The 72089-nt window shown below is 42.0% G+C and overlaps 1 non-coding gene across 1 annotated transcript; it reads right to left on the reverse strand.

The window, feature by feature from the left end:
* Positions 1-16146: 16146 nt before the first annotated feature.
* Positions 16147-16253, reverse strand: LOC112058707 (U6 spliceosomal RNA). The gene has a single exon (XR_002887853.1). It is a non-coding gene; the product is annotated as a U6 spliceosomal RNA (small nuclear RNA).
* Positions 16254-72089: the final 55836 nt, after the last annotated feature.

Here is a 72089-nt window from a genome sequence, read left to right on the forward strand (position 1 = left end):
CTTTTGTTAGACAATAAGAGACTAGATGTGGGCATATGACTGTGGCTTTACCAGCCGTGCAAAAATGCTCAGCCATTGTTTCCAAACCTTCACAAGAGAATCTGCAAACATATCAAACCTCAAAACCCAAGACTCCGTTCACTGTGAATATTTCTCACAGCTCCGGTGGTAAAGAGGCTCAGAAATGTAGAAAGAAAACAAAGGCAATGGCTTTTAGTATTTCTGGAAGAATTCAAGTTAGAAACCCACCCACAACTTCCTCAAAGTGAAGAGAATCTCAAAGGGTAACACTTTAATAAAGCAGTGGACCCACAGAGATTACCAAAAACTATTAGAAGAAACTGGGGAAAAATATCCCCACTGCAGGAAAATTACTCTGGAATTTGACATCTTACTGCTGCTTCTATTAAGCTGTTCCAATACTCAATTCCAGTGTTTGGTGCAACAGTCCTTTTACCAAATATAGGAGATAGCTCATTTTATTAATAGCAATAGTAGTAATAGTAGTGTTGTGGTAGCACCTAGGAGCCCTAGTCATGGACCAAAATCCCATTGTGCTAGGTACTGTACAAACAGGACAAAAAGATAGTGCCTGCCCCAAAGTATCATTGGCAGGACTATTAAGATGCTCCAGCCAAGTGACAACTAGCTAATTGATGGGCTAATACATTCAGTAGTATTAGGGGACAAAATAAATAATGAATTATGCCTCGTACTCCAGCGAAAATAAACATTAGGGATATGCATATGCCATTTCAGGAACCTTCAAAAACCTCACAGTCCAAAAAGAAAGCCTTCCATATGAACAGACATGATATACATCCTAGACTCCTCATAACTTTCATTACAGGTGAATGAATTTTCCTTCTCCTTATTTGTATTCCCCTCATACAACCCCTTTAATCTAGAGAGCATTAGTGGTAGTGCTGGTGATGATAAATAAATAAATTATTTGCCCGTATGTAGCACCAGAGCCTGTTTTAAGGTGGATAGGTATTATCCATATTTTACAGATAAGGAAAGTGAAGTGCAGAGAGATTAAATTATTTCCCAAGATCAGACAGCAAGTCAGAGTTTAAGGCAAGAATTTGAACCCAAGTTACTTAACCAAGGTTCCTCAGTCCACTTCCCCATCTAATTGTGTATATGGCCATCTAGCTATCTGAACTATCCATCTAACTATTTACACAGCTTCCATCATTGTATCATCTGATCTTCTGTTGATCTATGTCTCTTCATCCACATTACAAAAGCTGGATAGTTTAGGCCTGGTCTACACTAGGAGGTTATGTCGAATTTAGCAGCGTTAACTCGAATTAACCCTGCACCCCTCCACACAATGAAACTATTTATTTCGACATAGAGGTCTCTTTAAATCGATTTCTGTACTCCTCCCCGATGAGGGGAGTAGTGCTAAATTCGACATGGCCATGTCGAATTAGGGTAGGTGTGGATGTAATTCAACGCTAATAGCTCCGGGAGCTATCCCACAGTGCACCACTCTGTTGACGCTCTGGACAGCAGTCCGAGCTCGGATGCTGTGACCAGCCACACAGAAAAAGCCCCGGGAAAATTTGAATTCCTTTTCCTGTCTGGCCAGTTTGAATCTCATTTCCTGTTTGGACATCGTGGCGAGCTCAGCAGCACTGGCAACGATGCAGAGCTCTCCAGCAGAGGTGACCATGCAGTCGCAGAATAGAAAGAGGGTGTCATAACTATAAAGGGAAGGGTAACAGCTGTCCTGTGTACAGTACTATAAAATCCCTCCTGACCAGAGACTCCAAAATCCTTTTCCCTGTAAAGGGTTAAGAAGCTCAGGTAACCTGGCTGGCATCTGACCCAAAGGACCAATAAGGGGACAAGATACTTTCAAATCTTGCGGGGGGAGGGGGGAGGGGGAAGGCTTTTGTTTGAGCTCTTTGTTTGGGAGTTCGTTCGCTCTTGGGACTGAGAGGGACCAGACATCAATCCAGGTTCTCCCCATCTTTCTAAACAAGTCTCTCCTATTTCAAACTTGTAAGTAAAAAGCCAGGCAAGGCGTCTTAGTTTTACTTTGTTTTTCTCAACTTGTAAATGTACCTTTGACTAGAGTGTTTATCTTTGTTTGCTGTACTTTGAACCTAAGACTAGAGGGGAGTCCTCTGAGCTCTTTAAGTTTGATTACCCTGTAAAGTTATTTTCCATACTGATTTTACAGAGATGATTTTTACCTTTTTCTTTAATTAAAAACCTTCTTTTTAAGAACCTGATTGATTTTTTCCTTGTTTTAGATCCAAGGGGGTTGGATCTGTATTCACCAGGAGTTGGTGGGAGAAAGAAGGGGGGATGGTTAATTTCTCCTTGTTTTAAGATCCCAGGGGGGTTGGAACTGTATTCACCTTGAGTTGGTGGGAGGAAGGAGGAGAATGGTTAATTTCTCCTTGTTTTAAGATCCAAGGGGTTTGGATCTGTATTCACCAGGGAATTGGTGAAGGTCTCTCAAGGCTACCCAGGGAAGGAAATTAGCCTTGGGATGGTGGCAGCGGACCAGAGCTAAGCTGGTAGTTAAGCTTAGAAGTTTTCATGCAGGCCCCTACATTTGTACCCTAAAGTTCAAAGTGGGGATACAGCCTTGACAGAGGGCCCCAGCATGGACTGATCAGGAAGTCTTGGATCTGATCGCTGTGTGGGGCGATGAGTCCGTGCTTTCGGAGCTGCGATCGAAAAAATGGAATGCGAAGATCTACGAGAAGATCTCCAAAGCCATGATGGAGAGAGGATACAGACGGGATGCAACACAGTGCCGCGTGAAAATTAAGGAGCTGAGACAAGGGTACCAGAAGACCAAAGAGTCAAAGGGACGCTCCAGATCCCAGCCCCACATATGCCGTTTCTACGAGGCACTGCATTCCATTCTAGGTGCGGCCGCCACCACTACCTCACCACTGTCCGTGGACTCTGACGATGGGGTATTGTCGACGGCCGCTTCCTCAGAGATGTTCGCGGACGGGGAAGATGAGGAAGGAGATGAGGAGGACCAGGCAGTCGACAGCGCTTTCAACGCTGATTTCCCCGACAGTCAGGATCTCTTCATCACCCTCACGGAGATCCCCTACCAAACCTCCCAAGGCGGTAACCCAGACCGTGAATCAGGGGAAACATCAGTAGGTAAGTGTTTTAAACATTTATTTTGAACAGACTAGGAATGGTATCTTAACAATGGGTTTTTCATGATTAGTTTGCCCTAGGTGCTTTAGTTTCTAGTCCTTGCCAGTGCAGCTACTGGAAAATTCTGTCAATATGTCTGGGGATAGAGCAGAAATCCTCCTGGGACATCTCCACGAAGATCTCCCGGAGGTATTGTGAAAGCCTTTGCATCAGGTTCCTGGGGAGAGCGGCCTTATTGCGTCCTCCATGGTAGGAAACTTTTCCGCGCCAGGCTAGCAGCAAGTACCCCGGGATCATTGCCTCGCAAAGCATGGCAGCATACAGCCCTGGTGCTTGCTGGCATTCACGCAGCATGCGGTCTTTCTCTGTCTCCGAAATCCTCATCAGAGTGATATCACTCATGGTGACCTGCTTTGAATTAGGGGAATGTTAGTATTGGGACTGATTGCCTGTTCCTTTACATAACTGTAACTGGCCATTTACAGCCACGCGGTGGAGGCGTGACAGGGGCAGCATGGAGGGATCTTTCCCGGGGACAGCCGCGAGGGGGGTGGGACAGGGGCAGAGTTCATGCTGGCCGGATTGCCGGCAGCAGGAACTGGCCAACGCTAGGAACATTGCTTGGAACGTGAAAGGAGGGCACTGCTATAAATTAAGCTTTAAGCAGCCAAAAGTCTACGGCTTACCATGTCCGCCTGCTAGCCGAATTCCGTTGTCCGGCCCCGCTTGTGTGATCTTTACAACAAGACCCCAGGCACTCAATGGGAAGGCCGAAAATTCGACCTTGTACTGAGTGTGCATGTGATAGGTGCTGTGCATGGTCTTGTTCACAGAGAAAGACTATATTCATTGTTCGCAAAACTGTATCTTTCTGAGGAATTCACTCCCTTTTTTCCATCCCACAGCTGCGAGCGTCTCCCGAGCTATCCGGCATCCCCCTCCCAGAGGCTGGCACAGATCAGGCGACGAAAGAGAAGGACACGGGACGAGATGTTCTCAGAACTTATGGGCTGCTCCTGAGCCAAGGCGGCAAGGCAGACCCAGTGGAGGGAGAACATGTCGCAATACCAGCGATCACACAGCAAACAGGAGGACAGGTGGTGGCAGGAAGACCAGCAGGCGACTCAAACGCTGCTTGGACTAATGAGGGAGCAAACGGACACGCTCCGGCGCCTTGTAGATGTTCTGCAGGACTGGAGGCAGGAGGACAGAGCCCCGCTGCGTTCTCTCTCTAACTGCCCTCCCCGGCCACAAAGTCCCATCCCCCCCTCACCCAAAGTCCCAAGAAGGAGGGGTGGCAGGGGCTGTGAAAACAGTCACTCCACCCCTGCAGACTGCGCAAGTAACAGAAGGCTCTCATTCCCAAAGATTTGATAAGTCCTTTCCTTCACTCCAAAAGCACCTCACCCAAGCCCCTGTCCCAGTTTCATCCCCTAACTGTGTAGTTGTTAATAAAAAATATGTATCTGTTAATTACTGGTTCCATCATGTTCTTTTAGAGGAGAGTGTGTTTGAAGGGGGAGAAGGGGGTTGGTAATTGGAGAGGACAGTCACCTTTACCAGGGTACAGACACGGGGGCAGGTTCAGCAGAAGGTCACACACACACATTGCAGTCACTATGCACCCTGGTCAGTCTGGGAGGTGGTTTTCATGTTCTGTATGGGGGGGCTATGTGAGTTTGTGGCGGGGAAGGGCGGTTACAGATCTTATGCAGCGGTCCTTAGCCTGGATGACAGAGCCACGCAGCAGGGGATCTGTAACCTCCCTCCCCCGCCACAAAGTCACATAGCCCCCACACACAGAGTTCCGAAAAGGAGGGGTGGCAGGCTCCGTTGAAACAACCAGTCCACCACTGCAGACCGCTCTAGGAGCAGGAGCCTGTCATTCCTCGAGTTTAGAAGCGTCCTTTCCATCACTACACCCGCTCCCCACCACAGTCTGCGTCCCAGTTTCAACACTTTACCACGAAATCCTTAATAAAGAAAATGGTGTTAATGAAAGCAACAGAGGGTCCTGTGGCACCTTTAAGACTAACAGAAGTATTGGGAGCATAAGCTTTCGTGGGTAAGAATCTCACTTCTTCAGATGCAAGTCTTCAGTTTCTTTGATAGTGTATGGCATAATCTCTCACTGTGGTCTGTGCAGTATGTAGAAAGCAATGGATTTTTCACCTTCAGTCCATTTGGTATGATGTCCATCCGTTTGCATTTGGAAAGGAAGATGATATCTGTCTGTATTTGTGCAAGTTTCTTCATGAGGTTGATAGATTTCCAATCCATATGGCTAAATGCAGTGCCTTGCATGGTGTCAAGTATCAGAGGGGTAGCCGTGTTAGTCTGAATCTGTAAAAAGCAACCCAGAGGGTCCTGTGGCACCTTTAAGACCAACAGAAGTATTGGGAGTATAAGCTTTCGTGGGTAAGAACCTCACTTCAAAATTTCATTTATTTTATTTTTAAAGGTGTGTTGGAAGTGGGGCAAAGGGGTTGGTAACTGGAGAGGATAGTCAACATTAACTGGGTAAAGAAATGGGGGCAGGTTCAGCTTCTTTTTAAACAAACTTAATAGTCACAGGTTACCCTGCTCACTCGGGAACCTAGCTTTCAAAGCTTCCCGGATGCACAGCGCGTCCCGCTGGGCTCTTCGAATCGCCCGGCTGTCTGGCTGGGCGTAATCAGCAGCCAGGCAATTTGCCTCAACCTCCCACCCCGCCATAAAGGTCTCCCCCTTGCTCTCACAGAGATTGTGGAGCACACAGCAAGCTGCAATAACAATGGGGATATTGGTTTCACTGAGATCAGAGTGAGTCAGTAAGCTTCTCCATCTCCCCTTCAGATGTCCAAAAGCACACTCCACCACCATTCTGCACTTGCTCAGCCGGTAGCTGAAGAGTTCTTTTTCACTGTCCAGGGCGCCTGTATAGGGCTTCATGAGCCAGGGCATTAGCGGGTAGGCTGGGTCCCCGAGGATGACTATAGGCATCCCCACATCCCCAACAGTTATTTTGTGGTCTGGGAAGTAAATACCTTCCTGCAGCCATCTAAACAGACCAGAGTTCCTGAAAACATGAGCATCATGAACCTTGCCCAGCCATCCGACGTTGATGTTGGTAAAACGTCCCCTATTGTTCACCAGTGCTTGCAGCACCATTGAAAAGTAGCCCTTTTGATTAATGTATTGGCTGGCCTGGTGGTCCGGTCCCAGGATAGGGATGTGAGTTCCACCTATAGCCCCACCGCGGTTTGGGAATCCCATCGCAGCGAAGCCATCTATGATCACCTGCACATTTCCCAGGATCACTACCTTTGAGAGCAGTAGCTCAACTATTGCGTTGGCTACTTGCATCACAGCAACCCCCACGGTAGATTTGCCCACTCCAAAGTGATTTGCGACTGACCGGTAGCTGTCTGGCGTTGCAAGCTTCCAGAGGGCTATGGCCACTTGCTTCTGGACAGTTAGGGCTGCTCGCATCCGGGTATCCTTGCGCTTCAGGGCAGGGGACAGCAACTCACAAAATTCCAGGAAAGTTCCCTTAGGCATCCGAAAGTTTCGCAGCCACTGTGATTCATCCCAGACCTGCAGCACTATGCGGTCCCACCAGTCCGTGCTTGTTTCCCGGGCCCAGAATCGCCATTCCACAGCATCAACATGACCCATTGCCACCATGATGTCCACGGCGCGGGGTCCCGTGCTTTGCGAGAGGTCTGTGCCCCTCTCAGATTTAATGTCCTCACCGCGCTGCCGTAGCCTCCTTGCCTGATTTCTCAGCATCTGCCTCTGAAAAAGGTGGATGATAAGGTGCGAGGTGTTGACAACGGCCATAACTGCAGCAATGATCGCAGCGGGCTCCATGCTCGCAGCAATGTGGCGTCTGCGCTGTCAATCACCAGAAAAGTGCGCGAACTGATTGCCCGCCAGCGCTTTCACCGATGGAGGGCGGGAGTGATGGTTGAATGACGACTGTTACCCAAAACCACCCTCGACACATTTTTTGCCCCAGCAGGCATTGGGGGCTCAACCCAGAATTCCAATGGGCAGCGGGGACTGTGGGAACTGTGGGATAACTGCCCACAGTGCACCGCTTCCAATGTCTACGCTTGCCCCGTTAGTGTGGACTCACAAAGTCGAATTACTGTCCTTAGTGTGGATACACACGTTCGACTTTGTAATATCGGTTCCACAAATTCGCTTTAAGTAAAATCGAACTACTCTCGTAGTGTAGACATACCCTTAGAGAGAGAGAGAGAGAGAGAGAGAGAGAGTGTAAGTGTAAAACTGGCCAGGGGGAAAGTTTGGCATGTTTAACAGAGAAAAATTAGCTGTGGATAAGTACCAGAATGGTGACACGTGGATTTGTGCTACACCTATGTAAACAATACTTGGAATTTGAAATGTGGGCCAAATTTTAAAACCTTTTTTCTTTCAGTGCCTAAACTTTTGATGGTTACAAGAATGGCAGGATCTATTCCATTTGAAGAGGGGGCTCTTCCATTCCCCTCCCTTCCTTTCTGAAACACAAATGTGTATGTGACTGCAGAGGGGAACTCTAACCTAACAGCTGAGTCTTTTTATGTAGGGTATTGCTGACTATGGCTGGCACAGTTGGGGACAACACAGAAGCAGGCTTATAATACAGTGCCTGATCAGTTAATTTTCATCAGGTTGGTTTTAGCCCTGTCTTGTGCATCCCAGGACCTTCAGCAACACTGGGGATTTTTACCAGACACAGATTAATTGATTGATTGATAGATGGGTTAACTGACTTTGGACAGTTCAGTAATAGCATCTTCACTCATTGGCATGGGGAAAGCCGAGGGCTGGGGATGGATCAGACTGACAGGCTCATGCAAGCAAGGAGTGCATATTAATGAGGGTGTAAGTGCTTGCAGCAAGCTGGCCTTTGGAGTGGTTGGAAGACTTCAGCCCCAGTGGAGTTGGATGTTATACACAGGCATAGATTTGAAGAGCGAGTTATATATCAATGTGTCTTACATGGTAATGTTTTGATGTCTAGGGAGGTCCTGATGCTGTTAAATATTTAATCTGATTATCTTGTGGTGTTGTAAATAAAGCTTCACTCTTCAATAGGTAGTCTGATTGATCTACTAGTAATGGGAGAAGGAAAGGTGTGACAGGCTGTCAATGTTAATGAAGTGTTTGTGGGTGTTTCACTGTATTACATTGACACAAATGAAACTTCCCCCCTTCCCAGCCATTACATTTTCTAATAGCTAATCCCATCTATGTGTTTTATTATATTCTGCAGTCTGGCTGTAATGATGAATGCATAATTCCTAAAGAAAAGGAGAGAAAAAAAATAATACACATACTACTGACCTTTAATGTGACAGTTAATTCTTATGTCTGTGACAGCCCTATTTTTTAACATGTACTATCTTAGCCCACTGGCTATAAAGCATTCCACGTACTGTACAGTGTTAAATCAAATGATGTGCTAAAGTGGTTCTTGCTGCCATATGTTTTGTTATAATGGAAAGCACAGTAAAGGGCATGTACTGTAGTACAGCACTGAAACTAATCTGGAGAGAAAAGAGAAGAGAGGCTGTAAGACAGGATCCTGAACAGTAGGAGCACTAATACTCACCCATTGTAATGTTCTGTATTTATCTTTTAAAAAAGCAACAGCGCTGTAAGCAGATTTCCCTCCCACTCCCAGCCTTAGAATTTTTTTTTAGTGTAGCTCATTTGTTCGTTTCCCAGTTTGGTTAAATATTCAGAGCAGGTAGTCCTAAGCAAAGAACAAAGATTGCGTAATTTGAACTTTAACTCATACTTCACAGGCCGGTGCCTCAGTCAGTTGTGAGGAAAAGCAATTATTGCACTTGAGCTAGCACCAGGAACAGTATTATAGAGAAGGGTCAATGACACACCATTTCACTGGTACAAAAATCAATTTTGTTAAAAGCACTATAATTTCACCTTCCTGACTGAAAAACCTTTCAAAAGCAAAAAGGAACACTGGCAACACATTAGCTGCTTGAAACCCTACCCCTAAGTAGCTTTGGGCTACAGTTATAACAAATGATTAAGCATCATTTTTTGTCCTAAATAGCCCCCTTCTCCCTCAAACCCCTTAACTAAATACTTTCTTAACCAAGATGTAAATAGCGCTCACTGCAAAACAAATCAGAGAAGAAAAGTGATCTGTGCCTGACCAACATTAATTTAAACTGATCCTTGATACCGTTTGTTGCTTCTGTTTTAACAGTGGCTGCTCCCAATCTTTAAAACAATTGCTGCTCCCTTTGGAACAGGCAAATTGCTTCAGTGAGTGACAAGTTAGTCCTCTTGCTGTGAGATTGGAAGCTGTTTCTTCAATCAAAAGTGAGCTAGTTGGAAATAACTGATTTTATGCTTCACTGAGTTTGGTCTTGCCTGAATACAAGAGCGCATTATATTACTTCTTGCCATGGATAAGAAGCTCCCTATGTGACTGATGCATAAAGTGCTCGGCCAGAGCTTGTGCCTGCTGTGTAGTGGGAGGAAAGGGTTAGCTAGGAGAAACATCCTTTCAGCAGCTACAGTGTGATGTGGGGGCAATGGCTGGCCCAAAAGAATTCCTCTGACACACCCAAAAATGTCTTAAACAGCACCCCTTCATTCCCCTCGCATGTTTCTACAAAATCCTTCCATTTCAGCATGTGTTGGAAGGTTTCTCTCGGCTGACTGAATGGTTTAACACAGCGTAAAAGGAAACAATGTCAAATATCACCCTGTCTAGTCTTTATTTCTCATTCTCCATGAGGTGGTCAGTCTGTGAGGATGGAAACATTGAATTAAAGACCTCTTTAAGTGCTGAACTGCTGACTTGGTGCTTATCTGCCTCTGCCCCACTCACCCATGCAGTATGGAGATGTATCATGTGCCAGGCTAATTATAATTCCCCAACATGCACTATGCTAGGCTTCTGAACTGAAGCAAGGAGGGCTCGACAGTCATTTGAAAAACATTCCCAGCTAATGGGAAAGCAGCTGGGGTAATTCTTATACAAATCCATCCTCTGTGGGAAAAGAGAAGCTTAAGCCAGTAAATGCAGTATCAGACAGTGCTTGACCTCTGAAATGGTATGTCAGCTTTGGTGGGAAAACAAACATTCTATTCGCCATTAATGTGCTATTGGGGAACAAGTGAGACAACAGAGTATTGTAATAGGGAAGAATCCATGTCTTCGAAATCTTATATTAATCCCATTTCTCACTCAGAAAAGAAATCAATGTTGTTCCCTTGGACAGCTTCTCACGTTTCAACTTCTAGGTTCCATAATGGTCCCAGAGTATTTATTTTTCAGATAGAAAGAATGATAAAAATACAAAAGCAAAATTGGAAGCGACCTGTATGCTTTCCTAACCCATTCCCATATTCTAGAGCCTATTAATAACTTTGAGGGTGAAAAATGTGACCAAATACTTTAGTTTTCTTTTTAATGGAACATGAACAGAACCTTGCAAAAAAAATCTAAGCTCTTAACAAGAATTGCACTAGTATAAGAGACATGACTCATATCAAGGGGAGCTCTTCTCTATGGAGAAAAATATTATTTACAAGAGAATACTGGGAAAGCATGTCTATTCAGCTAGTATTACATTCCATTACATCTTAATAGGAATTTTTAATACTCATTTTGAAAATTAAATTTAAAAATGTGCATAGTGAAATATTTCAAGCTGCAATAGCACAACTGTAAAATTGTGTCATTCCATCCTTAATATACAAAGCCTATTGAAGCACATTGAGGTCCTTAATGGATTTTGCTCTTTTTAAAATACATCATAACATTGTATTATGTAATTTAGGAAAGCTGATCAAATGGCATAGTTAAGCTATAATTCTTAAGTAAAAATGTTTTAGCATTCATTATGATAACTTAAAAATCTAAATAAACTATTCTTAAAATCCAGTATATGTGACATTATTTTAATATTGTATATAAAGTATTCCATATTTCTGAAATGGAACACAATATAAATTTCCCAATCAAGTTGCAGTTTATATGTACAGTGGGGTATTTAATTGTACTGGCTTAAAAGCCAGTTTTTATGTTTCCACTAGAGGAACTGTATTAAAAAAGATCAGTTAAGTAAAAGTGGCATCTCAGCCTGTAATATTACCTCACATTTCATGCTTGCAACCAGTTCAATTTGTACTGCTTTGTACAATAAGTGGAATAATCAAGAAAACATAGTAACATAAGCTGGTATCAAATCTTCAAGCTTTGTTTAGCCAGGTAATGATGTATTCACATATCCACTATCTCTGCAACTAACTGGCTGCGTTGGTCCAGTCCATGGGATGTCAATAGAGCTGGCTGAAACTCAGAATTTCCAGCTCATGGGAAATTCAAAAATTTTGAAATTTGCTTTCAGTCCAGCTCCAACTCTTTGTCCCTATCTACTCCTTCCATAGCTCTGGCTCTTATCCCCTTTTCATTCAAATCAAGAAGCTTCCTCCTCCAGGCTGCCTGGTCCCAACAGCATGGGTCACAGTGCACAGGAGAGACAAGCTCCCTGCTCACAGCTCAGATGCCCAGATCCTGACCTGGCATTGCCCACAGCGGCCAGAGTGGTAATTGCAGTAAAAGTCCTGCTCATCCCCAGTCTGGAGCATGCTCAGTGTGGGCAAAAGCTTTGGCAAATTTAGTGACTAAAATCTAAGAAGTCTGTAATGTGCATGTGCAAACTGCAATTTTTCTAAGGCTTGTAACTTGGCCAGATTTGGGCAGATTTTTCACTGGGATGACAAAGGGCCAATCCCTGATACCAAGGCCCCTCTCTGTTTTGTGAACAGTGGCTTTGCAGAACTGGGCCCTTGGATAGCCTGACAGTAGTGCTGGCTGAGATGAGATTTTATGATCTATCTTAGTTTTACACGACTTCCCTGCAAGTCAGTAATATGACAGAATGGCTGTCCTCTCTGAAACTGTCTAAGACAAGTTCCCATTAATATTTTTACATGAATATCCCACAAAACAGCCCATTTACCAAGCTTCCATGCCTGCAAAATGTCAACCTTTTCTCCATTCACTTAATCTATTTATATTATCACACAATACCATAAAATCAATACCTGACCACCTAGCATGCAAGTATAGCAATAAACAAAATTTAGATCTATTTTAAATTACCTGCATCCCCAAGACTGCTTATTTGCCTATATTTCTTGCTAAGTTACTGACTCAAGCAAAACTAGATACTTAAAATGAAACAGTGCAGAACAATGCTACACAGACTCGGTTGCTTTAGTTTATATCCACTAGTAAGAAGAAACTTATAGCACAATTAGAAGTGCTCAGATCCTGGAAAGTACCAAGACTGCAACCTTCAATAGGTGTGATCACACAATTCCTTAGTGTCCAATTTTTAAAAGATGCAGTCAAACCAAGGGCTTAATTTTCAGCTATTGTAAATCCAATTTTGCATGTAGCCATTTGCTGGTCCTCCGTCACTTTGTTACTGGATCCGAGTGTAAATGCTTACTTGCATGCTCAAATGAGGTAACGGTGTGAGCAAACAGATGCATCTGTAATTTAGCACATAAATAATTAGAGACTACTATCTGAAAATTTCTTCCACAGTAACTGGTCTTTTCAATTTATAGAGGAAACTTTATTCTTGGGCCATAAGTCTTCAGCTTCAAAAGAAAGTGGCTTAAGTGTTTTCATCCACCCTTCTTCCATCCCCCACACATTATTAGATTTAACTCCAGTCAATTTATATGTTGTTTTTGAATAAATTCAGCTTCAGATTTTCTATTATGCCTTCAACAAAATAATTTGCAATCTAAACTTTCTGGTGTGAACTAACCCTTTGAAATAAAAATGGATAGGTTAGACATATGTGGAAGGAAATAGTGTGAATCCTCCTTTCAAAATGATTGCTTTAACACGTTGGTAATTTAAGAAGCAAATCCTATTTTTTTTAAAGAAAAGATTTGCCGCTTGCCTCCAATATTTCAGGTTCATATCAGATTTACTTTGAATCCTTTTGATACATAAAAATAACTAGAAAATTCATTATTTTATTCAGTCTGAAAATAATGAGTCATTTAAATGGAAAGAAAAAGGCAAACATAGTTAAGTGTCTGTTTTGCATAGTCAAACAGAGCAAGTGTCAGGTATGCTATTTCCTCCCTTATGCTGCAGAGATGATGCAAACATTCATTTCTCAGATCAATATTCGACATGGATGAAAGAAGAGCAATATTGTAGCCAGTACTTCTGAGATTTCATTCATGTCTTGTTTTACTAATGAATTACTTACTTTTCTCACTTCAAGCATCTTCTAGTTAAACATCTCCAACCAGGGTGGTCCTTCAGGGGAAACCTCAATCAACCTACTATATCAATGCCACTGGAGTTCCACTTTATACTTCCACAACAAACTACGAAGCATGATAATAAACTGATATAAAAATCTTATTCCCATCTCAGCTCATCCTGTCGTTTCAGAACTGATACCCCAGCAAAGTTTTTAAGCACATGCTTTAATCCATGCCCCTTCAGCAAAGCACTTCTGCATATGCTTAAATCCCATCCAAGTCAATGGGAGTTTAGCACATCCCTAAAGTTAAGCATAAGTTTACCTTTAGGGATGCAGAATAGAGACTGGCTGCTGAACGTCTAAAAAAATAACAGTTTTTATCACATAATTTACTTGATGCTACAGTTAAATCAATGATGTGTGAAATGCTACATTTCTTTTACTGTTTTTAATTTTTGCTTTGGTTCCCACCTTATATTTATATGGTGAATAAATATTGAAAAACAAAATTTAAGTGGAGGCATGCGTGGCTATCAGCTGTACAACCCTTCACTAGCTGTCACTGAGCTGTAGAAATCCAGTGTTTCCTCACAAAAACAAAAATTAAAACAGCCAGTGCTCTCACACCCTATTCTCCTTAGGGAAGTTTTACTAGCAGAAAGTTGTAGTGAAGTCTCGTATTACTACTATGGGCTTCATTCTCTCCTTCAAAGGTCAGCTCAGCATGTGGGAGAAATGTCAGGGAGCCAGAATACCTTCCTGATTCTCAAGGCAAGCCAAAGCCATGATGAGTTAGAGCCACTTCCAGGTAGCTCTAACTGATGCCAATGATGTAGAAGCCATTACACAAGGAAAAGATGTGTGAGGCAAAATGGTACTCTATTATGCCTGCTCCCCATTGTTCCCCCATCCAGTGTCAAGGGGGCATGGCAATTGTAGGACCTGGAGCCAGTGCAACTGCTCCAAGCAAGGAGTTCTCTTCCAATAGGGCAAGTCTCTGGGGCCAACTGTGGCCAGTTCCTTACCCCTTTGTCCCTCAAGTGGTACCATAAGACAGACTGGAATAAAGAATCCAGCCCTCTGTCTTCATTACTTTTTCAAATCGTACATTATAATAGTATATTATGAAGATGTATAAATGTCACTGGTCAAGAGAAATAAAAAAGAATATCCCATGAAGCAGTCTCTTTTTTTAATCTTGACCTTTTAAAATTCTTGATCATTTTATTTAAACAGTCATATTTGTTCATATACTCACTAGCATGAAAAGTTTGGTAATCTCTAATGGGGGGTATTAATCCCAGTGTGGAGGGCCAGATCCAGGAACCACTTAATTTCCATTTAAACTTTCAAAATAGGGTTTAAGAGGCGCTTAGGCCTCATGCTGGCTCGCTGCACCGGGATGAATTTCACATTAGCCAAGCGAATTAGTGAAATTCTCCTGTATTCTTCTCTGAGTACGAAAGTATTCCTCCTCTCATACACCACTGATTCCATGAAATCTTTTGAAAATGACCCTGCTAGATCATTCCACAACCTCAATCTTTTGCCAGCACACCACAGATGCTGTTGGCATCTGATCTGTTTTGTCTGTGTCTGAAGTAGATTTTAACATCCTCAGAGCAGGAACTATACATACAGCATACATATACGTACATATAAAAGTGTCAAACAACCTGTTGATACTCAATAAATAATACTTTACCAGATCAGACAACTCCACTGTTGAATTGCTGATTTACTCAGGGGTGGCGCTAGCTTTTTTGCCGCCCCAAGCACAGCAGTGGGCAGCATGCCTGCGGGAGGTCCCCGGTCCGCGGATTCGGCGGCATGCCTGCGGGAGGTCCGCCGGTCCCGCTGAATTGCTGCCAAAAGCCTGAAGCCGCCGCTGGGTATCAGGAGGGTTGCAGGAGAAGAGGTGCAGGGGAAGGGGGGAGGTGCAGGAGGAGAGGGCTGGGGGAGGGTACAAGGGGAGAGGTGCGGGTAAAGGGAGAGTACAAGGGGAAGGGGTGTGGCAAAGGAGCGATGGGGGAGGTACAAGTGGAGGGGCTGCGAGCGGGATGGCGGGGTGCAAGGGCTGAGAGGGGCAGGCGCTGACAGCTGCTTCCCTAGCCCCATGCAGGTAGAGCTGAGAGGACGGACACTGACCCCCAGGTGCCCGAGCCGCAGGGGTCCCCCTATGGGGCAGTATCCCCCGCTGCCCTGCTTGGAGCCGGGCTCTGCCTCTCCCCGCCCAAGCAGCGCGGGGCTGAGGCGGGGGAGGTGCACGGCGGGCTGAGTCCAGGGGCAGGAGGGGGCGGAGGCTGCCCAGCCACTCGCTCTGTCAGCGCGCGAGCCGGGATCTACGCTCCCTGCCCAGCCCGGCAGGACCCCTCGTCCCTCCCTGCATCCCAGGCCTGCTTCCCTCCCTCCCCGGCTCCTCACACACTCCAGAAGCCTGTCTCGCTGCCGCAGCCTGGGCTTGGCTCCAGGGGACGTCTCCAGCAGCAGGGCTCTGGCCAGGGCCGGCTCCTGGCTTTTTGCACCTCAAGCAAAAAAAAAAAAAAGGGGGGGGGCCGGAGTGCCGCCCCTTGGAAAGTGCCGCCCCAAGCACATGTTTGGAGCGCTGGTGCCCAGAGCCGGCCCTGGATTTACTCTTGCTGCCACTTTGATACACCCTTTCTGTTGAGATCTGCAAAACCGTACAGCTGATCACTTAGACTCAGAGCTGCACGAAATTCAGAAGTTTGGGAAACACTTCACAAATTTGCATGTTATCCTTGTACAAGGGCCAGGCTAATCTTCTCTGTATCATTCCAATTGTAATATATGTGCTAAGTTTGTAAAAACAAATCTCTTCATGCTTTGGTTTGGTGGGGTTTGCACTTCCTGAGTTTCAAGTCTGAAGGAATCTCAAAAGAATTCAACATGAAACTCAGTCAAGGAAACTGCTAAGTTCCATGTGGTTCTGTGCAAACAACTATACAGAGCTACATGTTTAACATGGGGTCAGCACAAAACAGTAACTCAACCAAGTTTTACTCATTTCACTTAGCACTGGATCCTGCTTGGCTAGAAAGGCTTGTAAACTTTCAGCAAAACCTTTGGACAAACCACTTTCCATTTGGAGATTCACTGTATGGGCACAAACCAGAATATTATGAATTTGTCTCTCTCTCATAATGGTCTGAAATAATAAGCAGTTAAAATCTAGAATAAAACAAAGTGTGGCTAATATGCTTTTGAAATCAAATAGTATGTTGGTGTTTCTGTCAAAAGCCTATGTGGGTTCTCAGAATGAACAAACATAGATAAAAATCAATGTGTAATTAAATGCAGATGCTTTAAGACAAACTGCATAACCACCAGTGGCTCATTTATAGTTAGCGTATAAATACCGGGAGTTGAGAATCTTAAAAATGGCTATATTATTGTGAGTGGACATTTAAAGGCTTGGTTTACAGATTTTGCTGAAATTCAAAAGCAGATGTTTAACTCGAGGCATCAGTGCTGAAGTTAGGAATGGCATCTACAATAATTAGCTGCTCTAAAGCCTCCACCTATTATGAAAAGCATAAGAAACCTAAAGGAAATTGCAATACAGTTGCAGGTGATATCCCAGCTCCAGTGAAGACTATGGCAAAATTTTGCAGTGCTTGGCTGGTAACACATTGGACTAATGCACACTGCTGGTAAAACTCTGCTCCCTGAAGAAATATTGTTACCCTCTCCTCCCTCCTTTCTTCTCACTGATCTGACAATATGGAACAGATCCTAACTGTATTGAGATGGGAGCCAGGGTATCTGGGCCAACACAAAATCTGAAGTATGCAGACTGAAATTTACTCCCATCCAGAGGTCAAATAAGGGCCTATAAACCAAAGTGCCAATTACACTCTCAAAATAGAGCTTAAGTAGCACATAAAGCTTGTGCTGGCCCCTGACATTCAGAGAATTTCACCCACAACATCTAGAAACACTAGTGGTTGGATCAAGTGATTATCACTGGTTCAACAAATTCCTCTATGAAACAAAAGTACAAAAAAAAATCATTCATAGGTTGGAACCACTGTGTTTTTTTGCTGTTTTCATATTTTCCTGGGCATACATTAGAATAAAGTCACAGTATAGAGAAGAAACTGAAGTCCCACTTAAAACATATTTTAATAGTAGTCCCAATCAAATTAAATAGGGTTGATTGACTGCGAGGTGTGATTACGGCCTCTATGTGTTGATTCCTCCTTTGAGGCAGATGTGCAAATGCCATGAAGGAGACCAGACCCGACTTCAGTCCAATAGCCTTGCAAAGCGCATCTTGACACATATTCACACTTGAGAAAATGAGCACCTGTGCCCCACCCTTATGCACTCATGCCCCATCCACATGCAGCAAACACACACATCACAGTGTGCCAACAATGTTGGTGCATTCATGTGCCTTCCCCATGTGTTCAGTAAAAGCAAACGGAGTAGTGCAGGAAAGGGACAAACTACAGAGGGGAAACAGAAAAGGAACAGTGAAAAACTCTAAGGAAGCAATAAGAAAAAAACTCCACAGGGGCATAAACAATACAAACATCAGAAGGACAGAAATCTTTTGGGATATAAAATGTGGGGCAGTCTGTAATGTAATAGACTCCACTGATGTCAACTGACACCAGCTGAGAATCTGCCCTTGTATTTGTCTTATCCCCACTCCTTTTCCTCATTCTGACTCCCACTCCTTTTCATGTAGCTCTATGGGACGTGGCATCCTTGTGTCTAAGATCTTTTTTCTTGGCCAGAGAATGACAGATAAAAATTAAACCAGATGATATAAGCAGTTGAAAGATGAATGGTGTGAAACAAAACATGCTTCTCTGTTGTGTCGTGGGTGCTCCCTTCACTGGATCTTCTTCCCAATGTGGGTGAGTCAAGCAGTTGGAGATATCTATATCTGCAGAATGTAGTATGCTATGTAGTCAGCTATTTATGACACAACAATGCATGATGCTGAAGTGGCTTGCTTGCCAGACAGCAACCAATTTTAGGAGAAAATCAAATGGGAAGGAAGATGGGGGCAAAAACAGAAAGAATAATTCATCATCTGTTCATTTATTACTCCTCATTCTGCCTTCTTCAACAACCTCTTCCTATGAGGTATAGATTAGAGGGGCAGGTATATAAACTGTGTTGTGTTTTAGATCTATTTATAGAGTTTATTTCAAATGAGGTCCTCACTTCTGGCTGAATTAAGCAGGGACCTTTGGTGTACTAGCTGTACTCTAGAGAAAAACCCTTAGCTGGTGTATATTGTCGTAGCTCCATTGAAGTCACTGGAGCTGTGACAATTGACAGCTGAGAATTTGCCCGGAGATGTGCGCCTAGTATAGTGTGTCTATATCTACTGTTGGCTTTTCCTATTTTTTTTCATATAAGGTTTGTTGCCTAAAATATATTGTGAACATAGTAAATACTGGGTGTTTTCAATTTCCGATTTTCAGGATATTTAAAATACACAGTATGACAATATGTTTCACATCACACACACCAAATATATTGGGCAAAATTCTGCTCTTAAGCTGGAAGTCAGTGGAGTTGCATAGACTTAGAGCAGAATTTGACTTGGCATGTACTGCTGAATAACTTGTATATGAAATATTGCCCATTTCGTATTTCACTATATTTTCTACATATGTATAATATGTAATGAATAACCAATATATGAAAAATATTTTAGTTTTCCATAAGGGCTACTCACATCTCTTAACTCCCTCTTAAGTATGTCACTGAATATCCCAAACCAAAGGAGTAGATATGTTCCCCACTTCTCTAGTCAACTCAGTGATTTGTTTAAACAATTCCATAGCATGCAGTTCTCTGTATTTCACAATGCCCCTATGTTGCTACCATCTCACACAAAGTTGTATGGATACACTGTGACCAAAAAAGTTACCAAATGATACAGTGTTAAGTGCACTCCAAGAGTTACACGATTAAATGCAATATAAAACGACTTGGGGCAGAAAATCCCTGTCCCTATTGTCTTCTACTAAAAGGTATTTCTCATTTTGGGGCAGAGGCAAGGAATCCTCATGCCCTTTTTACAGCTATTGGGCATCTAAATTATACACATGCATCATTACAAAGACATCTTACTATATCTGCCATCAGTACAATAAGGGGAACATTTATTTAGGAGGGACTAACCCTGTTTCCTCACAGTTCTGTATTTCTGATCCTTCAGGACTTACATTTTGCCACTGCAATTCATTTCACTGGCTGTTTTTTTTCCAACAGCTGTCATGACAACCAGTGAGCTTAATTTGCTATTAAATTCTCAGGGTATGACCCAGCTCTTATTATTTCTGCTGTGATCTCTTCATGCCCATCTAAACTGTTTTTAAATCATGTTTAATAATGGCTCTTAAGTACAGTTTAAAGTTGATTGCTGTCAAAACCAGTTTCTAACATGGTTTGGCAGGTCTATGTGAGCAGGAACAAACCTTCTTCTAGAACAGATCCCTAACTTTAATAGTCAAGCCTGGAATTAAACTTTGGCTTTTAACAAATGGAGTATACACATTTGTAGAGCAGCTTCTTATTAATAATAGTGCTAAAATACATTTCTACTCTTAAGTTATAGATGTCCACTATAACTGAAGATTTCTACCTAGATATGAACATGTGGCTCGATTCACGTTGGCTGATCAAATTGTGTTAGAAACCAGTTTGGCTGCAATCAAGTTAAATATGTTTCAGTATAGATTCTAGGACTGGAAGGGACCTCGAGAGGTCATCAAATCCAGTCCCCTGCCCTCATGGCAGGATCAAATACTGTCTAGACATTCCTGATAGACATTTATCTAACCTACTCTTAAATATCTCCAGAGATGGAGATTCCACAACCTCCTTAGGCAATTTATTCCAGTGCTTAACCACCCTGACAGTTAGGAACTTTTTCCTAACGTCCAACCTAAACCTCCCTTGCTGCAGTTTAAACCCATTGCTTCTTGTTCTATCCTTAGAGGCTAAGGTGAACAAGTTTTCTCCCTCCTCCTCATGACACCCTTTTAGATACCTGAAAACTGCTATCATGTCCCCTCTCAATCTTCTCTTTTCCAAACTAAACAAACCTAATTCTTTCAGCCTTCCTTCATATTCTCAAGACCTTTAATCATTCTTGTTGCTCTTCTCTGGACCCTCTCCAATTTCTCCACATCTTTCTTGAAACGTGGTGCCCAGAACTGGACACAATACTCCAGTTGAGGCCTAACCAGCGCAGAGTAGAGCAGAAGAATAACTTCTCGTGTCTTGCTCACAACACACCTGTTAATACATCCCAGAATCACGTTTGCTTTTTTTGCAACAGCATCACACTGTTGACTCATATTTAGCTTGTGATCCACTATAACCCCTAGATCCCTTTCTGCCGTACTCCTTCCTAGACAGTCTCTTCCCATTCTGTATGTGTGAAACTGATTGTTCCTTCCTAAGTGGAGCACTTTGCATTTGTCTTTGTTAAACTTCATCCTGTTTACCTCAGGCCCTTTCTCCAATTTGTCCAGATGATTTTGAATTATGACCCTGTCCTCCAAAGCAGTGCAATCCCTCCCAGTTTGGTATCATCTGCAAACTTAATAAGCGTACTTTCTATGCCAATATCTAAGTCGTTGATGAAGATATTGAACAGAGCCAGTCCCAAAACAGACCCCTGCAGAACTCCACTTGTTATGTCTTTCCAGCAGGATTGGGAACCATTAACAACAACTCTCTGAGTACAGTTATCCAGCCAGTTATGCACCCACCTTATAGTAGCCCCATCTAAATTGTATTTGCCTAGTTTATCGATAAGAATATCATGCGAGACCATATCAAATGCCTTACTAAAGTCTAGGTATACCACATCCACCGCTTCTCCCTTATTCACAAGACTCGTTATCCTATCAAAGAAAGCTATCAGATTGGTTTGACACGATTTGTTCTTTACCAATCCATGCTGGCTATTCCCTATCACCTTACCACCTTCCAAGTGTTTGCAGATGATTTCCTTAATTACTTGCTCCATTATCTTCCCTGACACAGAAGTTACTAACTGGTCTGTAGTTTCCTGGGTTGTTTTTATTTCCCTTTTTATAGATGGGCACTATATTTGCCCTTTTCCAGTCTTCTGGAATCTCTCCCGTCTCCCATAATTTTCCAAAGATAATAGCTAGAGGCTCAGATACCTCCTCTAGTAGCTCCTTGAGTATTCTAGGATAATTATGATTTAAAAGCCCATCTACAAAGAGTCCCAAGGACAGACAGATCTATCTGTCTACGGCATTTGTGGTGATCCCATGTATAGTATATAGGCAGATACAGATCTAGAAACACTAGCATCATTTATGTAAATGATTTTTAGTCCTAGAAATGAAAAGCTAACTATCTCTATGAAGAAAAATCAACTCTCCCCTAGCAATTTCCCTCTGTTACTGCTGATATTTTGAAAATTAATTGATAGAAGGTCAAAGAATGAACTGAAAACAGACCCCTCTCTGCTCATTGATTCATGACTCTCTCAAGCATCAGTAGTACTTTCAACAGGACATAAAGACTGTTTGGACAAAGAGAAATGTTGCAATGAAAGACATACTCCCAAGATAGTTCTGTCACAGTTTAGAAGATAATTTTAGCATATACTTTTTGTCATCTCTGAGTGCATCTCCTCCCTCTTTCTCTGTCAAACAACTTCTCAGGCCTTGCACAGTCTTCCCTAGCAGAATGGCAAAAACATGCCAAACTACCCAAAACACAATGGGTGACCTCACTTTTATACCAGCTACTTAAACACACCTGAAATCATGGTATGTTTGACAACAGGAAATGAGATACCTCAAGAATCCAGAAGCACAAATGAAGGAGGCGGAATTCCACAACCTCAACTTTCATTTCTTTCAGCACTTCTTTCTGCGAGCAATCTCTTCATAGGCACTCTCTGCCACAACTCCTGAACCTTAACAAAGACAGACAGGCAGCAAATTATGTGGCATATGAACCTAATCAGCTGAAAGGATCTGGGCCCAAAACAAAGAAAACATTGCTCCCTCAAAAGCTGCACTCCGCTTCCTTTGTTTTGTCCCCCCACTTTTTCTAACTCATATTTGTGAGCTCCTTTGTGCAAGGATCGTATCTTATCAGTCTGTAAAATGCCATGTACATCCTATCACGCCATGTGAATAAGAAAGAGTAATAATACAAAATTTGCCTTTAATGTGTTTGCTGATAGAGAGGAGACTAATTCTGCCTACATTTACATAAGTGCAGCTCCCATTTACTTCAATAAAACTGACACCCATATATCTTAGGGCAGAGCAGGGCCCAGTAATTCATAAATCAACAACTTAAAAATATAAAGGGCAAATTAAAAACGAATTTGAACCACAAGCAACTTGGACTTCATTGTGGAAGCATAGAGTGTAAATCATCACAGAATTCTGTCCACTATAATAGGAATATGTCCTGCAGTCTGTGATATCATTGTTGGACCAGCCATCAGGGATAGTAAACAAAGGAAGTGCTCTGACTGTATTTAATAATGAAATAATACTGCATTCATATTGCACTTCACATCTTCAAAGTGCTGAACAAATACAAATCAATGTTAACAATTTCCCAAGGAAAATCTTTAAATGTTCAACAGGATGATCACATGCACTAAAACCATTTCTGTTGCTCCAGTGAACAGTTCAACACATTTCCTGGGGAAAAAATGGTGCACATAAAGGTATAAATTTTTAAAGGGACTGAGGCTCAGTCTCTCTTTTTGCAACAACAAAAGGTATCAGAATATTTGCCTGCACAACCAATTAGTCTGACAAGCAAGTACCTAGATGCAAGGTCTGGAAAATCTGCCTTCCAGTCTGATACTAAAGAAGATCAATCTATTTAGTTTACCAAAGGAAAGGTTAAGAAGTGACTTGATCACAGGCATATACCTACATGGGCAGGGCCAGCTCTAGGGTGGGAGAGCAGGGCAAGGACCCTGGGCAACAACTTCCTGGCGAGGTGCCAGACTTCAGTGCCATTCAGTTCTTTGCTGGTTTGTTCATACCACTGAGCTGACTGGCTGCTGTTGGATCTTCTTTTGTTAAGCTGATTGGCCACCTATTTGGTTTTTGTGGGGCTTTTTGCTCAGCCAATTGGGAGAGAGGGCCTGGAGTACGGGTGAAAACATTTTCCACCGTATGAATAAATTTCTGATATTGAGGGCTCTTTAATCTAGCAGTAAAAAGCAATGGATTGAAGCAGAAGCTAGACAAATTCAGTGTAGGAATAACAGTGTACATTTTTTTTTAACAGTGAAGGTGGTTAACCACTGGAACAGCATACCTAGGGATCTGCTGGATTCTTTAAATGATCATATGCTGTGTCTAAAAGATGTGTTCTAGCTTATCCAGAAGTTATAGGCTTGATTCAGGAATCAGTTGGTAAAAATGTATAACCTATGTTATGGAGAAGGTCAGATTAGATTATCATAATGGTCCCTTCTGACCTTAACATCAAAGAAGCTATGAAATCTAAGTCCATTATTAAACTGTGGACACAATATTGCATGCATACTTTTTGTATGTGGAAATTATTAATATAATGCTGTAAATATGGTATTGTGCAAACAGATTATATTAATTACATCAGGAACTGTAACTTTAAATTGTCAATGTTTTTGTGCAGTATAATACTGCACAACCATTTCAGTGAGATGCTACAGTATTCCCCGAAAGGCTATCTTTAATCTTAGCACTTTCTCAGGTTGCCTGCAGTAGTAAATCCAATTTAAGATTTGTATTTACAATCCATAATATTTCATAAAACAGCAGATTCCTCTTATATTCTTGTTTAAAATATAGGCCAAGTAAAACATTATTTTTCCAAAAAGTACCAATAACCCCTTGCATGAAGCTGAGATGTCAGCATTTGAATTTCTTCACCTTCCTGTCTTTAAATGGTATGTATTGGGGTATCCTGATCACCTTTGCTACACAGGAACAGAATGTACACATTTAACTGGTTTTCAATACAATAATACACTGACCTTACACTGGAAGCTCTTCAGGGAAAGGACATTTATTTATGTACAGACTCCTGTGCATTTAGGGTACCATTTAAATTAATAATTATCTTCCAACACCATATGGAGGTGAGATGAATTGGGAGTTTTTTTATAATGTTTTTATTAATCCTACGTGTGCCTCAGTTTCCCCTATAATTTGCATGGCTATCCGGGGGGAAAACAGGTCTATGCCTGCCCTCAGGGTAGACCTAGAGACATAGGTGTGTGTGTGTCACTTAGCTGTCTGAGTGGGCTCATTGGGTCATTAAAAAGGGACTGGCTGAGGCCGATCCATATCAATGGAAAAACTGAGAAGACATAGGAAAGTCCAACCACCAGGACACCTAGCGACAAGGACCCAGAGGGAGGATGATGTCCCCACCTCCCTACAGGGAAATGGAGCAGAGACCCCAGCTCGAGAACAAAGTATGAAAGGTGAGGGGATAAAAGTTGGCTTCTGGAAGAAGCTAGGGAGTCTGTCACCAAGGAACTGACTAAGGAAGGAAGTCAGAGAGAGACAGAGAGAGCTTGAAAATGGAGTTCACTACAGCTTGGCTGCTGGACCACTCTAAAATGACCAGAACGGACTATGCTTTAACCTTCATTTCTCCGTGTTAACCTAAGTCCTTCCAATGCTATGTTCCAGATGAATAATAAACCCTACTGGTCTGAAAACGTTGGTTGAGTGTCACTGTAAATACTTAGAGAGGTGCATTAATTTAATCCCAAAGGGTGTACAAGTCTCTACCAGGAGGCTGTCTCATTTGGACTCACTGAAGAGAGCTCATAGCACAAAGCAGGAGTGCTGAAGCCTGACAGCAGGCTGAGTCTCAGGAGGTGGTGAGGTTGCATGGCCTACCCTGAAGGATGAGTGAGACCCATTGGAGTTCTGGCATATCGAAGAGGTTCCCCCGAGAGACTGTTCCAGGTTGGGGGCAAAGCACTGATCTTGTGGATCTGTGACAGCAGAAGGAAACCTGTCCATTTTAATGAACTTTTCTCCCTGAAGAAATCAGAACCATTGCTGTTGATATGATATGCTGTGTAAACATGCTATGGAAGATTTAGGAGCAGATTCTTATCTCAATATACAATGGCATAATACTAAAGTAACAATGTTGACTACTGTGGAATTATGCCAGATTTGCACTGGAGTAAATAAGATCATAACATAGCTCAGTGTTTTTATAAATGTTATATGTTGTTTGCTATCCCATTGCTAAGTTGTGGTATTTTCAGTCTAACCATAAATTATGACCGTATACCTTCAGATCCCATTAGTAGTATGAAAAGCAAGTATGAGGCAGCAGTGGCAGCTGCATCATTAAAAATGTGGACCTCACATGTTATCCTCAGCTGTCTGTGGGTTATGTCGCTAAGATTTTTTCTAATTGGTTATTCAACTGCCCCAGATTTATAGTACATTTTCAGCAAAGGATGTGGGGAATTAGTCACATAACTGCTATTATCAGTAGTTCCATGTTGCACACGTACAGTAAAACTGTTCTCTGCATGGAAAAGTAACCCTTTAAAGTCTATTCAGAGCCCACGCGACAACTGGCCATGGATTTTTGCAGGCCACTTAGGCTATATAGATTTCCAGCTAAAATAATAAGGGAGGCCATTTTTCTTTTTCTTTTCTTTTTTTAAAAGTATGACCACAAAAAGGGTCAAATTCATCTCTTATGTAAACATTTCAACCAATATGATCACTTTGGACCCAAAATGTTTTTAAATGCCCTAAAATGAAACTATGCTAATAGAAAACACTACTGAAAAGAACTTTAAACAACATGAAAAAAAAATTAAGACCCAAAGATGGCTTCTCTAGATTATCCCTCCAGAAGAGAACACTGCTACTTCTCACAAACAGAAATTTCTATGTGTACCTTTTCTCTCCACAGTGAAAATTAATGTATCATAAGGCAAAAAAAAAGGTCCTAACAGTACGTGACCAGATTTCAAAAATCTCTGTGTGCTACTGATTAGGAAACTGTTTATAGATAGGGAAATAAAAGCAAGTTGTTTCCAAAACTATAGCTAGATACAGTGTTATAAAAAGAACTATTCCTTCTATCATTCAGAGTTGGTCGATTTATTTGTTGACAGAACAGTTTTCCAACAGAAAATTCCATTTCATCTAAATCAAAATGATTCCAGGGAATGATCCCCCGCCCGTGACTGGAGAGATGCTAATGAACATAAGAACAGGTGTGCTGGGTCAGACCAATGGTCCGTCTAGCCCAGTATCCTGTCTTCCAACAATGAGGGAATGAACAGAACAGGAAATCATTGCATGATCCATTCCCTGCCATCCACTCCCAGCTTTTGGCATCTCTTTTCCAAGATGAAAAGTTCCAGTCTTTAATCTCTTCTGATACAGAAGCTGTTCAATACCGCTAATCATTTTTGTTGCCCTCCTCTGTGCCTTTTCCAAGTTTAGTCTATCTTTATGGAGATGGGACAACCAGAACTACATGCAGTATTCAAGATGTGGTAGTACCATGGATTAATATAGTGGCATTATGATATTTTTGGTCTTATTATCTGTCCCTTTCCCTAATGGTTCCTAACATTCTGTTCGGTTTTTTGATTGCTGCTGCATGTTGAGCAAATGATTTCAGAAAACTATCCACAATGATTCCAAGATCTTGTTCTTGAGTGGTAACAGCTAATTTAGATCTCATCATTTTGTATGTATAGTTGGGATTTTGTTTTCCAATGTGCATTATTTTGCATTTATCAGCATTGACTTTCATGTGCCAGTTTGTTGCCCAGTCACCCAGTTTTGTGAAATCATTTTGTAACTCTGCACAGTCTGCTTTGGACTTAACTATCTTGAGTAGTTTTGTATCATCTGAAAATTTGGCCACCTCACTTTATACCCCTTGTTCCAATTAATTTATGAATATGTTGAATAGGATTGGCCCCGATAGAGACCCCTGGGGGGCACCACTATTTACCTCACTCCACTCTGACCATTTATTCCTACCCATTGTTTCCCATCTTTTAACCACTTGCTGATCCATAAGAAGACCTTCCCTCTTATCCCATGACTGCTTACTTTGCTTAAGAGCCTTTGGTGAGGGACCTTGTCAAAGGCTTTCTGAAAGTCCAAGTATACTATATCCATTGGATCACCTCTGTCCACGTTTTTGTTGACCGCCTCAAAGAATTCTAGTAGATTGGTGAGGCATGATTTCCACTTACAAAAGCCATGTTGACTTTTCCCCAACCAATGATGTTCATCTATGTGTCTGATAATTCTGTTCTTTACCATAGTTTCAACCAAATTACCTGGTACTGAAGTTAGGCTTACTGGTCTGTAATTGCTAGGATTGCCTCTGAGCTTTTTTAAAAAATTGGTGTCACATTAGCTATCCTCCAGCCATCTGGTACAGAAGCTGATTAATAGTTAACAGTTAATAGTTGAGCAATTTCCTATTTGAGCTCCTTCAGAACATCAGGGCTGGTGACTTACTGTTTAATTTATCAATTTGTTTTAAACTTCCTCTATTGACACCTCAATCTGGGACAGTTCCTCAGATTTCTCACCTAAAAAGAATGGCTCAGGTGTGGGGATCTCCTCTGCTGTAAAAACCCATGCAAAGAATTAGTTTAGCTTCTCTGCAGTCTTATTTTCCTTGAGTGCTCCTTTAGGAGCTCAATCATCCAGTGGCTCCACTGATTGTTTGGCAGGCTTTCTGCTTCTGATGTACTTAATTATTTTTGCTGTTAGTTTTTGAGTCTCTGGCTAGTTGCTCTTCAAATTCTTTTTGGTCTTCCTAATTATACTTTTACACTTGACTTGCCAAAGTTTATGTACTTACAATTTTTAAAGGATGCCTTTTTGCATCTAACCACTTCTTTTAATTTGTTGTTTAGCCATGGTAGCACTTTTTTGTTCACTTACAGTGTTTTTAAATTTGGGGGTATACATTTAATTTGAGCCTCTATTATGGTGCTTTTAAGAAGCATCCATGCAGTTTGCAGGCATTTCCACTCTTATAACTGTACATTTTAATTAATGGGCCACTGCATCCTGAATAGTTCTTTGAAATGTGTTAACTATGTATACTAACAATCTGTTCCATCTTGATTTAGCTAGGACATACTGAGTACATTTCTACTTATTGCAATATCTGATTCCATTTTGGACAAAAGGTAGATCAGCACCAGGAAACCTTCACCCTAAACCAGTTGTGTGTGGGACTCGAACCACCATGTGAGAGCCCCCAAGGTTGTTAGCCCATTGCCCTAATCACTTATCTACCAGTACAAGAGTGCTGCCAGTCCCTATGACCTCTATATAAGCTCAAAAGCTTGTCTCTCTCATCAACAGAAATTAATTCAATAAAAGACATTAACTCACCCACCTTGACTCTCAAGGGAATGTATCAATTTCAACAAAAATTTTGAAGGAAATTGTTTTAATTTAATCAGGATTGAAATGGAATATTTCATTTTGACATTCTCATTTTGTTTCAACTTTTATATTATTTTTACTATTTCATATTGTAATGTTTCAATATTACCAAAATTAATATTTCAGCATTATTGAAGCAAAGTGTTTCACTAAGGTTGTTTTGATGTTTTCATATCCAAATTTTTCAGAATTTCCATTCCACAAAAAAAGATTTTAAATTTTCGACTTTTTATCCCAATTTGAGACAATTTTTTTTTTGCAATGTCCAAACTTTCCATGGGATGCATGTTCCTTTTTCTGATGGCTCTCTGTTTTCATTGTACTCCCTTGTAGGCTAGATCATAATTTTACAATGTGTAAGAGATCAGGAAGACAACTATGTAATTCATAAAGTTGCAGATTTTAAGGCCTTCAAACACAGATCATAGAATTTCTCCCAGTGATTCCTCTATTGAGCCTATAACGTTTAGCTGAACCAGAGCATATTTTGTTGACAGACATCAAATCTGGAATTCAAGGTAATGGTTTTAACCTAAAAAGTTCCAGCTGGTTTGAGACCTGCTTACTTTATTGGTAACCACCCTCTCTGTGCACCACTGGGCCATCTAAAATCAGTGAAGGCATTTTTTGATGTTAGTTTCATGGCTTCATGCTTTTTTGGTCAAGCATTTGCTTTTGATTAATTGTCTATAATTTCCAGTTGATTTATGTTTGCAAGGGTCAGATTCAAGAAGGTGAGCTGCTTGTTCTATCCATTGTGGACAGTTTAACATAATGTGCTGCTTGTATCTAATCTATGTATGGCACCCAAATGTCAGAACAAAAGGTGCTTGGAGGGGGGGGAATCAATCATTCAATTACTAACTTTTCTTACAGGCAAAGATTTCACAAAATGTATTAGATTTGCTGTTATAAAAAGTGAAAACCACAAGCTTCCCCCAAGCCTATTCCAGACCTGTTCAATCAGGTTTCAATCATATGAAAATAATACACCATCTCAGAGGTTTATTTTCCTCTCACTGCAAATGACTTCTACTGAAATAGATTCAGAAAAAAATATACCTCAAATCTGCCTTTTAAAGCTGTATTCAGTTATTGGCTTTTTCCCTGTTCTGTTCAAATTGATGAAACATCTCGAGTTAATTCCACTTTCTTTTCTCTGCACTAAATCAATAAGAGATTTAAAATCTTAAGATAATTTAAATAATCATGGCATCTTCCCCCTTCATGAAAGAATGACTGGAAGTACATATGAAGTAGATCCCATAGGTAAAATCTTCATCAATGGCTATCGTTCTTTAATTTCTTGCTTTTTTGTTCTCCTAGCAGATGTATGAGATTTTCCCCAAATATTTCCAGTCATTGTGCTGGTATTTTCTTTAAAGTTTTCATAGTGCTGATAGGAGAAGAAGAAAAGAGAGGAAAAAAGGCAATTAGCAATACTTGCATTCCTGGTCAACATGTCAATGGTCAGATGCATAAGCCCATTTTCTCTCCCTGATTACCTGACATAGAAACTCTCAATGACATGACAATTTTATGCATTTACTGTGGAAAAATAAAAGCACCTGTTATTCTGTGCCTCTGTGATAGATCTGCATCAGTATGCCCAAACCTAGAACCCAGAGTCTAAGAACAAAACTATAGTGCATGCCAGTTATATTGGACATATCCAGAGTCCAATATGTCTTGAGGCAGCAAAGCAAGTGTGACAGAAAGAGAGAGAGAGAGAGAGAGAGAGAGAGAGAACGCATGGACATAAGCAAAGGACTAACTGAAGGATAATCTTGTTGAAGCTGAAGTGTACTAAAAATTCTGATTTGCAATCTTGCTTCCTCAGTCTATGTATGTTTACAATTTTTTTGAAGTTAGGGTGCACAAATGCTTTTGGAATAAAGCTTACTGTTAAAGTGTGTGGGGAGGAAATACTTGGTTACCTGTTAAAATGAAAGTTTCTGTCAGTTGTACCTGGTTAAATATAAAGTGAATGTAATGCGTTTGTTCTGGGAAATCTATTCAACCTGTTATAAGTGGAATGCATGGTAATGTAGCTGTTGGGCTGCTGCTTCAATGTGTTATTTTTTGTATTGTGAAGAAGGCAAATGTATTTCATCTTGGCTTCAAACTGCTCTTCTTATTTGAGTATGAAAGTATAAGTCAGGGAATTCTTTTATGTTTGTAGATGAGTATTGGTTGAACCTCCAAAGATTTGGAACACAGTGGTTCAAAGTCTGGAGAATAAATCATGAAAAAGACACATAGAAAATATTAAAAGTGGTAATTATTTTACAACTTTTGATCCATCCTATTGAATTTTATAGAGAATTCTGATATAGAATTCTATAGGGTGGTTCCAAAAAACCATGGAAGCTATTCAATTTCACAGACTTTTAAGGTAACTTCTGTAGTACCCTATGGGCTTCATCCCAATTCAGTTCTATATTTTTTTCCATAGGATTAAAATAATCTGATCCCTTATTTTCTTTTTGTAAATAAAACTTATTTTTTGTTTGCCACCTATTTATACTCACAAAGGTCAGCCTATATGAAAGCTGCACATTTGACTATTTGCTTTTCAGGGTTCCTGGCATGTGACTAATCATCTATATCACATGGTATTGTTTCTCCTCCCTGACTGGATGGCAAAGTTTTTAAGCGGGAGAATTAGATTGTGAGCCCTTTGGGCCAGGGATCATCTGTGTGTGCATAGTACCTAGTACAACAGGAACCTGATCTTGATTGAGACCTGTGAGTGTTCCCACACTATGTATAAACAAACAATAATGGTAAATAGAAAATAAATTGCACATTTGGGGTATGTATATTAGGATGAGTGTAAAACTCTTGGAAACCAGCCTTTCTCCAAGTACTTAAAGACAATGAATAAGATGACTCCACCAGCAGCAGTGCAAGGTACTTTCTCAGGGTGACACTGCCCTGTAAGAGTCAATAGGCCAGTGCACCTGTGATTGGTTAGCTGACCCCAAATGGGCGCTATAGGGAAGAGAGACTGAGCCATTGGAGGATCACTCAGGAACAGGGCAGATAAGAATGCCTGGGAGCGAGAAATCAGCAGGTGAGGGCTGCCAGAGACCAGGGGACTGTAGGAAGTCCCTGAAGGAAGCTATAGGTGGTTCCTGGGGGAAGGCTGAAGGCAGGAGAGCAGCAAGAGAGTTTTACCAGGTGAGCTCCCTGAGCTGCAGATCCAGGGCAGGCTGAAGGCTAGAGAGCAGAAAAGGAAGTTGCCTGCTGACTCCTAAGCTGGAGAGCTGACGCTGAGGGCTAGAGGCAGGAGAACAGCAGAGAGGCTTAACCAGTCCACGCTGGAGAGCTGGAGCCAGGGGAGTAGTGGAAGGGCCTCCCTGTCAAAAGGTTAACAGACCATGGAGAGTGAGGGACACTGCCCTAATGAGGATGAATTCCCAGCAGAGAGGCTCTGAGGATTCCTGCTGGCAAGAGCAGGGTTGCACTCTGCCTGGAAGGGCTGGGGTGGCTGTCCTGGTAAAAAGACAGGAGAGGACCAAAGAAGAGCCAAGATGAGGAGGAAGAGGCTGTATTGTGGTATGTGGGGCAACTAGGAATATGCTGTTTGGGGATTTTAAGGACTATGAACACTGGGTGTGAGAAATGGACTATGTTTTTGTAAAAACAACGAGGAGTCCGGAGGCACCTTAAAGAGTAACAGATTTATTTGGGCATAAGTTTTTGTGGGTAAAAACTGGGTTTTTTACCCACAAAAGCTTATGCCCAAATAAATCTGTTAGTCTTTAAGGTGCCATCGGACTCCTCGTTGTTTTTCTGAATACAGACTAACATGGCTACCCCCTGATACTTGGTACTATGTTTTTGTAATAAGCTAGCCCCAAAGAGGGGTATTATTAGGCAAGAAAGTTGTTGTGCAGTTACTGGGGACTCTAAAGGAGAGAAACTGTTTTGCCACAGCCTGCCACTGGACAGCACTTCAGGTGGGGCCACCTTGTGACAGTTCCTCACTACATTTGGCAACAAAAATACTTGGGAATCACTTTGGCGCTAAGCTAGAGTTTAGGTTCAGCTGGAATTCCTATCCAATCACTTCACCAAACAACTGCCACTTCACTGACCTTCTCAAGCCCGTAAATGTGATTAGATGTCTGATGAAAACAAACTTTTCTGTGATATTTCCAATTCTTGTTTCTTCTCAGTTGGGCTAAAAATACTATGAGAAGTTGCGCTTCCTTTTTCTGAGTGTATTTCAGCATTGGCCTGGAACACATTGATGTTCAAAACTGCTGGAGAAAAAAATGTGAGAAGAATGTAACCAAGAGTCAGGATACCAAAATACTTCCAAACTGTGAGGGTAGAGGTAGAGGTATCTAGCATCCAATCTCAGAGCCACTATTGTCCCCTACTTTATCTCTATAATAGGTTGCTTGGATCTGAACACCAAACTCTAAGATGTTTGAAATCTGAATCCAAATTCCATGGCTTAGACCCGACTCTTTACCTTCAAAGAATGGGATGTGGGTTTAATGCTAGAGATAGGCCAAGGTTTATAGTCTTTTTTGTTCTTGGCAATTGTTTAAGAGCCAGTTTATCTTTAATTCAATATTCCCAGCTGCAGATGGGAGAACTCTTGCCTCCACAGGGGAACTTCTTTGTATTCCCTTGGTGGCCTAAAGGTTTGTATGGAGAAGAATTTGTTTTAAAAGAAAGACACACACATTCTTCCTCACTGGAGATCTCTTTGGGTTTTTTAAAGTGGTGATAGCCAATCAGAGTTTTCAGTCCCCTAACATTTTGAGAACAGCATGAGACCTGTAAAGATTAGAGAAGACACTAGAGATTGAAGAGCACTGATTAACTGGTGGTAGCTCAGTGACACAGAATATCACTCCTTACTACTCTGTCCTTAAAATCTTAAATCAGCATTACACTTCTCCCAGAAGCACCCAGAAGTTTTCCATCTTAACCTTTTGAGCTTGGAGGTATGTATTTATTGGTGCTTGCAACTCAGAGCAGACTGCATCTTTAGTACCAGAAACTTCACATCATACCATTTGACATTTTATACCACCAGACATGCCAAACCCATGGAAACAATTCAGAAATTGGGTTTGTTTTTGGCTTGTGAGTTGTTTGTTGGCTAGCTTTTGGCTTGTAGCTTGTTGCTTCTTTTTTTTGATCGACTCCCGACAAGCAGCGGCAAGGGGGGGGGGGAGAGTCAGGGGTGCACAGCAGGTCCACCACAGTCCCAGACTGCATGTCGGGGGGATCTAGTCACATAGAGTGTTGGGGTTCTTAGGGATTGGTTTGTTTTGGTCTTGTTTTGAAATGAGAGGTTTCAGAGTAGCAGCCGTGTTAGTCTGTATCCGCAAAAAGAAGAACAGGAGGACTTGTGGCACCTTAGAGACTAACAAATTTATTAGAGCATAAGCTTTCGTGGACTACAGCCCACTTCTTCGGATGCATATGAAATGAAATTAGCTTGATTTTTGACTTATTGTGAAAGTCGGGGTGCTTATTTACCGCATGAAAGTTGGCAACTGTGCCACTAGACCACTTAACTGGTTTCAAGATTAGAAAATTCAGTATATAAAAAAAGTTAAAATAATACTTCCCCTGCCCCCAAGACAAACAAATGTTGCTATTTCTTAGATGTATCCCTCCAGAGTTCCCAGGTTCTTCCATACAGACACTTTTCACCTGGTTTCTACTAGTGTTCTAGCTGTAATTATTAAAATCAGTCTGTGTTTTACATGGTGGTTGCCTGGAAAATGCTCTCATTTGGGGCTTTTTTTCAATTGAATTTAACTAGCATGTTCACTGTTGATATAAATAACGTTCCAGAGAATGTGCATCTTATTATAATATATTTCTGAAGCTTTTACCACTGAGAGACTTTCTTCCATTTGAAGGCATTTAATGAAAGAGCTGGAGTACAATATTTTCTAATTAGTGACCAAATCTTTTCAGGATCATGTACTTGTTTTATAGTGTAAGTTTTGTGAAGGTATAAAGGATAGAGCTGTAACCATCAGCCAGGTTACATCTAAATTGCTCATTAGTGTCATAAACTCATTTATTTTCACTAATGGGTTCAACTTCATAAGATTCCAACCACTGCAACACTTTTTATTAATCTTTTATCCAGGAGTGACAGTGTGTTTAGTGGCTAGTTACATGGACTGGTATTTAGGACTCCTGGAATCTATTGCCAACTTTGCCCTTTGGTGACTTAAGCTAAACAGTATCTGGCTTCTAACTTCCCTTTGCCCCAGTTTTCCTATCTGCAAAAGTGTATAATACTACCCACTTCAAAAAGTCATTCATGTTTGTAAAGAAATTTGGGATGAAAATTACTACATATAGTAAATTTGAAGCATCACTATTAAAAATAGCATTCCCCGCAACTACTTGGCAGATAAATTGCCTAGGTTATTCAATATCTATTGTCTCTTTCTTCTTTTGATAGTGAACATCATTCTGTTTTCTGGCACTTCCTTGGGATCTTCTTTGTACTAGCAACTTCATTAGCTTCCATAAATACATAACACTTTGGGATAGTTTCTTTACAACTGTAAGTCTCCCTATAATGGTTACCTTACCACCTCGCATATACTTGCTCCTTTCTTTAGAAAGTCTTACTATCCCCCATAATCTCCAAATCTAATTTAATAATCATTTTCCTTCACTTAAGTACTCCCACAGCTGTTTTTCTCCCCCTTTTGTCCTCCATTTCCCACAAAGTCTTTCCTTTTCATTTTCTGCAGCTTTCTTCAATCTCTTCTCCAGGCATTTGAGTCCTCTAGTTTAATGCCAGCAATTTCCTTTTTTTTCATCTGCTGGATATAAATGATCACTGCATCTCCCTACACTTATGTTATATTGAGTAGTTGTGTAAATATCTATCCTCTCTTCAGTACCAGCTAAAGATGCTGATTTCAAGGTAGTTTCCAAGGCATCTATACTTCTGTCTTCTAAGAGGCATGGGAGTGAGTAAAGGAGAATAAAAGGAGCATAAGAAATAATTGATGGCTCTGTGGCTTTTTCCACTTCCTTTTCGGGAGTCAGGCATTTTCCAGTTCTAACTTCTGATTCTCAGATCACTTCTCCCCTCCCCGCCATCTATGACCCTGTCAGAGTGGAATTGTCCTTAATCTTTTTTCTACCACTGTCACCAGTCTAGTTTTAAATGACCTTCCTCAGCAACTCAGCATGGTTCTGCAGCTTGTCTCTCAGGGAAGCAGTTATGTCACATGCCATGATCCCAACTGCAAACAGTGGGAATTAAAGCAGCAGGAGCCAATGTTATTCAGGCTCAGCCGGGCCAGAATCTCATGAGATGTTGGCATGAAATGGTGAAAATCTTTCAAGATCATTTGATCTCTTGAGACATATGCCATAACAGTAAATTGTTGCCACATTGTTTTCTATAACTTTTCGTTCTCTTTCCAAGCATGATTCTTTTTAACATTACAAGGTGGATATGCATAAAAATGTCAACTGTCATATATCTATTATAATTTTTATACAAAGAACTTAACCATAGACTTCTTTTAAAAGCAACAATAGAAGGAAGAAACCTGTGCATTCTGGGAGGAATTATAGCTCTGAGAAATCAATACATTGGCTCTGTATATTGTCACAGTGCTGTTGCCGAGCTCTCAGTCTTTTAGTCTCATGTATTTAACTTGGCAGCTCTCAAGGCTGACACTGAAAATGGTTCTCCCATTTACCATCATAACCCTCTGCAAAAATCATAAATAAGCTTTAAAAAAATACAAGAAAATCAGATTCCTTGATAGTAGTGACAAAAATGCAGCCACCATAATCCATTGTCCTGTAATAATGTAATAGCACACATTAGAGAAAGCCATGAAGCATGCATCTGAAAGAAAAGAGATATGAAATATATGCTGAGAACTATTGTATGTAATGCTTTTTATACACAGTGCCCACATCTAGCAGGGATTGAGGAGAAAAACTAGCTTTGAAGCCAGATATGGACAGATGACTTTTTAAAAGGTGGTATCCTTGGGCATTTACCAACAACTAGGCTGGTTGGCTGAACATCAGGCACAACAGAATATAGGCTTAAAAAGATAACTATTCAGATTAAAATGATTTTTCCAGATGACAAATATACAGAATGGCAAAAGAAGGACAAGAATCCCAATTTATAACTTAAATTCCCAATTCTGCACCCCTCCCTCATGTTGCATATTGCACCTTACTACGGAAGTGGCCTCGCTTATTTCAATGGGACTGCTAGGGTACAGTCTGTGCCCTGGTCTACACTACAAGTTTAGGTCAATTTAGCAGCGTTAGATCGATTTAACCCTGCACCCGTCCACACGACGAAGCCATTTTTGTCAACTTAAAGGGCTCTTAAAATTGATTTCTGTTCTCCTCCCCGACGAGGAGATTAGCGCTGAAATCGACCCTGCTGGGTCGAATTTGGGGTAGTGTGGACGCAATTCGATTGGCCTCCGGGAACTATCCCAGAGTGCGCCATTGTGACCGCTCTGGATAGCGCTCTCAACTCAGATGCACTGGCCAGGTAGACAGGAAAAGCCCTGCGAACTTTTGAATTTCACTTCCTGTTTGGCCAGCATAGCGAGCTGATCAGCACAGGTGACCATGCAGAGCTCATCAGCACAGGTGACCATTAAGTCCCAGAATCGCAAAAGAGCTCCAGCATGGACCAAACGGGAGGTACTGCATCTGATCACTGTATGGGGAGATGAATCTGTGCTATCCGAACTCCATTCCAAAAGACGAAATGCCGGAATATTTGAAAAAATCTCCAAGGGCACGAAGGACAGAGGTTATAACAGGGACTCACAGCAGTGCTGCGTTAAACTTAAGGAGCTCAGGCAAGCCTACCAAAGAACCAGAGAGGCAAACGGCCACTCCAGGTCAGCGCCCCAGACATGCTGCTTCTATGATGAGCTGCATGCCATTCTAGGGGGTGCCCCTACAACTACCCCACCCCTGTGCTTCCCTCCTCCCCCACGCCTCCCAGGCTACCTTGGCAGTTATCCCCCCATTTGTGTGACAAATTAATAAAAAATGCATGAATTTGAAACAATGACTTTATTGCCTCTGCAAGCAGAGATCAAAGGGGGGAGGGGAGGGCGGTTGGCTTACAGGGAAGTAGAGTGAACCAAGGGGATGAGTTTTCATCAAGGAGAAACAAACGGAACTTTCACACCGTAGCCTGGCCAGTCATGAAACTGGTTTTCAAAGCTTCTCTGATGCACGGCGCGTGCTGCTGTGCTCTTCTAACCGCCCTGGTGTCTGGCTGCACATAATCAGCGGCCAGGCGATTTACCTCAGCCTCCCACCCCGCCATAAATGTCTTCCCCTTACTCTCACAGATATTGTGGAGCACACAGCAAGCAGTAATAACGATGGGAATATTGGTTTCGCTGAGGTCTAACCGAGTCAGTAAACTGTGCCAGCGAGCTTTTAAACACCCAAAAGCACTCTACCACCATTATGCACTTGCTCAGCCTATAGTTGAACTGCTCCTTACTACTATCCAGGCTTCATGAGCCATGGAAACAAGGTGTAGGCTGGGGTAGGTGCGACCACACGGTGCTGCCGACTGGGAGAGCAGCCTGAGGCAAGGCAAGGGGCTTCTGCTGTGTAGCACTGCAGTACCGCGTCTGCCAGCAGCACCCAGGAGACATACGGTGACAGTGAGCTGAGCGAGCTCCATGCTTGCCGTGGTATGTCATCTGCACGGGTAACCCAGGAAAAAAAGGCAAGAAACGATTTTTTGCCATTGCTTTCATGGAGGGAGGGAGGGTGGCCTGACGACAGGTACCCAGAACCACCCGCGACAATGTTTTTGCCCCATCAGGCATTGGGAGCTCAACCCAGAATTCCAATGGGCGGCGGAGACTGCGGGAACTGTGGGATAGCTACCACAGTGCAACGCTCCAAAAGTCGACGCTAGCCTCGGTATTGTGGACGCACACTGCCAACTTAATGCGCTTAGTGGGGACACACACAATCGACTGTATCAAATCGATTTCTAAAAAATCGACTTCTATTAAATCAACCTAATTTCGTAGTGTAGACATACCCTAACATGAATAAGGATGGTGGAATTAGGATCTAAAGAAATAGCAATGCCTCCCACAGGCAACAGTAAATATCCCAAAATGCTGACGAATGAGAGGAACACCAGACGCTATAGCAGAAAAGAGAAATGACGAACCACTGTCATGAGAATGTAACATCAACACACAAACATGTAACATTAAATATTGTCAACACCTACCGCAGCAGGAGAGTGAAAGCCAGCTAGTGGAGAAGCTCAGTCTAAGAGAAGAGCTTTCAAAAGGTATCTGTTTTGTTCTTTAAAGGGTACTGTCAACACCAACCAGGAGGAAGGATAGACACAAATGACATTGGAAACCCCATTTGAAAGAACAGCCTTTTTTTAAAAACCGCCATTCTAATGTATCCAGAGGAAACTGGTAACAACTAACAAGTCAGGTAAATACATTCGGTTACCATGGAACTTCGTGTTTAAGCACATCTTTCCCTTCCTCTCATAAAAAAAAATCTTCTAAAACTGAATTCAGTATTTGTGAAAGATACCAAATTTATGCCCTGCAGGATGGCATTCTCTCTCCATTCACAGGACCAACACAGCTCAGGCAGTGGTAATCTAAGCTACTTTATCCCACCATACCGGCATGCCTCTAAACTGACCCCCTTTCCATTGCTAGTCACCCAAGTACCGCTTTTCTGCAAAGGAATCCACAATCATTTAAATACCTTGGCGCTATCAGCAGAAAACATTACATTTTATAATATGCCATGAATTCAAATTAGAACTCACATCTATGCCATTTAAATGACTGAAACTTTAATAGAGAATCCAATTGCTGAGCCTTATTATCTTTATTAGTTTGTAAAGCTGCAGTCTGACATCCTAAATTATTGTTCTTAAAATTCTGACAATGTATCAAAGTTTGAATCTAACAGCTTGCGTCTTACATCCTAAATTGCTGGCTCAACACTTTATTTTGCATTCATTCAAAGTCTGATCTATTTCTAACTTCCTATATTGGTCAGTTAATGTGACTTATGCAAACCTTTCTATTACTGACAGAAGAAAAAACAGTTACCAAACAAAGACTGCTTAGCCAGAAATAGATTCAGGAGAAGAATATGTACAGTGCAATTACTTTTCGCACAGATGAAAGCACCTAGATAGCATATGCAGTATCTCTTTTGTGCCTTGCATTTTTACAATAAATTGCCCCTGCTCTGATCAAGTGCATTCAGATCAGTAGTAGAAAAATAAAGAGAAAGACATGATGTGAAATTAATGAGTGTAATTAGTGTGTCCACATACAGAACAGTCTCTCATTCTCCTTCCCTGAGACGTGCTGGTCTTTTATCACACATATGCCCACAACAAAAAATTACAGCAGAAGCAGCTAGAAAAAACAATATCCTATTTGAAAGTAGTTTCAAAACAGAGGTACAACTAAAAGCTACTCCGAGACTACAGAAAGTGCCAGTGCAGTTCTCAGGCAAACTGAAAGAATGAACGACTGCTGGCTTTTCAGATTGTGCTTGAGCCATCTGGTAGTCATAGAATCATAGAACTGGAAGGGACCTCGAGAGGTCATCTAGTCCAGTCCCCTGCACTCAAGGTCATTTATTAGGCCACACTTATTTTCACCACAACAGATCCACAAACCAAAAGAGATGAGGTGTTTAGGTCACCCCAGCGCTGTTACAAGATCGGGGGCTTATTCTTTCATGGCTATTTCGTCACTCAGCTTACAGCTAGCCCATGATGTTTATGTGCAAATGTAAGCACATATATTTTCTTTAATTTCCTCATCAGAGAGTTCTCTTTTTTGGTGGCAGGTACAAAGGATGGATTGCGCCAAGTAGATGAAAAAAGGAAAAATTGTCCTGATCACTAGTGTTACCTAATATGTAAATAAACACGCTGTATCTTGTACAAAAGAGGAGACCTCAAAGAGAATGTCACTCTAAATGCAAGATCTTGTCAGCTAAATGGCATTGAAATTGCTAATTTGGCAGACATATGGTTTTAATGAAACCAGAAGAAAAATTGTTATCCACTGGTGCAGTTGAAAACTACAAACTGAGAAACAAATAATTATTTAATCTGAAATGAGATTTGTTAAATCTGTATAAAGTGGTTATTTTTTAACATTTCTATACCCTTTCGTAGTCCGCCTTCCTAATGACTCCTAGTAATGGTTGTGTTGTAATGTCGCTGTAACTATCGAAAGTGGAGTCCTTAAAAAAATCCATGCTTTCTTGTGTACCATTGATTTTAGTTTTATTTTCTCCTTTTGTTTCCTTTTCTCAAGAGCAACAATTGCTCTACAGAATGACACCTTTGCCCGCCTTGTCAAATTTCAGCACGTGCTGCTAATTACAGCATTCATCATGGCACGAAGTGAATTTGCAGCCTCCTGAGCACAGCAGGAAAAAAAAACATTACCACCCTCTGGTGCTCAGCCAAGCCAGAACATAGCAGAAGGTTCCATTGGAAATGTGGACCACCCAAACTTCATCCTAAAAGAACCCCCTAATTAGAATACAGCTCCAGGAGCTACACTGATGCAAATAGCTTCTGCTGTCTGTCTTTGATCCCTACATCTGAACAAACCCAGCAGCATATTGCCTAGGTAAAAATGAAAGCTGTGCAGATAATGGCACATTACCCACTCTCTACTGCTTACCCACCAGGGATACTGAACATGGAGCTGTTGCTAATGGCCCCTGAACATGGGGTTCAAAGATTTTCTACCTGCTTTAACTGCATAACATCTGATTGTCATAAGGTTATCAAAATGGGATGTTCTAGTATAATACAAATGTAAAGTCAAACTGTAAATTCTTTGAATGTTTGACCTAATTGTCTCCTGCTATTCTACTCCATTTAATCATATTTATTCCCTTTTTTTTTAAAGCCACTGAGGCAATGGTTCAAGGGTGTTTAGGAAGTTAATAGGCAAATTGGATATAAATTTGGAGATGAGGTGAATGTTCTCCCAAGTAATCACTTTTCTCCTTCTGGGATATGATATTGTATTTAAATACTTTTTCATAGGGAGCTGCGTGCCACTCAGAATCGGCTCACGTGCTGTGTTTGGCATGTGTGCCATAGGTTGCTGACCCCTGCTGTAACTATAATGATTTGCTTCAACCTTACATGATATTTTGCATCCCTCTCCTCTAACTTTGCCAAGTACTGATCGTCATGAAATTTCAGACAGGATCTTATGCCAGGATTGATATTTTCTGGAAAGCTGAAGCAAATTGTACAAGCCATATTTTATAAGAAAGGAATGTGCTAATTCTTTCCTGCAGGAAGTAGTCTTCACTTTGCACCTTAAACATTGCTACCTCAATGCAGCCAAATTCAATAGAAATCAATTCACCTACCATTACATCTGCACCGAGGAGCCTCAAAATGTGGCTTTTTTGAAAAGAACATAATGGGACAACAGCAACTTTTGTGATGGATCCCTTAGTATGGTCTAGTTCTCCAAACAAGATAGATCCATCCATTTCAGCAGTGGGGCTGGAATAGATCAGAAACTGATCTACTTTCACTAAGGGAGGATGTTATGATTGGCACTGTGTTAACCCGTAATGCAACACCCAGCCAGAAGAGTGCTCTATAATCCTCCAGCGTGGAAAAAGGAAGTAGTGCCAGAAGGAGAATCGCCACTTCTGAGGTTCACAAAAACGAGACCTCTGAGATACTCCTGAGCCCATAAAACTGAAAGGCTGGCAGTGTATATTAAGCACACTTGCAGATTTCCCAGGACAGCTACCTCAAAAAAGCAACAGCTGGCAGATGTCTGTTGAGCAGCCTTTCAGATTTCCTGGTATAGAGATTTGAAATAGGGATGATCCTGTGAAAACCTGGACAGGTGGCAACCTGAGCCAGAAGTCAGAGAGGACAGTGGTCAAAAGAGAGCTGGAGCATTAAGTCAGAGATACCACTCTGCTATCTGGCTGTGAAGAGAAAGCTGGGTAGTTAAGTAGCTGGTATTGAGGGGCTGAGAGCCAAGCTGGGGAGCATCCTGTTGCTGGCAAGGACATCAGTGGTAGTCACCGCTAATGAATAGCCAGGAATGGCCTACAAACAAGGGAACCTTGTGGACAAGACAGAATGAGGCTAGAGGTGCTGGACAATAGGACAGGACTCTGGCTGTGGGATCTGATTGCTGGAGCAGGTCTGTGATTGTCCCTGGGAGAAGGGTGGCTTGGAGTGAGTATCCCTTACTGGCACCAGTCCTGTGGAGCCCCAGATTCATACCCTTAACCTGGACTGCCTTTAGGGGCTGGGCAAAGCCCTATTTGTAGAGTTGCCAACTTTCTAATCACACAAAACCAAACAGCCTAGCCCCCAACTTCCCTGAAGCCGCTCCCTCTTCCCTGCCCCTTCCTGAGGCCCTGCCCCCGCTCACTATATTACCCCTCCCTCAGTGGCTCACTCTTCCCCATCCTCACTCACTTTCACTGGGCTGCGGGAGGGGGTGAGGGCTCTAACTGTGGGTGCAGGCTCTGGGGTGGGGTCAGAAATTAGGGGTTCAGGGTGTGGGAGGGGGCTCAGGATTGGGGCTCAGGCTTACCTCTGGTGACTCCCAGTCAGCAGCGCGCGGTGCCTGTCCTGGCACCATGCTGCGCCCCCGAAGCAGCCAGCAGCAGGTCCGGTTCCTAAGCGGAGGCATGGCAGGCAGCTACATGCACTGCTCTCGCCCACAGGCACCACCCCCGCAGCTCCCATTGGCCCCAGCTCCCAACCAATGGGAATGCAGAGCTGGTGCCTGGGGTGGAGCCCTGTGACCCCCCCCGCCTAGTAGCCAGACCTGCTGCTGGCCGCTTCTGGGGCACAGTGCAGTGCAAGGAGAGGTAGGGACTAGCCTGCCTTAGCTCCACAGCACCGCCAACCAGACTTTTAAGGCCCGGTCGGCAGTGCTGACCGGAGCCACCAGGGTCCCTTTTCCATCGGGTGTTCTGGTCAAAAACTGGACACCGGGTCATCCTATCTACTTGTGTTGTGTTTACCATGTTTTGTTTGTAACTTAAAACGATCTTGTGTTATTCATCAGACTCTGAGTATTATGGGAACCCAGAGAGAACTAGAGCATGAGGGACAAGTGCTGGGAGAACCTACAGTACTTGACTCCAAACATGTGTACACCCAGATACCACCAGACAGCTCTGGGACTGGTGTATCACAGCAACTCCCTGCAGAGGTGGTGGTTACATATAAGGGACTGAATCTAGAGGGAAAATTCTAGTGTCACTAGAAGAGGTTTTGGATTAATTGATAAACTTAACATTAACAAGTCGCCAGGACCAGATGGCATTCACCCAAGAGTTCTGAAAGAACTCATGTGAAGTTGCAGAACTACTAACTAAGGTTTGTAACCTGTCCTTTAAATCGGCTGCTGTACCCAATGACTGGAAGTTAGCTAATGTAACACCAATATTTAAAAAGGGCTCTAGAGGTGATCCCAGCAATTACAGACTGGTAAGTCTAACATCGGTATCAGGCAAATTAGTTGAAACAATAGTTAAGAATAAAATTGTCAGACACATAGAAAAACATAAACTGTTGAGCAATAGTCAACATGGTTTCTGTAAAGGGAAATCGTGTCTTACTAATCTATTAGAGTTCTTTGAAGGGGTCAACAAACATGTAGACAAGGGGGATCCAGTGGACATAGTGTACTTAGATTTCCAGAAAGCCTTTGACAAGGTCCCTCACCAAAGGCTCTTACGTAAATTAAGCTGTCATGGGATAAAAGGGAAGGTCCTTTCATGGATTGAGAACTGGATAAAAGACAGGGAACAAAGGGTAGGAATTAATGGTAAATTCTCAGAATGGAGAGGGGTAACTAGTGGTGTTCCCCAAGGGTCAGTCCTCGGACCAATCCTATTCAACTTATTCATAAATGATCTGGAGAAAGGGGTAAACAGTGAGGTGGCAAAGTTTGCAGATGATACTAAACTGCTCAAGATAGTTAAGACCAAAGCAGACTGTGACGAACTTCAAAAAGATCTCACAAAACTAAGTGATTGGACAACAAAATGGCAAATGAAATTTAATGTGGATAAATGTAAACTAATGCACATTGGAGAAAATAACCCCAACTATACATACAATATAATGGGGGCTAATTTAGCTACAACAAGGAAAAAGATCTTGGAGTCATCGTGGATAGTTCTCTGAAGATGTCCACGCAGTGTGCAGAGGCAGTCAAAAAAGCAAACAGGATGTTAGGAATCATTAAAAAGGGGATAGAGAATAAGACCGAGAATATATTATTGCCCTTATATAAATCGATAGTACGCCCACATCTCGAATACTGCGTACAGATGTGGTCTCCTCGTCTCAAAAAAGATATACTGGCACTAGAAAAGGTTCAGAAAAGGGCAACTAAAATGATTAGGGGTTTGGAACGGGTCCCATATGAGGAGAGATTAAAGAGGCTAGGACTCTTCAGCTTGGAAAAGAGGAGACTAAGGGGAGATATGATAGAGGTATATAAAATCATGAGTGATGTGGAGAAAGTGGATAAGGAAAAGTTATTTACTTATTCCCATAATATAAGAACTAGGGGTCACCAAATGAAATTAATAGGCAGCGGGTTTAAAACAAATACAAGGAAGTTGTTCTTCACGCAGCATTCAGTCAACTTGTGGAACTCCTTACCTGAGGAGGTTGTGAAGGCTAGGACTATAACAGCGTTTAAAAGAGAACTGGATAAATTCATGGAGGTTAAGTCCATGAATGGCTACTAGCCAGGATGGGTAAGGAATGGTGTCCCTAGCCTCTGTTTGTGAGAGGATGGAGATGGATGGCAGGAGAGAGATCACTTGATCATTGCCTGTTAGATCCACCCCCTCTGGGGCACCTGGCATTGGCCACTGTCGGTAGACAGGATACTGGGCTAGATGGACCTTTGGTCTGACCTGGTATGGCCATTCTTATGTTGTGTTCCTCTAACAATATTCTTACATGAAGCCTAGAAATCCTAAGCTTCCACTGTAAGCACCGGTATCAATACAAATACAATGTCAAAACTTTAAGACCTTTAATGGCATTTGATCTTTACTTACCAAAGTAGTTTCAAAATACAACATATAACGCCTGTCCTTCCTAACCTATCCCCACAAGTTCGCATTACCATCTTACACTGCATCATATCTTAACATGGGTATGGTTCCTATACACACGAGCAGTCTCAATCAGTTCAATTTACACTCAAATTTGTCAATGCAGAAGTAAACAAGCTGTCTCATTGAAGTCAATTTACAATAGTAGCCCTTGGAACTACTTATCTGATACTCAAACCTACCTCATATGAACAAGATTTTGCTGGGTCAGGAACTTAGAACATAGACATGGTATTTTTTTTGTCCGTGAAACACTATGCACACTTATAGCATAGTATAAACAAACATTTGGAGCATAAATTAGTGCCAGGTTGCCAACCTTAATTGGAATAACTTGTGCTCTAATATCTGCAGTGGTGCACTGTAGTTTCTAGGAAGATGTTTGACTACATGTGTTTTTAAGATATCTCTCAGCTAAATGAGAAATCCAAATAAGGCAAAATGATTCATTCAGGAATGTTGCGTGATTTGCAACTCTCCTTGAGGGGATTTCAAGACAAATCCAGGTCCCACTGAAGTCAATATGAGTTTTGCCACTCAGTGGGGCCAGGATTAAATCCCTCTGAGGCCACATAACAAATCATATAATACAATGAGTCGAATGTAGTCCAATATTTTCATTGGTAACAGATTTAGGGAAAATTCTAGGCATTTGTTACAATTAGTTCTCATCCAGGCTGTTTAGAAGCTGGTGAACAAGGCAGAGAAGATGGCAATAAGACAGCAAAAGGAAAGAGGAGAATGCTTTTACAAAAATAGCCAGAACACACAAAAACTAAACCACCTTCAATTAGGTTAGCATATTTTTATTATTTTGTTTTAAATCTCAATGCTTGGTGGGTATTGCTGGCTACCTCTGAGCTGAATATTATAATAAATAGCTTGGCACAACAGTGATTACCAAGTCCTGTCTGTGTACACATTGTGTACCCAGTGGGCAGAAGATGAGGAATCAGAGTTTTTATATATATAATATAAAAGCCTGCCACCAGGGGTGGCTCCAGGCACCAGCGCAGCAAGTGCGTGCCTGGGGCGGCAAGCCGCGCGGGGAGGGGGGGGGGCAGCCTGCCGGTCGCTGTGAGGGCAGCAGGCAGGCGGCTTTCAGCGGCATGCCTGCGGGAGGTCCGCCAGTCCCGCGGCTTCGGTGGCAATTCGGCGGCAGGGACGCCCATGGCGCGGCACCAGCGGACCTCCCGTAGGCATGCTGCCGAAAGCCACCTGCTTGCCGTGCTTGGGGCGGCAAAAAACATAGAGCTGCCCCTGCCTGCCGCACTGAATCCATAATGTTAGTACATATTAGTGATGGACAAATTGGAAAAGACTTAGAGTTTGGATTCAGAAATGGACCCCAAAAAAGCCTGGCTATTTAAGAGATGTTTTCCTCAACTAACAGATTCCTTATGGGCTTGTAAAGTTGGACTGGAAATTCTGGCCCTATCCCAACACCAATTGAAGTCAATAGAAAGACTCCTGTTTAGTTGAATGTGCTTTAGATGAGGTGTTTGTTGGTACAAGTTCTCTTACAACATTTCCATTCCTTCCTATCTCCAATGAGGCCAGAAATATCTCAAGAATGGGCTCTTACAAGATCTTTGAGCTGGATAAATATTGCATATTGAATAAGTCATCATCACATTTTGCCATATTTTCAACAATTATTTTTATAATAGCTTAGGGCCAATTCAAAGCCCACTGACGTCAGTGGAAAGAATCACGTGAACTTCAATGAGCTGTGGATCAGACCTGAGATTGCTGTGTCAACAAATCACAAATATACATTAAATCCACCAATTACTTGCACAGAGACTTTGCTCACCTGTAGCAAGTGTTCCTACTTCTTGGCAGGGCTGGAACACAGAGGGCAGAAACAGAAGAAACTGAAAAATACTGGGGGTGAAAAATAGCTACTTTTTATCTAATTTCAAAAGATGGTTTGGTTCAACTTTTTCAGGCTGCTCTAAATTGGAACTGGTATCCAGGCCAGGTAGGCAGACAGCAAACGTGAAAAATCGGGACGGGGGTAATAGGAGCCTATATAAGAAAAAGACCCCAAAATCGGGACTGTCCCTATAAAATCGGGATATCTGGTCACCTTAAGGCCAGCACATATTGGCCCAAGGATTTGTGAGTCACAAATATAGCTTAAAGCCTCTTTCCCAACTCCTGCACCACAGTCTTGTACTGAATACACAGTCTGACTAGACCAGAGAATCTGGGATATTGTTCCAGCATTTGTTGTTTCAGTCAGCCTGCTCTGTCTGTTCATGTTCTCTTCTTTATTAATTTGCTATTTCTGGAGGTATTTCAGCTGTGTTTGTGCACCTAATACATTCCTTAATGGAGGAATATATAGGTAAAATAAACGACGGAGAAAGCATTCCTGTTTCAATAAAACCACACAAGTGCTGCAAGATGATTTATCTATCACCCTCTTCATTGCACAAGCGCACAAGGCAACGTGACAGGAAGTTTTTATTTTTTCTGACCAGTCTTGCCCGTATCTTGCATACAGCCTTTATATATTCATAGTTGATTTTTTTTAAAGCATTGTAATTCCTGTTACATGCAGCTGTAAGATGGGTTGTACTTGCAATATTTCTGGCTTGATAGAAAGCAGGAACTATCTGAAATCCTACAAGAAAGCCCTGGGAACTTTAAGAAAAACTTTTCCTTCTGAACCCTTCTGTTTGCCATTAAGCCAGAGATCCAAGAATTTATAATACATATTAGCACAGTACATGGCACATGCCTGTCTGATAACAGCCTACTACTACTACCACCAGGTAAGAGTTATCCTTTACCTCAAGCAGTAGGTATCTGAGCTGCAGTGCTGTAAGTCTCAGGCCTGATCTACACAGAGTGACCAGATGTCCCGATTTTATAGGAACAGTCCAGATACTGGGACGTTTTCTTACATAGGTGCCTATTACTCCCCACCCTCTGTCCCGATTTTTCACACTTGCTATCTGGTCACCCTAGATCTACACAATACAGTTAGGTCAATGTAAGCTACTTGGCGTTGACCTAGCTGTGGAAGTGTCTTCACTGAAATTTGGTTCTCATAACGTAAGTGCCTCTCTATGCCAATTAGTAACATCACTTCCCCGAGCAGCGTAGAGTCACGGTCAATGTAACTAGATCGACACAAGGTCAGCGTAGACACTGTATTGCTTATATCAACTGTTACTGGCTTTCAGGAAGTGTCCCACAATGCCACACACTCACAATGCAATCAATGTTGATAAATGCAAAGAAAGGCACATTGGAAAACATAATCCTAACTATACATATACAATGATGGAGTCTAAATTAGCTTTACCACTCAGGAAAGAGATCTTGGAGTCATTGTGGATAGTTCTCTGAAATCATCCACTCAATGTGCAGCAGCAGTCAGAAAAGCAAACAGAATGTTGGGAATCATTAAGAAAGGGATAGATAAGACAGAAAATATCATTTTGCCTCTATATAAATCCATGTTACGCCCACACCTTGAATATTGCGTGCAGATGTGGTCGCCCCATCTCAAAAAAGATATATTGGAATTGGAAAAGGTTCAGAAAAGGGCAACAAAAATGATTAGGGGTATAGAACAGGTTCCGTATGAGGAGAGAGAAATAAGACTGTGACTTTTCAGCTTGGAAAAGAGGCGACTAAGGGCGGATATGATAGAGGTCTATAAAATCATGAGTGGTATAGAGAAAGTAAATAAGGAAGTGTTATTTACTCCTTCTCATAATACAAAAACAAGGGGCCACTAAATGAAATTAATAAGTAGCAGGTTTAAAACAAACACAAGAAAGTATTTTTTCATGCAACGCACTGTCAACCTCTGGAACTCCTTGCTAGAGGGTGTTGTGAAGGCCAATACTATAACAGGGTTCAAAAGAGAGCTAGATAGATTCATGGGAGATCGGTCCATCAATGGCTATTAGCCAGGATGGGCAGGAATGGTGTCCCTGGCCTCTGTTTGCCAGAAGCTGGGATTGGGTGACAGGGCATGGATCACTTGATGATAACCTGTCTGTCCATTCCCTTTGGGGCACCTGCCATTGGCCACTGTCAGAGGACAGGATACTGGGCTTGATGGACCTTTGGTCTTACCCAGTATGGCTGTTCTTATGTTCTTAATACAAGTGCTCCTGGTGAGGATGCGCACTGCTGAGGCAAGGAGCCAAGCATGCACACACGCTAGCAATTCAATAACTGCGGTGGCTTTAGGCCGACATAAGTTAGGTCAAGATAATTTTGTAGTGTAGACATGGACTCAAGTTCTGACGTACCAAGTGCGGTGGTGGGCGGGCTATTCCACTAGCAATTCTGGCAGCTCCTCCTTTCACAACTCCAGAGGATAATTTCATAAGAACAAAGAAAAGAGACAACACATTTTAGAATAACTTGTTTTAAAACTCTGACTCTGGCCTAGGCCTAGAGCCATCAATTTTATTTTAATGACACTGCAGCAACAGCAAAGTTACATATTTTAAAAGAATAAACAGAAAGGTAATAGATTTTTGTGGTTTTAATTTCACTCGTTTACAGAAAAATGGGCACTTATTTCACAATGTTCCAACTCCACAAGTAGCCACAGCAGCTATGTGAAATCCCCTTAGCATGAGCTGAAAAAAACGGCATATTCTTTGTATTTAGAAACTTACTTGTTATTTACATTCCCTTCATGTGTATATTTGCATACTTAATTTGACTACATTACAGCTCAGTGCCCTGCCTCAGCTAAGTTATCGACAACCTCTGTAGCTGTACAACCTTTCCTAGGTTCAGCATCTGACACTTTTGCTTGAGTGTGTTCCCCAAAAACTTATCCCTACAGAACATTCTTTTTGGCATTGAGTTTGCAACAAATTTAAGTCTCACAGATAACAAACTAATGGAAAAAGACAATAAAAAAAGCAACAACTACTCCTATGGGTCATGCTCCATCAAGTTCTGAAAGCTTGTCCCAGTGATTAACCCAACCCACCTTTGGGAAGCAAAGTGATGCTGCCATCACCGTTGGTGCAACAGGTGTTCTGTCCATCAAACTAACATTTCCTGATGAAAAACACAAAACGTAACTTCTGTCTGCCAACCTGAGCGAAGCTTAACACCAAAATGCCACTAGCATTTTTTCCTTCCTTACTAAAGAATTGTGTTCAAGATAAGAATTTAAGGTATTACCCATATAGAGTAGCGTATAGAAGGTTTAAGAAGATCCCATATATGAGAGTTTGTAGGCCCCGGAGTTACCCTCAATTGTGTCTTATTTAAGTTGGCCTTTTGAGTGGCTATTTTCAATGTGCAAAAAGAACAGGAGTACTTGTGGCACCTTAGAGTCTCATCTCTATATATCTGACCTTTATTTTTTCTAACTTGACCTTTTGCACTAATGCATTTCCTTGCTGTGATAAGGAAATGAGTTCAGTGGGGGTATTTTTATTCTTTCATGCCACAGTGAGGGAAATCTGGATGCCAAACACACTGGGCAAGATTCTGAGCTGTGCTGAGTGCAAGTCCTTGTGTCAAGAGGAATCTTCAGGTCCCCTTTACAGCAGCATTTTGGTTGCTTTGTGCTTCTGATGTGCTTCCCTGGCTGCAGCAGGCAAGGCTAAGAATACTGCCTAGGATTTTTAACAAGGCCTGAACCCATAAAAAATTGTCCAGCGGGCTACAGAAAATGGTGAGAATTTTCCTGCATTAAATGATCATCAGAGGGGTTCCTACAGCCCAACTAATATAACCATAGCTAAAATGACCATACATAATACTAACATAAAAGGGTTACATGCCAAGCAAACCTGAAAAGGGCATAGTAAACAAAAATCAATCTTATCAAGTTTTGCTACCTAACCAGAAAGTGAGAAAAGAGAAAGACATCCTCATTTGGGGATATACAGTTTTTAAGAAACTACCATACATAATCAAAAAAGGTTTGAACAAATGGTTCTCAAATATGGAAGCACTACTCCTTTTGCTAGAAATAATAAAGTTTGTATATTTGGACTTGTCCTGGAATATTCCTAATTTGTCACAGTTTAATCTTTTACAGAGCATAATGATCATCGTATGTATATGATTTAACTATAATACATTCAGTAACTAATCATTTTTGGTGGTAGTTGCAGTATGGCTGTGTGATGACTTCTCTTCTATGGAAAACTTCAGCATGCAAAGAACGCAAAGAAAGCTAAGGCCTGAAGTGGTTAAGGTGGCTAGCTGGACCAATTAACTGCCCAGGCTGTAAGTGGAGGAGCAGCCAAGTGAGCAGGGATTCATTAGGTAAGGTTCAGCTAGATGGGAACAGGAGGGAGCAGTATAAATCCCAGGAGCTGAGAGCGAAAAAGGGAGCTGCAGTCACTCCCATGGGAGAAGGGAAGTGTGTTTGGGGCTATGGAATTTAGTCTGCAGTCACTCTCTGGAAGGAGAGTGTTTGGGCTGGCAAATCCACAGATGGGGGAACCAGAAGGTGTAGGAAAGGCTCAGGGAAAAGGCAGCAAAAGTTTAGGATAGTGCTGACCTTGGCTGCTGACTAGAAGATCCCTGAGCGGGAAACCAGAGTAGAGGGTGGGCCCAGGCTCCCCTATCAGCCACTGGGGAAGTGGCACAGACCAGACAGCAGAGAGTGGACTGCCTAGGACAGTTTGCCCTGAAAGCCTTTGATATCCCGGAAGAGGAGGATCATAGTGACCTGGCTGGAGGGACAAGTCACAAAGAGAAAGCTGCAGCACCTGGAGCAAGAGGGGCAGCAGGATGAGAGAAGAAGACAGGTGGAAAGACAGCCAGAGGAGAGCGCAGCAACTGGAAGGGGCTAATCCCCAGGGTCCAGGGGGTGGACCCATAACAGGGACCTTATTCTACCTGTTTTTTGTTTTTTTTAAGAATCAAACTGACCAATGTTCTGATCCTGCAGTGACCTCTACACAATGGATCCCTGAGCCCACATGGAGCCCCGCTGATTCCAATAGGGGCCTACACAGGAATGAGGCCTGTGTGATGCTCATTGCAGGATAGGGGCCCGAGTCATTATATTTTCTCCTCACTATCCATCAAGATATACACATACCATACAAAAAAGAAAATATTTGTTCTCAGACAAGGGTAGACAACAAAGCCAATCAAAATCCCTTTACTCCTCCCTGGTAACACTTTTGTTGTGAAACAAAGGCCAACTTCTGGACCTATACTGATATATATGTGTATTTAATGTGTGCTTGAACTCTGCCTTGTAGTAGCTACACATGTACAGCTCCACTCCAATGTTATTTTTACCAGGAATATAGATAATCTGTACCATGTCTGAATCTAAAGGCCCTTGCTAGGTATGCGATTATATATGCATAGACTTATGGGCATGTTCCATGGCCTTTACACCACATCCTGCAATACCTCTGTGGGTACTGACATGCAGTTTACTAAGCAATCTCTGCAAGTCTTGATAAAGCCAGAATTCCATCCCATACTGTCCTGCTGGCCACAGTTGTTGTTTAAATGCACCTAATGCACTGCCTGCCAGAATTCAGCTTCACAGATATGCAATATCAGAATAAGGTTGCCAGATATCTGGTTTTCAACTGGAACGCCTGGTCAAAAAGGGACCCTGGCAGCTCCGGTCAGCACAGCTGACCAGGCCGCTAAAAGTCTCATTAGCAGCGCAGCGGGGCTAAGGCATGCTCCCTGACTGCCCTGGCTCCACACAGCTCCCGGAAGTGGCTGGCATATCCCTGCGGTTCCTAAGCAAAGGGGTGGCCTAGGGAACTGCAGCCAATGGGAGCTGAGGGGGCAGTGCTTGCAGGTATGTGCAGCACGCAGAGCCCCTGGCCACGCCTCCACCTAGGAGCCACCTGATGTAAGCACCACTTGGCTGGAGCCCACACCCCAACCCCTGCCCCAATCCTGAGCTCCCTCCCACACCCAAACTACCTTCTGGACCCTGCCCCCTCCAGTATCCCAAACCCCTCATCCCCGGCCCCAGAACCCGCACCCCCAGCCAGAGCCCTCACCCCCTCCCACACCCCAACCCCCTGACGCAGTCGGAGCCCCCTCTCACATCCTGGAGCCCGCACCCCCAGTTGGAGCCCTCACCCCCTCCCACACCCCAACCTGCTACCCCAGCGCAGTGAAAGTGAATGAGGGTGGGGGAGAGTGAGCAATGGAGGGAGGGGGGTGGAATGAGAGGTATCAGGGCCTCAGGGAAGCTGTGGGGCAGGGCAAGGGTGTTCAGTTTTGTGCAATTAGAAAGTTGGCAACCCTATATCAGAATGAGCCAACTGGAACAGTTGTCACTGCAATGCTGTTCATAGAAATATTGTTTTATGAAGGGTTGTTCTTCTGAAATGGATGCACAAATGTGAATAACAAAACACTTTCCCCTACCAGCAGAATCTTGGAACCTTATGCCTGGAAGTACCTGATTATTTTTCCACTGCATATTTGACCTCTAAAAACTAGAGCCTTGGAGACTTTAAAATTCCCCTTGTCCTTCAGTCTGGGATTGTCTTGGAATTCAGTGCTCTGGTATTAAGCCTGCAGAGCAGGGAATCTTCCGCAAGAACGATAGAATTTTAAGACTAGCCTGTACTAAGGCCCAGTCCTGCTGTCCTCACACAGGCAAACTCCCAGTGAAACTCATCTGCATGTGAGCCGGAAAACTTGGTTTTGTATATAGAGATCACACTCCTAAACTCTCTAATATAAACATCTACTAGAGCAATAAACTGAGTAGAATAAATGGGAAGAAATTTAAAGCTGCCCTAAAAATAGGTTTACTTGAAGAAGCTGAAAATTATAGGCACACACTGTGTAAAACAAACTTCAAAATACTACTCTAATGTACACAACTATTAATGACTATTGAATGGTTCCAGATCCTTAATAATTTTGGTTTAATATCACAGAAATTACTGAACTGAACAGCAAAATCTTAAACTAAAAATTAAGTTCATCCATCACTTTTTATGAGCCATGAAAAAAACCTACACGGAGAATAAATCTTTGTATGAAAGTCTATTTATGTTACAAATGATTCACACTTGAATTGAATTAATACCTGAAAACTTATAACCTGTCCTGTGTACTCCCTTGCTTTGTTTGTTGTGTTGATTAATACTACAGTATTGCTGTATATAACGTAAAGTGATATATTGCTGCTGCGCCTCAAAAGGTACATAGCACTGTGGAAATCGACAAGGAGTTTAATGTGAAAAGAACCTAGATGCATCATAGCTGTTGCATAGATTTGAACCTTATACAATATCAGGAAGAGTAAAGAAATATTATATGTTCATTTAACAGTACTAAATAACAACAGGAGCGAGCAATCTTAGCACTTTTCAGTTTCAAAGTGCTGTATAAACCTCCAGGGGGAGATTTTCAAAGGCACAAAAAGAAATTAAGCCTAATTTCCCTTTATGTCTTTATGAATCTTCCCTAAATTATTCATTTCCACAGTACCCCCGTGAGTCAGATAAATACCCTCATTTTACAGATGGGCAAATTGTGCCAGAGAAGTTGACAAGAGTTGCCCAAAACCACATATGGAGTCAATGTAAAAGCTGGGATTAGAATTCAAGATTCCTGTTTCCTAATCCCCTTTTCAAGACCCTAGCTCACCTATCCCCACTCTTGGTAAAACAACTTGTTTCTTTTACTGGCAATTTGCAACAAATCCTCAGCATGCAACTCGGGACTTTTAACAGTTTGGGTAGCAGGTATAAAGCTGCTATTGCGGAGAGAAACACAATACGGCCATAGGTTCTTATCTACATTATGGCACATGGAAACAATAGTTTAGTCTATACCCAGTTAAAAGTTGTGTGTTTTTAAACATCAAGAATTCTTCCTTGGGTGGGATAGCTGTCCCAAAGCTATTTGGCAAAGAATTTCTTTCTTTCTCCTAAACAGTATCAAAATAGAAAAAACAAACTTCTTTATAAGAACAAGTCAAAGCTCCTTTCAGGAGAGCAATTCACAACCCTCTTTGTTGGAGCTTCATTAGTATGCATTTTAGTACAGCATAACTGGCTTCATCAATCACTTTGCTTTGGTGACTAGAAACATAATTGTGGATCCAAATCTACAAGGTTCTGAGCAACTTCAATTCTCGCCAAAGTCATTTGGAGTTGATGCAGCTCAGCGCCCTCGAGTGCTTGCTCAGCACCTTGCAAGATCAGGTCCTGTGAGAAGAAGCCTATCAGAGAATGTCACCATCTACAATTGCACTGAGCCCGAGGTTGTTTGTGTGGAAGTCTTAGTCTGATGCCATCACTTCCATGGAAACACTGAAGTAAAGTTTTCTGAACTGAACCCCTGAACTTAATGAGAGTTTTGGTCTTTCTCCAAACTAAAAAACATCCTCTCAGTGGCACCATTAATTTATTTAATTTCTTTCAAACATGCAGCAAAATACTTTCCCAAAAAGATATATACTCATTCATTGAAACAGAGAAAAATGATTGACATTTTCCCCAGAAGGATCCCTGGGGATAAATTTGTGCCCTTCTTAGTTACCAGACGGAAATGGTAAGATAATCTTCTTCAATGGGTTTGTTTTGCACGGGCAGTCCAGGATGTCAAAGCTGCCTTTTGCTGAAATTATTTCATTTTCTAAAAGTGTTCGGCTCCAGTGAGTGCCTCACATATAAAATGGGGGAAGCACCATTGCACGGCTGCTTCTGGTTTGTCTGGAAACAAGAGTGGAAAAGAAAAAAAGGAACAATTATCTTTCGTTGATCACTCTCACCTGTATCAGGATTTCACAAACTACCATACCATAGTGCCAGTCAAGTGATGATTGCAGTTCAGATGGTTTGTGTTAAGAATTTTTGAAATAAGTTGTAGCAGCGGGCACACACCGAATCAAGTCACTCTGAGATACTATGAATGTGTCTTAAAGAAACCATTACTATTTTTATTCAGTAAAAGGCTTTTGCACTCCATGGATTCTAGATTGAATAAAAATCAATTTTGATACACTGATGACTATATATAGTAATAGTAATTTACACCTTGCTTTTTCATGAACAACACGCATTCATAGTTCATTACAATCTACACATATGAATCATTTCGCCTACATATGAAAGGAACTCACCTCTGGAGTGAAATATGGCAACTGTTACCAGCAGACAGTAAAAGCGCACTGTACAACTATTAAAGAGAGGAAGGAAGACAAAATACTATGCCCAATTGAAACTACAGGAGGAAGGTAGAGTATAATACTCCAAACTGGAACTGAGATTAACAAACTATTCTTGTGAAAAAGTGCCATAAAACCTTTAATAGCTAAAAGGTTTTGCATTTCAATTGCATTCTCTAGCAGGATGATACCTCCTATCATCAACCTAAAGTATTGGTTCAACCGTGCTTGGATGCAGATGGAAAACTGACACCTACTGGGTTACCAGAATCACCTCCTTCAGGACCTTACATTCTGAGCTGAATTCCTCCAGCAAAGTACTGACCCAGTCCTATATTGCTTAAGTTGTGGAACACGGAGGATTTGCAATCCAAAGAGATATGGCTATAGAGAGAGCCCTCTGCCTAGAGAAGATCTTGTTCCATGAGCGGGATTAAAGCAATCAATTACTTGAATTCTTAGCTAATCAATACTCACTTTCGAAAATCAATTAACTCAGGTTTGTGATCACGTGTATTCCTATGTGGTACAATATCCATGCTTCACACCACTATAGCAACTCTCTACTAACGATTTCTAAGAACTTAAATATCAATTCTCAGACCCCTTCTCCTAGGACAGCAAGTGTTATCAAACATTTTTCAGAAGGATATGTTGAGGGGCTAAGTAACTTGCAAAGTCAAAGTCACACAGGAAGCCTGTAAAGAACTGAAAATACAGGGCCAGTTCCCAAGGCCAATAAAGTCAATGGAAAGATTCCCATAGACTTCAATGAATTTTGAATCAGGCCTATAATCCATATCTGCCAACTCCTAGGCCAGTTAACACTCCAAAACATGCACTCTCTCTTGGTCATAGTAGGCTAGACCTGACCCAAGCTATGGTGCCTTCATGCTGCTGAAATGGCATAAAGCATGCCTTGGGGAATGTCATAGTTGTGCCTGGAGCATCGCAGAAATTCCACTACCCTACAGCAATCTTGGCCAGGGTATCGTCCCTTTGGGAGCCATTACAGCCCTAATGCTGCTTTAACTCAGGCCAGGAATCAGCACCACACCCAGTAGCACTAGAGATCCGAGACCACAAAGTTACCGTGGAACTACTTCCCCCGTTCTCCTAGATCCTGCACTTAGCACAGCTTAGCTAGACCTGTAGACTGTTCCCTTCAGCAAGGAACTAAAAACTACTTGAGTCTTCATTGTAGCTTCCATAGATTCAAGGCCAGAAAGGAACACTGATCATCTAGTCTGATCTTCTGTATAACATAGGCCATAGAACTTCCCCAAAATAATTCCTAGAGTATATCCTTTAACAAAACATCCAGTCTTGATTTTAAAATTATCAATGATGGAAAATCCACCACAACACCCTTGGTAAATTGTTCCAATGGTTAAACTGCTAAAAATATAGGCCTCGTTTCCATTCTGAATATGGCTAGCTTCAACTTCCAGACATTGGATCATTTTATACCTTTCTTTGATAGACTATCAGATATTTGTTATAAGTGACCCTTAATCCTTCTCTTTGTTAAACTAAATAGATTGAGCTTCTTGAGCCTATCACTACAGGGCACGTTTTCGAAACCTTTAATCATTCTCATAGCTCCTCTCTAAACCCTCTCCCAATTTATCAACTTCCTCCTTGAATTGTGGATCCCAGAACTGGACGCAGTATTCCAGAAGTGGTTGCACCAGCACCAAATACAGAGGTAAAATAACATCTCTACTCCTACTCAAGATTCTCCAGTTTATGCATCACAGGATTTGCCCTTTTCGCCACATGTTTTGGAAGCTCATGTTCAGCTGATTAGCCACCATGACGCCTTAACCCTACCTTCAAAACAAATTTAAAGTAAATGTAAAAGTAAAGCAAAGCAAAGCATATGATACCAAGGTGCAAATTTCTTTATAATTTACTAATACAATGTATTATGTACTGAGTGCTAAAAGTCATATTAGATGCTTACTAACTTTACTGGCATGTTTGTATTTCCTTTCCTCTATTTAGTAATTAACCAAGAAACAGAAGGTTTACCCATTGTCAACTAAAACATCTTTTATTACTGGCATGTACACATTTGGGAAAAAAGGTTTCAAACCCAAGAGGATGAAATAGTAAGTCGGCTTCTGGGAGATGTACTTACAACTCACTCAGTGGTCTTTTTAAAACAGGAAGAAATCTAATTCTGATAAATACATGTCTTACCTCCGATTCGTCATTGGCAGGAATGAGTCACACACCAACCGACTAACGAGTAGCTATGCCAGACAGCAAGGGTTAGAAGTCACCTCTCATTGTTTTGAATCAACCAGTGAGAGTTCAAAGAGGGAATATGACAGTACCTTTTTCTTCTTTCTTTCTTGATAAAAATCTGTCAGATATTAACAATGCAAAACCGTCTAAGAAAGAGACAATTATAAGCAGTGTCACCAAGTGTTGGTTCCAGAGTTGCTTCATGCAGCAGTTACAGGCTGTTTCAGTCAAAGTATTCTTTGGAGAAAATGTTTAACTCTGACTTAATATATACATTGGTGACATAATGGCATCCCTGCACAAATAGAATAGAGAGCTGTCTTCAGTTGGAGAGAGATAATTTGGACTAGAAGCTAGAACAGATCATCAAGAAATTTCTTTTCTTTCTCCCAGCATGTAACATGGCAGAATTATGGTGGAGAGTTAGTGAGAATGGGGAATTGCCCCTCTTCTAAAGCATGTGGTACCTGCCAGACACAACCTACTGAAACTGTTGAAACCAAATATAGCAAAAATTGCTCCTCAACGTGTTTAGACATCTCAAACATTCATGGAAAAAATCAAATGGGAAATTATTATAGACAAGTAAATACCTAATAAGTACAGCTGGTCAGAAAATGGGGCATTTTTCCACAGGAAAAAAAAATCAACTTTATGTCATGAAAATTGAAATTATATATTTCATTGTCAGTTGTGTCAATCAACAAATTTTGGTTTGTCAAATTGAATCAAACATTTCGTTTCAGGTCAGCTCAACATTAAACTATGTCCTGCTTGTGTTGCCTCAAAGGAGTCAAAGTTTGACTGCTTCATGTCCCATTCTCCTCTATGGGCCAAGCTCCCTGTAAGGACTACAACTCCCAAGATGCACTATGGACTCCTCTCTTGTTGACTCATCATGATGCAGCATGGGAGTCACATGGCTGGGGTAGATCATGGGAGATATATTCTGGCCTATAGAGGCAAATGGGAGGATGAGGCACCTAAACTATAACTTCCATGAAGCATTGCAAAATTAAATGTTTTGACATTTCCAAATTTAATGTTTCAGTTTTCATCTGTAAATCAAAAACGTTTCCATTTTGTGTGTTTGGTTTTTCCATGTAAAGTTGAAAATTCCCATGGAAAGCAGACACTTTGGGAGGGGGGGATTCATGTATCAACAACAGTTTAGATTAAAAATTGTTGATCACCCCTAACAGTACACTTTCATGAGTGACTATTCTACAAACACTGCCCTCTGTTGGATGGAACTTTATTGTCAGTCTTGTTTATGTCAATCGTGTTGCCTTTTAAACTGCAGTCAATGGACCATCTATGAGTCCTGAGAAAGAGAAAGGCTAAAGAGAACATGTATAAGGGGATAAAGGAGGATAATAAGGGGAGAGAAAAAAAGAAGATATCAAGGGGAAAATCTTCCACTGTCATAATTCTACTGATCCATGACTATTTGATTAATAATTGTCTATTAATATAGTTGAGTGTACACTTATAATGTATGATCTCCAGGACGGGGACTGTTCCTCTTGTCATGCTTACTCAGCACCCAGCTCACTGTGAGCACTACCAGAAACAAATAAATAATGTTTCTGCATGTACCTTACATGCAGTAGGAAATCATAAGGCGGGGAATTGCCACCAGTGCTCCTATTGGTTCAGACACACCAGCATGAAACAGGAGCAGAGACCATGCCACATTTTATGCATATTTAACTAAAATGCTAAAATGGTGGTAAACATGCTGCATGGTGCTGGGGCCTTCTCTATACTAGCCCCCTCTATACTATAGGGGGACCAGTGGTAGCAGCACCACCACCATGAAGACCTATTCTACTTATTATTTCATGCCAAACAGTCTATGTCAAACAAAGAATAGAATCATTCCTCTAAAGAGAACATAATGGTATTGCCTGAAAAAACAAGATCTCCTCTCCTTTGAGGGGCTAAGTCTTACTAATTAAACTGTACATTAATAATTTGCCTTCCGCAAAGAGCTTTTTCAAAATTACATCCTGCCCAGTAAGTTTACTTGTGATTTTTAAACAAGTACTTCCTGAAAAGATCCATACACAACAAATTGTGTACCAATGGAGTCATAAGAGATTTTACCTTAAATAGCACAAGTAAATTGTCTTCAAGCCAGAGTACCATGTGGTATTTGTTTAATGCATTTGCGTCATGCAGCTAGATTCATTACATTGGGTGTGTGTATGGTCAAATTTGGTGCCATATCTAATTGTGCATAAAATAACCTCTTAACAAAACCTAAAACCAGAGATGTTCCAAGATTATTATTTTTATTTCCAGTGAATATATATTTAAAAAACAATCAAAAACATTCCCCTGCAGTGTTTGCAACCCTAGTCACTGCCCTATTATATTGAAACCTAAAAGTTCAGCAGAAATCTAATATGCCTACTTTTGTTGTCCAAGCTGAGATGAAATGAAGAGCATCAATGGGAAGTAATGAAAAGGAGATTTTTAAAATGTGTTCAGTTTCATTTGATTTAGCCCTCCAGTGTGAATTCTCCTGCACTCCGGCAGACTCCTTGCCCACCTTGGAGCCCCACTGACTTTAGTGCACTGCAGATGAGGTGGGCACTAACAGGCTACACTAATAACTAGAGTTGCAAATGCTGTAGGGGAATGCTTTTGATTTTTTAAATATATATATATATATATATTCATTTGGAATTAAAATAATAATAATCCTGGGGAATACTGCAAACCGCTTTTCCCATGGCCACACTCCTATTTAAACATGAATATCTTCCGCAACCATTTTAGGCCTCCTCTCCATGAACACCATTCACACGAATCCTCGCAGGCCAAGTTTACTCCCCACTCACATATAAACATGCACCATTTATATGAGATGAAACCCTGCCTGATACAATAACTCCTCACTTAACGTTGTAGTTATGTTCCTGAAAAATGCGACTAAGCGAAACGATGTAAAGCGAATCCAATTTCCCCATAAGAATTAATGTTGAGGGGGTTAGGTTCCAGGGAAAATTTTTTCACCAGACAAAAGACTATATATATATATATATATATACACACATACACACACACACACACACACACACACAGAATAAGTTTTAAACAAACAATTTAATACTGGTACACAGTGATGATGATTGTGAAGCTTGGTTGAGGTGGAGGAGTCAGAGGGTGGGATATTTCCCTTACTGCTAAATGATGAACTAGCAATTGGCTGAGCCCTCAAGGGTTAACTCTCTCACTCTACAAGGTAGCAGGAATGGAGGGAGATATGTGCATTTCCCCTTTAACTACACTGCCTTGGTAATTAGATCAGCTTGCTGAGACCGCAGCTGCTGCAAGCTCCCTCTGTCCTAAGCCCTGGTGTGTCCCCCCTGCTCTATGGAAGATGGGGTAAGCGGGGTGCAGGAGCAGGGGAGAGGGGGACACCCTGACATTAGACCCCCCTCTTCCTTCCCTCCCTCCTGCACAACAAGCAGGAGTCTCGGGGAGCAGCTCCAAGGCAGAGGGCAGGAGCAGCACATGGCAATGGGGGGAGGGACAGCGGCAACTGCTAGCCTGCTGGGCAGCTGCTGCACAGGGAACTTAGGGGAGCGGGGAGCTGATAGGGGGGCTGCTGGTCCACCCTGGTTCCAAGCCCCCACCAGCTAGCTGCAACGGGCTGTTCTTCCTGCAAGCAGTACACAAAGCAGGTGGCTGCCAAACGACATTAGAAGGGAGCATTGCACAACTTTAAACGAGCATGTTCCCTAACTTATCAGCAACGTAACAACAAAACAACGTTAACCGGGACAACTTTAAGTGAGGAGTTATTGTACAACCTCAGGGCAGGTTTCCTCAAACCTTTTTCCAGAGCCCTGGTGCTGAGGCAATTAAACAAGCCAGACAAGGATTTAACCACACCGTTTGCAACTAGAATTCTGCACATGAGTACACACAATCACTGTAAATTAAATTTACATTTAAACTAACATTGCATCTAGCCTTACAGTGCCCTAATTTTCCTAAGAATGGTGCTTTGAACAAGGCCTCTTTGGCCAAGACTGGACAAAAATTTAATATTTTCTAAAATTACCTACAACTCCTGGAGAGATTCTAAGCCTCAGTCCCTCTCCTCATTGCAAGAGCTATGTTCATCCAAAAAGAGCAGAATACTACGTGGCTTACCTGTGTGATTACAGCTAGCTAACACCACTCAGATTTAAAATATTGAGTGCAGAATGCTCACAGTGAACCAGTTCAGATCAAGCCAAAGAATAAATGTACACCCCTTCCCTCTCCTCCTGCCCCCCCAAAAAGGCATGCATTGTGCAAATTCAGGCAATAAGTAAATTTGAGGAAATTCTATGAACCAAAAATGTGGCTTCATTCATAGTTTCTTCCCCTTCACCCGGCACTGCTATTCGTCCCTGTTGTACCCCAGCTATTGTGTCTCCTACAATGTTTGAATAAATATCTTTATTCCTGTTGTAATTCCACAGCTGGGTTTGCACTATCCCTTCCCCACACAGGCTGATTTCTTCCCTGGACCAGGCACGAGCTTTTTTTTTTTTTTTTTAAACCAGATTCTAAGGTAGCAAAGGTGTTCTCTCAAAGGTGGGCTAGCAGGAAGACAGGTATTTCCAGAACATGCTGGGGATTTTAAAGAGGGGCAAGCTTCCAGTTACTGCAACACCTTGGCAGAAGAGTTCAAAATCATAAGGAAGGAGGTGCACAAACTAGCTATCTTGCTCTTAGTGAGGAGCACAATAGAAAAGATTACCAGAGTAAAGTGCACCAAGTATAAGGAAGCACAGGGAGTACTGCAAATATGGGGGTTATATTATCTAGTTATAAAGCAAAACCTGAATGCTCTTAGGGGAGACAACAGCACTAAACATGCATGATGCTGAAATAAGCAGGTTTTATAAGCAATCAATTCTGAAAGCAGCAGCTTCTTAACTAAATGAAAAGGAGGTAAAAGGGAAGCATAAGAATTGAAAACAGAAAAGTCTTTAATTGTCCTGTTCATTGGCAGTGACTCCACCAAGGCTACACTACAGCACTTGACTTGTGCTGCAGAGGACCAGCACTGGTTCATAGAGGGCTGTCTCTATGGGAATTTGATTTATGAATCTTGCTATAGTCATTAACCAGCGTATTTTGAAATGGTGAGAATGTGGAGCCACTGACTGTTACACGTACTCATGCTCATCGAGAGAGGAGAAGCTGTGAGCTCTTCTCGACAGACACAAGATGTGGAGCTACTTACACTTTCTACTCCCAGCTCTGTGTCACTGTAGGATACATTATTCTCTGTCCTGAGTTAGCCCATGACTGCAAGTTCTGAGGCTATAAACCCACAGTCTAGAAGACCTGTTTGGCTGAGTTTGCCTTCGGTATTAATGTTTGTTGTTGTGCATCTCTCGTGGTGCTTGAATTATTGACTTTGACAATCCCTTCTAACAGGCAGACAAACAGCAATGGCATCCTTTTAAAAGTCCCTCCAAACTTGCATGCACAGTCAACTGCAAGTGAGATCTATGAGACTGATCAAGATTTTACCATTTTTTTACATAGCTATGTCTCTTTTGGGTCAATATTTAGCATTTTTTTAAATCCATAACCAATATCATACTGCTAGGTTTTTACTCTTCTAACTCTCACCTCAATGAAAATAACAATACATTGTATTGATCTGAATGACAAAGTAACAACTAGCAAGTACAGATGTCAGAGATTATGTGCAAGTTTTATTAACCTTACGGAAACAAACATTGATTGCTTTTTTGCAATAATACTAACTATGCAAACTGATGCAGCACCTCAAAGCTAGGCAACACAGCAGAGCTTGAGAAATCAAGCAGTGGATTTCACAGTCAACTTTATAAGCCTTTCCTTCCAACTCTCAAACTCCTCCCCCAAATCTTTGAAAGAAAAAGACAATGGCACTAATTATCAATTTGTTTTAGAATTGCAAGCAGCTAGGAATAATCAGATATAAATGAACCAGTGCATAGAAAATTATGTTTTTCAATATCAGATTTCAAGCCATATTATTTGACTGTCCAGACTATCCACCTGTGAGATCCAATTTTTCAGATAGACGAATGAGTCTGCTGAGAAGGAACCAGTATGGCTGATACAATAGATCAAACTGTAGGATTAATGGCTCCAGTTCAACAATATCTAGACTCAGACCTCAGTAAAATTTTCAAAGCACCTTTTCCAAATCCCTCAGCAGACACCTTAGTTCCCAAAAGGGTTAGGTGGACATGGGCCATATATACCATGACATACAAGCTTTAATTTCCTAGGGTAACATTTTTTATGGCCTACCAATGAATGTTTTGGCCTGTGTCCATCATCTAAAATTAACATGCTATGAGGTATCTATTTCCACTAGCCCCTAATTCCATATGCATAGTGTGCAATGAGATGCCCAATCTTGAGTGATAATGTGCAGGTTATGGATACTGCTGAGGAAACCAAGATTGCCTAGTTTGTACACAAAATTTTTAAATTGTTGGCAATTCCCTTGCAGGTCTTTGAAGAGCTAGTGTGCCTGCTTAAGAGGGCACAATATTTCTTCCTATCCTATTAATGAATATACGTCATTGCAGATGTTTCTGGTGGGTGAATTGTGGTCCAGGTGGATACAGCAGTCCGTATAATATGGACCATACTATTTAAAGGTGCAGTTATGATCTGAAAAGTAACTATGAAAAAGTGGCACCTGCTTTCTCACACGTCTTCCCCCTCTTTGGATTCAGAATCAGAACTAGGTTGTTTCCAACACAGCTAAGACACACATCTGTGATGAATTCTATTCCATCTCTTGCATTATCAACAAATTATTTACTCAGTTCCCATCAGTTACTCCTGTGCAGGCCCACCACAGGCAATTACAATCTATGATTCTTCTCTATCCACCACTATACCCTTTTGGGATTTTTCAGTATTTATTTCTCATTTTCTTTCATGTGGGCCTTTAATATTTCTATTTCAGAGATAGTCAATGCAAAACCCATCTGATTCTTTTTCTTTAATACAAGCTCTCTTTGTTCTTCTGTCACATCAGCCTCCATTATTAGAAGGACAGCAATAGCAAAGGTCTAGAGCAGTAGTAAATTACCTGTATCACTGGAGAGTTTTGTCAAATAAGCCTTTGGAAGCTCATTGTCACTCCTCGTGTTAACACTCATATTGAGCTCAAATTCAGCTGTTAAGATCTGTAACAAAAAGAGGGACTATAAATCTATGTAGCACCATACCGCTAATTGGAATGCACTTCAAACTTTTGAAACGAAAGTAGTGAGCGCTCAGAGGAGATAATTGTTTCATTCCGGACAGAGTTTTGTTGGTTTTGTGTTTATTTGTAGGACTTGGGCTTGGAGCTGGATTCTCATTTGTACTTGTGTTTCGAGTGCACAAAGGAGAAAGTGGAGGCCCACGAATCCAATTTTGGCTCCCTAATCCTGCACTGCATGGCCCCCAGTACTATTTAGTGCCTCTGAGGAAGAGCCTTAGTTTAGGTGACATCCTTCAGTGACTTTAGTGGAAGACTGGGCATAGTGGAGTTCTGTTCCACCATTGTCCCCACCCTTCCCAGACTCTCCCCCCAACACTAAAGGTCAGGGAAGGTTGGTACAGGAAACAGCTACATTGTCTCTGCCACCCTTTTGCCAGTGAAGAGTTTCCTTGAATAAGGAGAATTCTGCTCTAGCCAGCTATGGCCAGAATCTATCCACTTTACACCCCCAAGTAGCACAAAATGGATTTTGCAAACTGGAGAATCTGTCCCATGATTGCAAGAGATTTGAAGAAAAACAGGCAAACCCAGAGATGGAATCATGGGAATTTGGAATGTGTAGGATCAAAATTTAGGGTGTGTGTGTGTGGGGGGGGAGAACACCATTACCAGAGGAAAATGAGGAACTGTTTTTTCCTATCAATATTAGGAAAAACTATTTCACTAGGAGGGTGGTGAAGCATTGGAATTGGTTACATAGGGAGGTGGTAGAATCTCCATCCTTAGAGGTTTTTAAGGCCCGGCTTGACAAAGCCCTGGCTGGGATGATTTAGTTGAGGTTGGTCCTGCTTGGAGCAGGAGGTTGGACTAGATGACCTCCTGAGGTCTCTTCCAACCCTAATCTTCTATGAAAGCCAAAGTTCAGGGCACAAAAATATAACCTACAGATATGCAATTTTCTCCTAGCTGGATACAATGCATCTCTTGGATTTACATAAGAACAACCATACTGGGTCAAACCAACGGTCCATCTAGCCCAGTACCTGTCTCTGACAGGGGCCAGTGCCAGATACTTCAGAGAATGAACAGAACAGGGCAATTTTGAGTGATCCATCCCCTATTATCTATTCCCAGCTTCAGCAACTGAAGGTTTAGGGACACCCAGAGCATGGGATTGTGCCTCTTGCCATCTTGACTAATAGCCATTTATGGACCTATCCTCCAGGCATAGGCGTGACTCCATGGGACCTCCGGGGCTAGAACACCCATGGGGAAAAATTGTAGCTCCCCGCCCCTCTGCCCCAGCTAATCTCCGCCTCATCCCCTGAGCACGCCGCTGCATCCTGCTTCTCCCCCCTCCCTCCCAGCACTTGCACCATGAAACAGCTGCTTCACACAGCAAGCCTTGGAGGGAGGGGGGAGCAGGAGGAAAGCAATGCGCTTGGGGGAGGAGGCAGGGCCGGGGTGGAGATTTGGGGAGGGGTCCAATAGGGGCAGGGAGGGGCGGAGTTAGGGCAGGGACTTTGGGCAAGGGTTGAGTCGGGGCTGGGGCCAGGAGCGCAAACACTCACAGGCACAGAAAAAAGTTGGCGCATTTGCCTCCAGGAGCTTATTTAAATCTTTTTTGAACCCAGTTGAACTTTCACAACATCCCATGGCAATGAGTTCACCAGTTGACTATGCTTTGTACAAAGTTCTTCCTTATGTTTGTTTTATACCTGATGCCTATTCATTCTATCGGATGACCACTAATTTTGTGCTATATGAAGTAGTAAATAACATTTTCCTATTCACTTTCTCCATACCATTCATGATTTTATAGACTTTAGATGCCTGCAAGTCACCAGGGCCTGATGAAATGCATCCTAGAATACTCAAGGAGCTAATAGAGGAGGTATCTGAGCCTCTAGCTATTATCTTTGGAAAATCATGGGAGACGGGAGAGATTCCAGAAGACTGGAAAAGGGCAAATATAGTGCCCATCTATAAAAAGGGAAATAAAAACAACCCAGGAAACTACAGACCAGTTAGTTTAACTTCTGTGCCAGGGAAGATAATGGAGCAAGTAATTAAGGAAATCATCTGCAAACACTTGGAAGGTGGTAAGGTGATAGGGAACAGCCAGCATGGATTTGTGAAGAACAAATCATGTCAAACCAATCTGATAGCTTTCTTTGATAGGATAACGAGCCTTGTGGATAAGGGTGAAGCTGTGGATGTGGTATACCTAGACTTTAGTAAGGCATTTGATACAGTCTCGCATGATATTCTTATCGATAAACTAGGCAAATACAATTTAGATGGGGCTACTATAAGGTGGGTGCATAACTGGCTGGATAACCGTACTCAGAGAGTTGTTATTAATGGTTCCCAATCCTGCTGGAAAGGCATAACGAGTGGGGTACCGCAGGGGTCTGTTTTGGGACCAGCGCTGTTCAATATCTTCATCAACGACTTAGATATTGGCATAGAAAGTAGGCTCATTAAGTTTGCAGATTATACCAAACTGGGAGGGATTGCAACTGCTTTGGAGGACAGGGTCATAATTCAAAATGATCTGGACAAATGGATGAAGTTTAACAAAGACAAATGCAAAGTGCTCCACCTAGGAAGGAAAAATCAGTTTCACACATACAGAATGGGAAGAGACTGTCTAGGAAGGAGTACGGCAGAAAGGGATCTAGGGGTTATAGTGGACCACAAGCTAAATATGAGTCAACAGTGTGATGCTGTTGCAAAAAAAGCAAACATGATTCTGGGATGTATTAACAGGTGTGTTGTGAGCAAGACACGAGAAGTCATTCTTCTTCTCTACTCTGCTCTGGTTAGGCCTCAACTGGAGTATTGTGTCCAGTTCTGGGCACCGCATTTTAAAAAAGATGTGGAGAAATTGGAGCGGGTCCAGAGAAGAGCAACAAGAATGATTAAAGGTCTTGAGAACATGACCTATGAAGGAAGGCTGAAAGAATTGGGTTTGTTTAGTTTGGAAAAGAGAAGACTGAGAGGGGACATGATAGCAGTTTTCAGGTATTTAAAAGGGTGTCATAAGGAGGAGGGAGAAAACTTGTTCACCTTAGCCTCTAAGGATAGAACCAGAAGCAATGGGTTTAAACTGCAGCAAGGGAGGTCTAGGTTGGACATTAGGAAAAAGTTCCTAACTGTCAGGGTGGTTAAACACTGGAATAAATTGCCTAGGGAGGTTGTGGAATCTCCATCTCTGGAGATATTTAAGAGTAGGTTAGATAAATGTCTATCAGGGATGGTCTAGACAGTATTTGGTCCTGCCATGCGGGCAGGGGACTGGACTTGATGACCTCTCGAGGTCCCTTCCAGTCCTAGAATCTATGAATCTATGAATAAACCCCTCCTCTCTACACACCATCTCCATCCACGCATTGAGACCCTACAGTTCTGTCTGTCTAACTGGTCCTGCATGTAGAACTAGACGCATTTCAGAGAATTCTACCATGGAGGGCCTGGATTTTAATCTCTTACCTAGCAGCCTAAATTTGGCCTCGGCACCTCTCTCCTGGAAATTATTGAAATCATGGTGAAATTCCTATTTCCTATATATTGTCCCCACCCACAACTATTTCACATTTGGGGACAATATATACCTTCAAGTCAGTGGCACTGCTATGGGTACCCGCATGGCCCCACAATATGCCAACATTTTTATGGCTGACTTAGAACAACGCTTCCTTAGCTCTCGTCCCCTAACGCCCCTACTCTACTTGCGCTACATTGATGACATCTTCATCATCTGGACCCATGGAAAAAAAGCCCTTGAGGAATTGCACCATGATTTCAATAATTTCCATCCCACCATCAACCTCAGCCTAGATCAATCCACACAAGAGGTCCATTTCCTGGACACTACTGTGCTAATAAGCGATGGTCACATAAATACCACCCTATACCGGAAACCTACTGACCTCTACACTTACCTACATGCCTCCAGCTTCCATCCAGGACACACCACACGATCCATTGTCTACAGCCAAGCTCTAAGATATAACCGCATTTGCTCCAATCCCTCAGATAGAGACAAGCACCTACAAGATCTCTATCAAGCATTCTTAAAACTACAATACCCACCTGCTGAAGTGAAAAAACAGATTGACAGAGCCAGACGAGTACCCAGAAGTCACCTCCTACAAGACAGGCCCAACAAGGAAAATAACAGAACACCACTAGCTGTCACCTTCAGCCCCCAACTAAAACCTCTCCAGCGCATCATCAGAGATCTACAACCTATCCTGAAAGATGATCCTTTACTCTCACAGATCTTGGGAGACAGACCTGTCCTCGCTTACAGACAACCCCCCAACCTAAAGCAAATACTCACCAGCAACCACACATCACTGAACAAAACCACTGACCCAGGAACCTATCCTTGTAACAAAGCCTGATGCCAACTCTGTCCACATATCTATTCAAGTGACATCATCATAGGACCTAATCACGTCAGCCAAACCATCAGGGGCTCGTTCACCTGCACATCTACCAATGTGATATATGCCATCATGTGCCAGCAATGCCCCTCTGCCATGTACATTGGCCAAACCGGACAGTCTCTACACAAAAGAATTAATGGACACAAATCTGACATCAGGAATCATAATACTCAAAAACCAGTGGGAGAACACTTTAACCTGTCTGGTCATTCAACGTCAGACCTGCGGGTGGCTATCTTACAACAGAAAAACTTCAAAAACTGATTCCAACGAGAGACTGCTGAGCTGGAATTGATATGCAAACTAGACACAATCAACTCAGGATTGAATAAGGACTGGGAATGGCTGAGCCATTACAAACATTGAATCTATCTCCCCTTGTAAGTATTCTCACACTTCTTATCAAACTGTCTGTACTGGGCTATCTTAATTATCACTTTAAAAGTTTTTTTTCCTCTTACTTAATTGGCCTCTCAGAGTTGGTAAGACAACTCCCACCTGTTTATGCTCTCCGTATGTGAGTATATATATCTCCTCAATATTTATTCCACTCTATATGCATCCGAAGAAGTGGGCTGTAGTCCACGAAAGCTTATGCTCTAATAAATTTGTTAGTCTCTAAGGTGCCACAAGTACTCCTGCATCCTATTTGTAGAAATGTACCACTCTTGTATCTAAAACTAGAAATATAAAACATAACTCTGAGGGCCTATTGTCATTATGTAAAGTGTGGGCCATTAATGATGGTTTGGAATCTTGATGACTCCCATTAACAAGGACCATTGTCTGCAGATGGCTGTGTTTACCTGTTAGTCTTCCTGTATATGTGTGTGCTGGCAAGTGGGCAATGAAGTCTTGCAGTGACATGTGATCATGTCACCTGAACTGGAATCCATCTTTAACCTGGTGCTTTTCCAATGAGGG

The sequence above is a fragment of the Chrysemys picta genome, chromosome 4 (assembly GCF_011386835.1).
Source record: "Chrysemys picta bellii isolate R12L10 chromosome 4, ASM1138683v2, whole genome shotgun sequence".
NCBI classification, from domain to species: domain Eukaryota; kingdom Metazoa; phylum Chordata; order Testudines; family Emydidae; genus Chrysemys; species Chrysemys picta.